General features: G+C 38.8%; 1 protein-coding gene and 1 non-coding gene across 2 annotated transcripts; both read left to right on the forward strand.

Annotated features, from left to right (window-relative positions):
• Positions 1-35497: 35497 nt before the first annotated feature.
• Positions 35498-35618, forward strand: LOC135278166 (small nucleolar RNA SNORA32). Its single transcript, XR_010345719.1, has one exon. It is a non-coding gene; the product is annotated as a small nucleolar RNA SNORA32 (small nucleolar RNA).
• A 27238-nt stretch (positions 35619-62856) lies between these two features.
• On the forward strand, positions 62857-70389 carry CCN3 (cellular communication network factor 3). The gene is made up of 5 exons (XM_012443320.2): positions 62857-63036; positions 63166-63391; positions 64444-64695; positions 65492-65706; positions 68857-70389. The coding sequence occupies exons 1-5, from the start codon at positions 62953-62955 to the stop codon at positions 69151-69153; spliced, it is 1074 nt and encodes a 357-aa protein (XP_012298743.1). The 5' UTR covers positions 62857-62952; the 3' UTR covers positions 69154-70389.
• The last annotated feature ends 1700 nt before the right edge of the window (positions 70390-72089 follow it).

The following is a 72089-nucleotide window of genomic DNA, read 5'->3' on the forward strand; positions in this document are numbered from 1 at the left end:
ATAGATTGGGTCTCTTTACATAATCTTATATTTATCAGAAATTTTGTTCATTCTTCTTTTTGTTTTTTCTCTCTTTTTTTCTCTGATTGAAGAGAAACAGTCTTAAAGCTCTGACATTCTTTTTTCAGCTTGGTCAATTCTGCTGTTAATACTTGGAATTGCATTATGAAATTTCTGTGAAGTGTTTTTCAGCTACATCAGATCGGTTCAGTTCTTTCTTATAATGGCCATTTCATCTATGAGCTCCTGTATTGTTTTATTGTAATCCTTAGATTCCTTGGATCGGGTTTCAACTTTCTCCTGTATGTTGATGAGCTTTCTTTCTATCCATATGCTGGGTTATATTTCTATCATTTCAGCTATTTCAGCCTGGTTAGGAACTATTGCTGGAAAAGTAGTGCAGTTGTTTGGAGTTGTTAGTGCAGTTGTCAGAAGACACTCTGGCTTTGAGTTGCCATAATTCTTGCATTGGTTCTTTTTCATCTCTGAGGGCTAATATTCCTTCAAATTTTGATGTTGCTGACCTTTGGATGGGCTTTTCTTTTTCTTTTATCCTATTTAACATCCTTGGGAGTTTCATTATGGTATAAGGTGGTCTCAGTCAACTGGCTTTATTTCTGGAGGTTTTTAGGGAGCCAAGGCTCAGCTCAGGACTCCTGGACTGTATGATCTATCTCTGGGGGGCTGGTATTGGTCTGGTAACCAAACTTTGTTCTGTGACCCTTGGAAGTTAAGAACTTGCCACGATGGAGGAGCCAAGTTGTTCTCAGACTGCCAGTCACTGCCACTCTGATGGGTGGTGCCAGACATAGCACTTCCTAGGGCATTGGCAGCAGTATCCATCTTCAATTGCATGTGCCAGCAGCAGCAGCAGCAGCACCAGCACAGTGGGGTGCACACTCATCTGCTGCAGTGGGGTTCTGGTAAGTGTGTGGGTGCTGGCCTCTGTGCAGGCATTTGCTATGGTGGTGGTGGCAGCACAGCATGGAAGACAAGGGGCCCCACTAGCCTCTGTGCTTGCCTTCATGATGGTGGTGGTATTAGCATGGAGCTGGGTACTGGTGGGCATGGGACTGTGTGTGCCCTTTGTAGGTGGGTTCATATGGGCAACAGCTGCTGCTGGAGTGGGGGTGGGTTCACTGGTCATCCTGTGTAGTTTTGTGCCTGTGGCAGCATCTCCATACCTACCCACTATTAAATAAAAGACATAATGGACAATGTCAACCTATGCATACTTATTGGGATAGATACCTACAATGTTCAAAACCAACATAGAGGGGAAGTGAAGTAAGATGGCTTTATAAAAGCTTCCAGCACCTGTCTCCTCTACAGGAACACCAAATTAAACAACTATCCACATACACCTTCATAAGAATTGAAAATCAGCTTGGGTATCAGCATGGCTGCAGTGGGGTAGAGCACCAAGTGGGCTCCTAAGTATGACTCCTAAATGGCATTTCTGGACTTGCCCTTGGCAGAGGGGAGACTATTGCTTTGAAGGAAGAATCTCAAGACTGGCAGCATTCACCACAAGCTGATTGAAGAGCCCTTGGGCCTTGAATGAAAATTAGTGGTAGCCAGGCATTATTTGCCCCATGCCTGGGATGATGGTGGTCATGAAGAGGGACTCCTCTGCTTGTGGAAAGGGAAAGGAAGAGTGGGAAAGACTTAGTCTTGCAGCCTGGATGCCAGCTCAGCCATGTAGTATAAAGTACCAGGTAGATTCCTGGAGCTCTACCAGCTGACCTGCTGTTCCTGACTTTAGGCCCTGGCTTCCAGACAGCATCCCCAGACCCACACACAGCTGGAATGAACTCACTGCCCTTATGGGAAAGATAAAAGCCTGGCTGGATTTGCCACCTGCTGATTGTAGAACCCTTGAGCCTTGATTCAACATAGGAAGTAGCCAGACAGTGGTCACTGTGGGCCTTGGGCAAGACTCAGTGCTCTACTGGCTTTGGGTCTGACCCAGCAGAGTCCTAGTAGTGGTGGTCACAGAGGTGTTTGTGTCCCCCTTTCCCGAACTCCAGGCAGGTCAGCAGGTTAGCATATATAGAGAGAGAGCGCGTGACTGTTTCCTTGGGGGAAAATAAGTGAAGAGGACAATAGTCTCTGCCTGGTAATCCAGGAAATTCTTCTGGATCTTACCCAAGACCACTAAGGTGGTCCCTCTATGAGTTTGCAAGAGCCACAGTGTTACTGATCTTGGGGTGCCCCCTAAAACAGATACACCTCCTATGACCGAAGACTTACATCACACACCCAAGTATCTTTGAATATACAGAAGCCTTCCCAAGAAGGATAGATACAAACAAGCCCAGACTGCAATAGATATCTAGCTCTTCAATACTCAGACACCAGTGAACATCCACAAACATCAAGACTTCCCAGGAAAACATAATCTTACCAAATAAACTAAATAAGTGACAACGGACAAATCCTGGTTAGAGATATGTAACCTTTCAGATAGAGAATTCAAAATAGCTGTTTTAAGGAATCTCAACAAAATCCAAGATAACACAGAAAAGGAATTCAGAATTCTCTCAAATAAATTTAACAAAGAGGTTGAAATAATTGAAAAGAATGAGGCAGAAATTCTGGAGCTAAAAAACACAACTGACATACTGAAGAATATATCAGAGTCTTAATAGCAAAATTGATCAAGCAGAAGGATGAATTAGTGAGCTTAAAGGCTATTTGAAAATACACAGTCAAATGAGACAAAAGAAAAAAAAATTAAAAAGAATAAAGCGCAACTACAAGATCTCGAAAATAGCCTCAAAGAAGAATATCTAAGTGTTATTGACCTTAAGGAGGAGGTAGAAAAAGATATCAGGGTAGAAAGTTTATGCAAAGACATAGAATTTCCCAAACAAACCTAGAGAAAGATATTAATATACATGTACAAAAAGGTTATAGAACACTAAGCAGATTGAACCCAGTAAGACTACCTCAAAGCTGGTGCAGTGGCCCACCCCTATAATCCCAGCACTTTGGGAGGCCAAGGCAGGCAGATCATGAGTTTGAGACCAGCCTGGCCAACATGGTAAAACCCTGTCTCTACTAAAAATACAAAAATCAGTCGGCATGGTGGCACACACCTGTAGTCCCAGCAACTCTGGAGGCTGAGGCAGGAGAATTGCTTGAACCTGAGAGATAGAGGTTGCAGTGAGCCAAGATCACACTTTCAGCATTGACAGATCATCCACACAGAAAATCAACAAAGAAATATTGGATTTAATCTGCACTGTAGACCAAATGGACCTAATAGATATTTAAAGAACATTTCATCGAATGACTGTAACATACACATTGTTCTCAGCACATGGATCATTCTCAAGGATAGATCATATGTTAGGTCACAAAACAAATCTTAAAATATTTTTAAAAAATGAAATTATATCAACTATTTTCTCTGACCACAATGTAATAAAACTAGAAATCCATAATGATGAGAATTTCGGAAACTATACAAACACATGGAAATTAGACAATATGCTCCTGAATATCGGTGGGTCAATGAAGAAATTAGGGCAGAAACTCAGAGGAATGTTTATAGCAATAAATACCTACCTCAAAAAGATAGAAAAACCTCAAATAAACAACATAATGATGCATCTTAAAGGAATAAAAATGCAAGAACAAACCAAACCCAAAATTAGTAGTAGAAAAGCAATAATAATGACGAGAGCAGAAATAAATAAAATTGAAAAGAAAAAACACAAATGATCAAGGAAACAAAAAGTTGTTTATTTGAAAAGTTAAAATTGACAAAACTTTAGCTCCACTAAGAAAAAAAGAGAGAAGATTCAAATAAATAAAATCAAAGATGAAAAATGAGACATTACAACCAATACCACAGAAATTCAAAGGATTATTAAAGGCTACTATGAGCTACTATATGACAATACATTGGCAAACCTAGAAGAAATGGATAAATTCTGAGACACATACAAACTGCCAGGATTGAACCATGAGTAAATCCAAAACCTGAAAATACAAATAACAAGTAATGACACAGATGCAGTAATAAACAGTCTTCCGGCACAGAAAAGCCCAGGACCTGATAGCTTCACTGCTGAATTTTACCAAACATTTAAAGAAGAACTAATGTACTCCCCACAAATATGCACATCTTCTATGAACCCACAAAATTTTTTTCAATGTTTGGGGATAATCTTTAAAGGAAAGGAAAGAGATATGAGAACAACTGCAATGTGTGATCCTGAATTGGATCCTGGATTTAAGAAAAACGATATTGAGGACACTATTTTTATTATTTATTATTATTCGCATTGCTATAAGAAACAACAAATATAAAATGCAAGTAATGACATAACACCAATGTCCAATCTCCTGAGTACGATAAATATATTATAGTTACATTTTTTAAAAAAACATAAAGTCAAAAATATTCAAGAAATTCTTACAAATGTACTTTGAAAGCTCGTAAGCTAAGTTGAAAAATGGGAAAAGAAAATAAATAAGCAACTCACAGACAATGAAACCTGAAACACCAACAGGCATATGAGATGCCTAAAATACAAGTAATTTAAAAAATCAGAATAACATTAAACTATAACACTTTATACACTTTATATCCATGACATTGGCAAAAATTAGTAAGAAAGTAATGCTACATTTGTCATGAATATGGGGGAAAGGTAACATACCTGCAGTTAGAAGCATAGACTTGCAGTCATGAGCACGTTAAGGTATTTAATGAAATCAAACATTAGTAAACCCTAGAAATCCCCGCTTTAATATGTATCCCAGAAGCACCTGTCCATAGATCCATAAGGAGGGATATCTAACAATGTTCATCTGGGCATTATGTATGGAAGTGGGTAGTTTATAACAATCTAGGTATGCATCTATGAATGCATGGGTAAGCAGAAAATGGGGAGGGTGTTCAGTGGTTTACTAAGCAGCCATCAGAAGCAACGTAGAATACAAACACACAAAACATAATGTTGATGGAAAAAGAACTACAAATAATGAGATATAAAGTACCTTGTACTTAAGCAAATTAAAAACACATGTAAGCATTGTACACGTGCAAGAATTGTACATCTTTAAAGACATAGAGTATCCGATCATGGGAAAGGATGAATGGAGAGAGATGGGTGATAAAGGGGAAAATAAGGAGGACATTGAGACGAAATATCATTGAACCACTAGGAAATATTATTAACAGGACACTCTATATTTGAAGCCTAAAAGAAAGGAAAATAAGGCCGGGCGCGGTGGCTCAAGCCTGTAATCCCAGCACTTTGGGAGGCCGAGGCGGGTGGATCACGAGGTCAAGAGATCGAGACCATCCTGGTCAACATTGTGAAACCCCGTCTCTACTAATACAAAAAAAAATTAGCTGGGCATGGTGGCGCGTGCCTGTAATCCCAGCTACTCAGGAGGCTGAGGCAGGAGAATTGCCTGAACCCAGGAGGCGGAGGTTGCGGTGAGCCGAGATCGCGCCATTGCACTCCAGCCTGGGTAACAAGAGCGAAACTCCGTCTCAAAAAAAAAAAAAAAAAAAAAAAAAGAAAGGAAAATAAAATAAAATAAAATAACAAAATCAGGGGGAAGACTAGATCATCTTTAAAATTACTTCTCACTCTAATATTCTGGTTTTCTATGATACAAGAGATCCTTCTGCACTGAGTAAGCCTTAAGAGACCATTTGCATCATTATCCATTAATGGTATGAAGCCAAACACCTGCAAATCCAGTAAATGCAGACAAACTACACTCAGGGGAGCTAGTTTCACATCATCTGTCAACAAGGACATCAAAGAGAGGTGGGAAATCAAAATCATCTGTCTCTGGGCTACAAGCCCTGGCTATGACTCCCCAAACACCAATCATAGCAATTCTCAGTGTTCCTATAACCCTCCACATCTGTTAATTGCTTAGGGCTCCATATTCTACCCTGGAGGCTTATTGGTGTTTCCAGTTTAGTTAAGGAGATAACCAAAAGGATAGACAGGTAAGTTAAAAGCATTCAGTCTCTGAAAAAATGTTTTGTCACCAGAATCCACAATGCAGTGCGGAGATAACTACAAAAATTGATATTTTATAGCTGATTTTAATCCAAGAAGGTTTAATTAGGACCCCAGAGAGGTGTCTGTAGGGAGATGAACTCCTGCTCCACACAAAGAAAACAAAAAGTTCTTAACAACTAGGATAGGCATAAATGAAACTGGCAACCACAAGATATAGTTGGATTTTTCTTCCAGTGTATTTTTCTAGTAGAATCCAATATTACAAAGAGTTAGAGATGGTGTGAAGAATATTTATCACTGGGTAAGTCTTTCTGGACTATAAGTCTCCTCAGAGTCCCTTGCAAGAAGAAGATTATATGGTTCTATGATGTGTGTGTTATGTTTGTGCATGTGCTCATGCACTTGGAGACAACGCACTATTGGAAATGAGGTTATTAAGCAGTAAGATGCTGCTTCTGGGAACGTTGAATGTAGTTATACAGTTCATCTTTATGGAGCTCCCTCCAACCACTAGAGGAGCCTTGATGTGAAAGTCAAAGAATGCAGAACACATTCACTTGGTAAAATTATAAACATCCAATCTGGACATCAATGTACAGTAATTGATAACCTCAGGAGGTGATCATCTACTTGACCCTGTGTGCTTCTGCTTCTTTTTTCTTTTGTATTGCTTTTGTTTTCGTGACCTATCAGAAATATATTTTTCCAGCTTTAATGAGATATAATTGACAAATAAAAATGTATATGTTCAAGGCATACAACATGGTGATTTGATGTAAGTATACATTGTATAATGATGATCACACTCCAATTAGTTAACACATTCAGGACCACTCACAGTTATTTGTGTGTTTGCATGTATGTGTGCATGTGTGTGTGGTGAGAACTGAAATCTGCTCTCATCAAATTTCAAGGTTAAAAAAAAGAAATAGTTATAGTCACCAGGCTGTGAGAGGAATGTGACCCTGAGTTAACTATTTATTATGTGTCCTTTATAGTTTGTTATGCACATACATGTAAACAGTATACTGCTATCTCTATTGAGTATTGGTCAGGAATATTCAAAAAGTAATTATGTCATCTCTTCATAAAATCCATACCCAGAAACCTTTTGAAGTATTGCAATGTATATGATCTTAAACTTTACTGATATTTAGAATCCATATTCTGGTATCAGATCCAAGCAGAGCCCATTAGGTCCAGGATCCTATTTTGAAAAGACAAATACCTCTCTCTGGATGCATTACGCACTCTGCTAGGAACTCCAAATTACATAGGCCCAGAGAGCAGATAGCAAGTAGCACCTTGTTCTTAGGATTCTTCCTTTTCTTCCCTGAGTTACCATAGAGATTCTACTCTTAATCAGAAAACCACAGTCAACCTGCAGACACATGAGTATGAAAGTAATTGATTGTTATACAGCAAAACTCAATTCATATGTCAAGTAGTTTGTAACCTCCACATATACAAACACCCCAAAATGCAGCATCTCTTTGAGAGCTGGGTGCCAAGAGTTCTGCATTGTTGCTGCTGCTAAGCCTTAATACTAGAGTAGCTATCTTTGATGACAGAGAAATCCTTCTCTTACCCTCAAAATCTCCTTCAAAGTCACACGAGGGGACTTCTGCCCCTATCCCTGTAAGAGCGAAGAGGAAAAGAGAAAAGAGTCCAGCCTTTTAAGAGTTAAATGAGCATGACAGTCCCTAATATTGTGTCCTAGTCTACAGTATTCATTTCTTGATATTACATAGTCATAAGAATTAGAACTCTATAGGAATTAGTTTTCTACACGTCGCCTTTAGTGGAAAGAAAGCACAATCCCCCTTTCATAAGTGAGACCCCTTGCAAAAATATTGTCAGAACAAGATGAAATAAAATTCTCCACGATTCCATCATCAACGTTCAATATGAAAATATGAAGGCACTAATGGCTAATATAAGAAGGAAGTCGAAATGGTGCCCCCTAGTGTTATGATCGCCAACAGCCTTGAGACCATGGTAATACATGGAGTCTCTGGAACAGATTGTGGATCACCATAGATTAAAATCTGCAGTGTCAAAACCACATGTGTTATTTACTACCACCTACACCAATTCAGCCAGGAAATAAGATCTAGCAAACCCTGAAATCAGCTATGTTGCTTTCAAAATATATGGATATATATGTTGCTTTCAAATACATGGATTCAACTAGTCCATATTATAATTATGGACTCTGAATTATAATGTTTTCAACTACAGTTTAGGGATAGTACTTTATCAGTACTGGATTAATAACAGGAAGAAATGAGATCGTAGAGAGTTATTAAAAACTGCAAGAGACTCTACAAATTAAGTGAAACAAGTTAGTAATGACTAGGAAATAATATTGTATCTATCCCAACACAGTTCTATATTTAAACTTATAAATTTCTCTCTCTCTCTATCTCTCTCCTCCCTCTCTCTCTCTCTCTCTCCCCCTCCCTTTCTCTCTCTCTCTTTCATTTTTTGAGACAGTGTCTCATTCTTGTTACCCAGGCTAGGGTGCAATGGCACAATCTCGGCTCACTGCCACCTCTGCCTCCCGGATTCAAGTGATTCTCCTGCCTCAGCCTCCCAAGTAGCTCGGATTACAGGCCTGTGGCACCACGCCCAACTAAGTTTTGTATTTTTAGTAGAGACAAGGTTTCACCATGTTGGTCAGGCTGGTCTCGAACTCCTGACCTCATGTGATTCTCCCGTCACTCTCCCAAAGTGCTGGGATTACAGGCATGAGCTACCACGCCCAGCCTATATTTAAACGTTAACTGACATTACTATTTTGAGGGAGAAATCTTATTGGAAAATTTATTGAAAATAAAGAAATAAACGTGAAAATGCATATATTAAAAAGAGGAACCAACCGATGTTATCAACAGTTGAAAGGTAAATGCCAAGATGGGTCCTGATTCTGGTGTTCCCCACTTTATTTGGGTCAATCTGTAAACAGTGCAAGACAAAGCCTGTAAGCCAGTGCCATAAAATTCAACTTTGTTGAATTTCACTTCCATTTCAAATATAATTCCACTGCCTTTCAACAAAGATTTATTTTGACGCCAACTCTTTCATATCCCATTAAGTTGGTGTGTTTTATTTGCATGAAATTCCAAATTGATCTGATGTTGATGTCCAAGGACTCTATAAGGAGGAGACAGAAAAGATCTGTTAAAAATAAAAATTGCCGAAGAGGAGACACACATAATTTTTTAAGCTTAAGCTGTAAACAGCACTCTTTTTCCATTATCAGAATGTCATTACGATTTCCAAAAGCTGCAGATGAGGCCTGAGTCTTGCTTAGTTTCCAACCTTTCACCCTGCTTGACATCATTTTCTGAATTTCTGCTCTGCTCAAAAGAAATGAAACAAACAAACAAAAATGCCTCTGTATCAGCTGACACAAATAGGGAAAACATACTAATAACAGAGTATGAAATATTTCCACACAATCCCAGCATTTAGGAGCTTCCAGGGTCTTCCCAAGTCAATTTTCTGCCCATGATTATTTGGCTTTCAGTATTTTTAGAATCTAATTTCTCAAGTTCATTGTGTGGGTACATAGTAATGCAGGAGCTTGGTTATGAAATATACAAAGGACTAAAATTTGTCTGTAAAAATATTTTTTTCATCCATATCTACATGTTCAATAGCATTTCCCATTATTCTAAGCTATAGATCAGAATATCGTTATAAGATATTGGGTGGAGGGAAGCTAGGGGAAGAACAGGAATGAATTCCAAGGTGACAAAATATGACCATTTGTTGAGGGTTAGTATATGCCATCTACTTAGTTGAGTGATTTGTCTAACATTCTCAGATAATCCTAAATTATTTTCTAAACTGGAAGTCATTTCAACCTTATAATGGCAAAAAGAGGCTCAGAGAGTCCGTGTCAGTTCTCCAAAGCCATATAGCACTTAAATGGCAAAGCAGATATATAAAACCTAAACCTTTTACTCCAGGTCTCACATTTCTTCCACCTAGCTCTGCTATCCAAAATAATCAATAGTCCAGATTCAATGATATAGCTATTAGAGGGTCCCCATTCAGACAATCAAAAATAGGAATTTGTAGGAAAAATATATTTTAGCAGTTGGCATCTTAATTTCACGTAGGGTAAGAACTTTGTTTAGAAAGGTGCTTTGGTCACTTTAGCTAGGAAATGTGAAAACATAATGGTTTGTGTGAAAGGAGATACACTGCTTAAGGAGAAAACAGATATTTCGATTTGGAATAAAGAAAATAGAAGGAGAAAAACCAAAAAAAAAGGAGGGAGCTGGAAAACTTTGTAGTGGTCTGCACCCTGTAAATAAATGCTGTCTATGAGAAATCTCAATGGCAAATTGGCCAGAAGATTTATCATAACAAGAAATTGCTTAATTTTCAAGTTCATTACTATATATCTCTATGAAAGCATCTTTTATCTCCCAAACTTTCAGTACAACCTCCTTCATCCCGAATTCCTGTATGAGAGAGATCTAAAAAAAAGGAGGGGGAGTATATTGTGTATCTGCATTAGAAAAGGGCGGTGAAAGAAGACTTAGGGCTCAGAAGGCACAGGAAATTAGAAGTAGAGATGCCCATGTGACTGTGGCGAGGCCAGTGTGCACCCCATAGATGTGGAAAAGGGAATGCATTAATTCAAATAAATGTTAAGGAAACCATACACTTGATTTATACTTGATCAACACGATCCTACTGTCCTGGCAACATCCTCCTACTCCCACTAGATATGGGTTAGTAAAAAAAAAATCTAAAAAATAATGGACATTATTCCCTTTCAATAACAACTCTCCCATGGTTATGATTGAAAAATAGTAGCAAATTTCTTTCCTACATACCCACTATTCTCGTTGATGTCACCACCTGCCTATATACTTTCATTCCCAAAGAACCACAAGAAAATTAAGACAATTTCTTTATGTAAAAACCTGCAGATCAACGGTCTAGGAAATTTGGCATTCAGTCAAATGTTGTGATCTCTACCAACAATGATACTGCCATTGTGTAAATTAAAGCCCCTTTGCAAAGGGTCATCCATATCATGTTCTGCTCCTCCAAATAGACTCAGACCTTGAAACACAGGATTTCTGACCACAAAGCTCACATATAGAACTATTATTATAACAATAACAATAGCATTGAAGGAAACTTAGATACCATGTAGTTTGATCTTCCAAAGATTGCAGTAATCATTTTGACAACAGACCCAGTGAAACTGTAATTCGTCTTCTTGAACACATCCAATGACGAAGACATCTCAAAAGGAAATTCTATCTTTGGATAATATGAAACTTTATAGAAAAAGCTTCCTTATATTGAACCTAAATTATATTCCTCATCCTACAGCATAGGTTCAGGCATCTGGAACAACATAGGTATTATTCTTCTTCCATCTGTCTTTTCTTCAATTATTTGATGACAACTCCAACGTCACTACTTAACTCATGCTAAATAGACTCAGTTCTTTCTTTCATTTCCCAGATGCTTTACCATACCAGGAAACACCTGGGTATATTTCATTTGTCAATACCCCTGTAAATGTGTAGTGTGCAGAAGGAAATCCTACGTTCCAGATGTGATCTTAACCCTGCAAAATTCAATTGTATTTTTATATCCCTCTTCTGTAAATGGATCCTTCAACAAAGAAAAACAAGATGGTTTTAGCTTTCCAAGACATTGTATTAAACTTAAATCATACTGAGGTTGCCATTGCCTGTTAAACTTTTGAGAAATTATGTCACTTAGTTTTTAAGTTCGTATTTGATCTTTTCAAACCAAAGTTTAGTACATCACATTTATCATCTTTTTATTTAGATTTTCTAGTTTTGGATCCTTGACTGTGACATCTAATGTATTCACATCTACTCCTTGCCACATTGGGATGGCAGAACATTTGATAATCATACATTCTGCACTTTTTATTCATATGTTTCATAATTAATGTAATGACAATGGCATGGACTCTAAAGTGATTAAGATTTTCATTTATCTTCTGCTACCTATTCATACCACACAACTAATAATCCTGCTGGTTTTCAGTTCTGCAAACATTTACTCTTTCAACATTCAATCTTTGAGTTCAGGGTTTGTGAAATTTATATTTTTATTAACTAGTCACAGAGAATTTTCTCCTTTTTATTTATTTATGCTTTCCTCCAGACTGGTATCTTTGCCTACCTTTTTATATCCTTCCTGCCTGCATTCTCTTTTCTCTCTTTTTTTTCTTTTCTTCTCTATTTTTTTCTCTCTCCCTCTTTCCCTTTTTCCAGCCTCCATTATCTTCCTTCTTTCACGCCTTCCTTCCTTCCCTCCTTCCTTCCTTCCCTCCCTCCCTCCTTCCTTCCTTCCTTTCTTCCTTCCTTCCTTTCTTCCTTCCTCCTCTCCTTTTTTCCCTCTGTCCTCCATTTCTTTCTGGTAGTATGTTTGCATTATTGCCAAGCATTTCTTTAAAAATCTCCTCTTTAAGATGTGCAGATGACACTCTAACCATAATTTCTATTGAAGGTAAATTATTTTTAAGACAGCTCTCTCTTCTTATTTAAGACCTGTTTGTTTCCATCTCTTAGCTACATCCAAGGAGCAGGATGCCTACTCTTCTGTCTAGCTTTTTGTAGCTTCAGGGTCTGGATGGAGGTGGATTTCTTCTGCTGGTCCCATGCTAAAAACCTTTGTGGAAGAGCCCAAATGCTTCTTTTTCTTCATAGATTTCTGTCAAGTGTCCAGGGACCCAAGATCACCTAATCTGTGCACTCCTTCTGGATTCACTTTCTTTCTTTAGCCTAGGGCTTTAGAATACAGTGAGCCTAGGCTGGTTTTTCTGCCTCTTCTAAGATTCTGAGTTGATGTGGTAGTTCACAGAAAATTCTCTTCTTACTTTTTTCTTCATTGACTTTCCCCCTGAGTTCATTTCCTTCCAAATTACTGAGTATGTGGGAAGGTAATGGAAGGGGCAGTTGTTAATACAAAATCTCAAGATTTTGTCCATTAATCTTCTTTTACCATACTGTTTCTGGCAATTGGACATTGTCAGAAGTTAATAATTGAGCCTCATCAAAATCTTCTGTTTCTTTCTTTACCATCACATTTGGAAAATTAGAGCACGTGTGTATCTACATGAATACTTTCTGTTGTTTTTTAATTTTTTTTTAACATAGGGAGGAAAAAGTCCTGTGATTCTGATTTTTTCCCAATATCTAACCCTATTTTTTCTTATATGCTTTTTTATACATTGGAAAAGTTAAACATAATTCATTTGATAATATGTCTCATTTGATAATATCATTGATACCAGAATCTGTGTTGTAATACTTCAAAATCCTGGGATAATTTAAAAGAGAGTCAAGTATTATGCAGCTTGTATAATTTTACTGTCACAGAGGTCACAGGTCTCAAGCTCAACTCAGAGGAATTTCTACAAAGATTTTATATATCTTACTAATATACTATATATCACCGACTCTATCCTCAATTTCCCTCTTCTTGTCCATGATTCTTAACAATAGGGCAGAGAAATAGGATCCTAGCGCCATTTTATCTAGAAGTATTGTCTTCCTTGGAGATCCTTATCCTAATACCATAAAGATGATAGGATACTTGGGACATCCACAGTGCACTGAATTTTCTACATGAGAAGTGTTCCTCCTTATCAGAGAGTTGTTAGGAAGAAAAAGCTATAATATTTTTCAGAAGATAACTAGAAAAAAAAGAAAACAATTATTCAAAAATTATGGAAACACGAACTAGGAGAAAGTATTAGACAGCTGCAGAAGGGAGGAATATGAGCTTCAAATACTGCTTCAATATTAAACCCCTTTATACACACTAACACCAGACCTCTGAGTCACTAGGCCTCTTTTCATAATATTATCCTTCTTTTAGTGTCATCTCAAAACCATCGCTACAGCCTTGCTATAAATATTTGAATAACTTCCAAGTAATCACTTGGATTCTTCTTTCAAGACCCCAAGGATAGAAAACTCACTGGTTTGTAGGTCAGCCCAGTGCATCACCAAAAACTTATACCTTATACTCTTAGGAAGCTATTGGCCCATTTTTAAATTTTTAAAGTAGAATAAAATTATGTCTGGTCCTTATAACTATAATAGAGATTTTCTGTCTATGTGAGCAAAGACTGAGAGGAAACACAGGCCAATGAAAGGAGCAGTAGAACCATAGGTGAAATGATTTTTTTAGAATACTATCTAGAATCAATAATATTGATTAAGAAATGAGGAGAATAGGTGGGGCATGGTGGCTCATGCTTGTAATCCCAGCACTTTGGGAGGCTAAGGTGGGAGGATCACTTGAGGTCAGGAGTTCGAGCCCAGTCTGGTCAACATGCTGAAACCCCTTCTCTACCAAAAAAACACAAAAATTTGTCTGGTATGGTGGCGCAAACCTGTAGTCCCAGCTACTGGGGAGTCTGAGGTGGGAGAATGGCTGGAACTTGGGAGGCAGAGGTTGCAATGAGCCAAGATTGCACCACTGCACTCTAGACTTGGTGACAGAGTGAGGTCCTGTGCCAAATTTAAAAATAAAAAAAAAGAGATTGGAAGAATGCTGTACTTTATATTAAATCAAAACCTCTCTCTCTGTCTGTCTCTCTCTCTCTCTCTCTCTCTCTCTCTCTCTCTCTCTCTCTCTTTTCAGGGCCTAAAACTCTGCCTGGCATATAACGCTTAATACACATTTTGTGGAATAAATGAATGTGAGATCTTTCTATTAATACTACATCAAACTATTGAGCCCTCACACAACAGGTATATTTCCTTTTCTACACAACAGGCACCATGGTCCCTGGGGACTTCCTTTGTCTAGGATGAACATTTCTGATTCCTTCAACAGTTCCGAAAAGTTCTCATATTGACTGCCCTTCACTTCACGCCAGTAGTAGGACTTCTAAGTTGCCCAACAGAGAGCCCAAGTTGCTGTACATTGCCTCTCACAACGTTTCAGGTGAGATATGGAGAGGTAAGTGCTGGGGTGATGGGAGGAAGGGGAGTGAGGTTAGTTGCTTGAAAAAAGAAAAGCCAAAATTTTTTTAACTTACCTTATTTGCTTTCTGAGCACCTTCTTAATAGCCTTCTAGAGATCATTCTTCCTAATTTGTCTAAACATTCTTTTTCCACACCCAAGGCAGTCACATAAGCATCTTTTACCTCCTCCTCCTTCCCTGCCATACAGCTGGATGTTCTTTCCAGACTCGCATAGGATTGTGGATTCCCTCAATCTTCACTTCTTTTTATTATTAATATTTCTTGAGACAAAGTCTTGCTCTGTCTCCTAGGCTCGAAAGCAGTGGCGTCATCTCAGCTCACTGCAACCTCTGCCCCCCGGGTTCAAGTGATTCTCCTGCCTCAGTTTCCCGAGTAGCTGGGATTACAGGCCCATGCCCGGCTAATTTTTGTATTTGAGTAGAGACGGGGTTTTGCCATGTTGGCCAGGCTGGTCTTGAACTCCTGACCTCAGGTGATCCACCTGCCTCAGCCTCCCAAAGTGGAGATTACAGGCGTGAGCTACCACGCCTGGCCCTCACTTCTTTATGCTGGTCTCTACCTTGAGTATTCTGAGATGCAAAAATACATGAGAAAATGGGAGCTATCACTTCAAATCCAGGTTTCTTTTGATCATACATTTTTCACATCTTGTTGACATTTGGAGAAGAGTATAGTATGAAGCTTCTTTTGTATTTCCAAGATGAAATTTAGCAAGTATGAATCAATCCTTTGTGAGGCCCATCCTTATCCACCCCCATTAGAAAGAAATACAGCTTAAAGCTTGAGTTATGTATCTTAGAATATGGTTTAACGAAAACTAAAAACTAAAAAAAAAAAAAGGTGTGGCATCCTTGGTATTTGTGGGTGAACTCTGTGGTGACTGCTTTAATTAATTTCTGTAATTGGAATTCCACCAAGACATAAATTTACTCATATCTATTTTTAAAGACAAGAATATTGATTTTGGACCAGCAATAAATTCCTGTAATATTTGTCCTCAGTAAAAAGCCAAGACAATTCTAGGCCATTTCTTTTTGTCCTGAAAACGTTATGCCAAAACCATCATTTTGTTGGCTGCATACATCCTGATTTATATTCGATGAGAGTTATAAAAGGCTTTTATAGTGGAGATGGCCGAGTGACATTTTCCTATAAATCACAACCATTTTTACTGCCACAAAGTTCTAGGACTGAACTTCAAATACAACCGTGCTGTAAACTCTGTGGATGGAACCACATACTTGCTGAATGAGAAACATGTTTCCCTTTCACCATGAGTGACTGCATATTCCAGTCAGTCTCTGGCAGATGAGAGCATCACTAAAACCCAGGGAACCAGGGTTTGCTTTGATGGAGCAGCTTATGAAACTCAGGTCACCCAGAACACCTTTGAATACAGCTACACTTCCATTCTCATGAATCATTCTGGTCCATGTTGATACTGTATGTTGAGCTGAAATAAACTAGCCATTAAAGGTAACAAGAATGAGGGGAGGCTAATTTTGGCAAACATCAGTATTGTGGATCAGAAATATAACACTACAGAATAGAATCCAATTTCATTCTGAATGAATCCTTATGAGAATGTCTTCTGATCATGGAGGCATCATCTTTGCACATCACTCTCCTACATCCTCCAGTGACCACACCTGTTAGAGTCAAAGGTAACCTGCTTTTGTAAGAAGTGGTGTAGAGCAAAGATGAGGGTACCAGGGATTAGAAGCTCTGAATTTTCTATCACCCCATCTTAGTGAAAAAAACAACAACGACCTGGATTTAGAAGGCAGAAGAATGGCTTATGTGATTTTAGAAAAGGGTTATTAAACCTCTTCGTCCCTAGGTCACTTATCTGTAGTAACAGATGTTCTATTAATAATATAGGTAAAATAAATGTCACTGTATCCCCTACTCCCATTAAGGTAAATTAAATCTGGTTTAAGCATCCACTTACTAAGAGGAGCAAAATCTTTAGGATCAATTCTGGATGTCCTCTACCCTACTCTTTGTGGGTACTAGAACCCAGACTTACATTGTCAAGGAAGACTGTGACAGAGGCATCTCATTTTCAGTAACAAAGTGGTAGCCATTGTGACTGTTTATGTCCTAAGACTGTCATCCACTCAAATATGCACAGCTTTTGCTAGCAGCATCATGTTCTTCGTGTCACCTTCAGATACGGAGGAGGCTCCCAAAGTCCTGGAGCTTGGTGCCAAGTCTCTCCTGGTACCAGCATAAGTCCCCTACACCAAAGATCCTTCTTCAGAGTTTTATTATGAGCAGGAATTATCCAATTCATTACCCTTTGTTCACATTTGCAGTCTGGTGAAACTATCTATCTAGTTTAGACTGGGCTCTGTTTCAATCCAGGAAAACCACAGCCTGCTTCCTCATTTTGTCTCTGACAATGGAGCCTCAAAATACTGAGAGACTTGTACATGAACAAGCCTACACTTGCATGAATGTGCTTACACACACATGCACTCATGGACACATGCACACACACATGTATGCACACACATGCACGCACACAGGCACACACACACAGAGTTCACTGGCCCTTGGAGATAAGGAGAATTCAGACCGACTCAATTTTCTTGGGAGAAGTGGGGATAGTGGAGATGTTTTAGTTCTAAGTTCTGGTGAGTCCACAGCAAGAGTGGGAATTGTGAGGAGCAATTACATCTCATTTATTATGTGAAATACAAAAAAAAAAAAAAACTCATCTACTTTCTTGGTATTACCAGCTAAACACTCATTGATTCTAAAGCTAGACTTTCAGCTTCTCTCTCCTGAGCTCCAAATCTGTTTGGTCAACCCTCCCCCAAGTTCCTCTTGACAACATATTAAAAATCAAACTTTTCATCACCACTCCACCCACCCTTTCTTCTATAGTACGTATATCTGTAAATGGCATCACCATCATCCAGCTAGAAACACAGGTCTCATCCTTGAGTCCTCCCCTTTCCCCTTTCTCAGTCACATATAATCAACTCTGTAAAGTTCTATTGATTTTCCAAACTTAAAATAACTAAAATCTGTTAACTCAATATTTTACCATTCTAGATCAGTCCCCATCATTTTTATGGGTTGCTACTATAGCTTCTTAATTGCTCTTCCTACTCCCAATTTTGTTCTGGGCTTGCTCCCAGCCAAAACACATTACAGCCAGAGTGTTCTTCGTAAAATGCATGTCATTGCAGTGGGCTAATAGTAATCTCTCAATAATGCTTTTCATCTGATTTTAATATATCTCCACTACTTTCTATTGGTTACCTTTTTCCTGCATGTCCTTTTCCATTATATTCTTTAGAATAAACTAAGATGCTATAGCAAATATCAACTATACCAAAATAGAATCATGGTTCATTCAGTACAGTAGAAGCTTTTCCCCCACAGTCCTGAGCAGGTATCAGTTCTCTGGAAGTGCTTCTCCTTCAAGCTGTTATTCAGGGACTCCAGACGCCTCCATCCTGTTGCTCTACTATCCCCTAAGGTCCACTCTGCACCTGTATGCAGCCAGATCCAGGAGGAAGGGCATGGTGCAAGGCATCAGGGAATCAATGCACCAAGCCTAGAAATGGCACCCATCACTTCCATTCCCACTACACAACACCATACCCAAGAAGAAGGGGCCATGGATTGTGTGAATAGCTAATACATATGTCCTTGAAGTTAACAGAAAGAAAAAAAGGGCATAATCATCACTTCTTCAGTTTCCTAAGAAAGGTTTCCTGAGAGTGGTAGATTCAGGTGTCTGACTGGCAGAAGAGTGTTAATGTAATTAAGAATAGAATACGAGCTTTTGAGACAGACAGACTTATGTTTAAATCTTGCTTCTAGTACTTACTAGTTGGCTCAGTTAGGTAATTTATTTCAAATCATCCAAGTAGTGATTTGGAATAAATCATATCAAAAAGCATGAACTTTTTTTAAGGACTAAGGGAAATTAAATATTTAGAACAATCGGCTCAGTCACTGTCAAAAGGAAGTCTTGCTAAATAGAAGCAATTACCATTAGTTATTGGTTGGGTGAGATGAAAGCTGGAAAGAGAGGTTAGAAAGAAACGGTTTGGAATTCTGCCTTGTGACATTTGGCAAATTATTTAACATATTCCAGACCTTTGTTTTTTTCATCTACGAAATAAGCATAATTCCTTATACCTGATAGAATAATATGGGACACAAATGAAATATGCATATAACTGTTGGCATCATATTCAACCCTTATACATGATAATCATGATTATGGAAGTAAACTTGGTGTATCAGGAGGAAGAAAGTATTTATATGGTAAAAATATTTTCCCCTTTCAGAGAAAATAACTGATCATTTTAAACTCTCTACTTTCTCTCTTTAAACTCAAGATTTTCAATTTTCAAACCACAAATCTCAAGTATGCAAAAAATGTAAGTATTTTTCCTAGTTTCTGTCCAAAACTCCTATGGCACCTAGAGCAGAAATTGAGTTTTGCAATTTCAAGGGAAATTCAGTCACTTAAAGTTTTTCTCAGTCAATTACAAGTAAACTCAGCCAATTTATGTTTCAACACCTCCCTGACTTCGTGGGGCTCCTAAGAATTAGGAGACCCTAGAAGTCATTTAGCATCCAGAATAAGACACTTTATTCCAAGTCATCAGCGACCCTGCTCACTTCCACTAAGATTTACACAACCCTTAGTGGAAGTGAGCAGGTAGTTTCTGTGTGGTGGCCTGGTGTCCAATCTGTGATGCGGGAGCCTGCTGGCAAGACTCCCTCTCACTTTGCTGAGAGCTGTTTTTCCTTTTTCCTTTTTGCCCAATAAATTCTCCTCCTCACCCTTCTATGTGTCCGCGGGCCTGATCTTTCCTCATCCTGAAACAAGAACCAGGTTTTAACTGAACTGAGGAGAAAGTTCTGCAACACTGACTCCTCCCTTCTTGCCACACCTCTTATTGCTAATGTGACATCTAGTCCTCCTGCTACCACATGGACCACCCCTCAGCCTTTGCAGTGGATTCCCCTGCTTATGCCACAATTCCTTGGCATTCTTCCTTACTTTCACTCTTTCTCTAAGTACTCACATGTCATTGATTCTAACCTATATTCATTCTCACAATTCTGAAAATGTGTACTGCTTCAGCCCAGGCCATTATTACGATCTTTAGACTCAAGTAACCAATGGCCTACTCATGCATGTGTCTAAGAGCCAGCGCAAAGATGACAAGGACAAACAGAGCTGCTGATTTCTGTCTCTACCCGAATCTTCTTTTTCCTCCAGCCTTCCACCTCCAAGTTAATGGCACCACCATCCACCCTGATACTCAAATCATCCTTGACCTTGATTTCTCTTTTCCCCCACGCACTACATGCTAATAAATCTATCTCATCCTGTTTGATTAGGAGAGTAAGACACTTTATTCTAAGTCATCAGCGACTCTGCACACTTCCACTAAGATTTACACAACGCTGTTTGATTAGGGGTTGTCCTCAGACCTCTTTGGCTGCCCTCTGTCCTCCTTGCTGTCACTGCTGCCTAGTGCCTGTACACATGGCACTTGCTTTTACTCACGGCTGCTGTCCTGACTACGACAGCCCTTGGCACAACTGGATTTCCCACCACAGTATTCCATATCTGTGGAGAATTCAGAAGGACTGTCCCAGTCTCTCTGCCCTGCCCACCAAGCATCCACATCTCCTCTACTGTTTTTGTGTCATAATCACTTGGAAAAATATCCACAAGTCTGTTGATTCCTCGGGTTCAAAGAGAAAAATCATGTGAATTTATCTTTTATTTGAAGATGTCCCAAATCACTCCAGGGGTCTGGCGTCCCTCTCTTTCTGAATAATCCCAGGGGCAGAGCCCTTCAGAGAAACAACAACATCAAACTCATTTGGTTCCTCTCAGAGTTTCTCTTTTCTTCCCCAGCTCAGATAATTGTTTCAAGTTTAGAGATATTTGATCCTACTTCACTACAAAAACTTGAAAGTCATGAATTTTATATCTTAATCTCTGTGTTGTTGTGACAATTCTTTCTTAAAGACAAGAAGGCTTAGGTCAGACTTCCAGGGTGACTCCACTCCTATTTCAGATCACCTCCTTTTCACTGAGAAAACAGAGGCATCAAAGAAGAATGATGTTGTCTCACAGTCGCCAAATTCAAGATACCTTGTATATCGTGTATACTCAGGTTCGATGTCTTTCTAGCCTACCTCTGTCCTTTGGGACTCTGCCTCATTCCCTTTTCAAGATGGTCTCACAATATATTTGTTTTCTTCCACATCAGAGGTCAACAAACATTTCCTGTAAAAGACCAGATAGTAAATATTTCAGACTTTGCTGGCCATTCAGTCTCTGTCGCTATCTCAGAACTCTGCCATCATAGCAGGAAAGCAATTATAGATAATACATAAGCAAAGAGGTCTGTGTCCAAATAAAGCTCATTTATGTACACCAAAATGTGAACTTCATATAATTTTCACACCAATAAAATTTTCTAAGAAAATTGTTAACCACTTACAAATGTGAAAACTATTCTTAGCTCACAGGCCATTAACAGTTTACAAAAATAGTCAGCAGACCGAATTTGGCCCACAAGCCATAGTTTGTCAATCCCTGTACTACATTATTTATCTCTCATTACTTAGCAGATTATTGACAACCAGTTGTATTATATGCTTCAGGGTCTTATGACTTTTTTTTTTTTTTTTTTTGAGATGGACTTTTGCTCTTGTTGCCCAGGCTGGAGTGCAATGGTGCAATCTCAGCTCACAGCAACCTCCACCTCATGGGTTCAAGCAATTCTCCTGCCTCAGCCTCCCAAGTAGCTGGGATTACAGGCATGTACCACCATGCCTGGCTTATTTTGTATTTTTTAAATAGAGGCAGGGTTTCTCCATGTTGGTCAGGCTGGTCTTGAACTCCTGACCTCAGGTGATGTGCCAGCCTCAGCCTAAAATATTATCTCCCTTTGGTTCTACAAGCATTTCTAGTTACTATATTACTTCTCTGTTGATCTTTACAACAAAACTTCATGTTAATGTAGTTTTCATGACACCTCTATTATAAAAGAAAAAAACAAAAACTCTTATAAAGATCACAATTATTTCTGTTTCCAAGTTGAATGACACTTTGGGGTCTACATTCAACTTGCTAACAGTTTTTAACCCAGCTGATGATAGAGACAGGAGACAGCCAAAGATCCCCAGTGAAACCCCACTTTCAAGGCTAAAACAGTCTGAAGGCTGAAAAACCAGATTGTGGGTCCAGATGAAGCCCGCCCTTTCCCAACTGATTCTTTCTGAATAATGCCCACCTGCGCACTGGGAAAGGGGGTGGAGCCACAGGAAGAGGGAAAGATCCTGGCCTCTTTAGTTTCTGTGTGGCAGCCTGGTGTCCAATCTGTGAGGGAGGAGCCTGCTGGCAAGACTCCCTCTAGCTTTGCTGAGAGCTGTTTTTCCTTTTTCCTTTTTGCCCAATAAATTCTCCTCCTCACCCTTCTATGTGTCTGCGAGCCTGATCTTTCCTCGTCCTGTGACAAGAAGCCGATTTTAGCTGAACTGAGGAGAAAGTTCTGCAACACTGATTCCTCCCTTCTTGCCACACCTCTTATTGCTAATGTGACATCTAGTCCTCCTGCTACCACATGGACCACCCCTCAGCCTTTGCAGTGGATTCCCCTGCTTATGCCACAATTCCTTGGCATTCTTCCTTACTTTCACTCTTTCTCTAAGTACTCACATGTCATTGAGTCTAACCTATATTCTGACAATTCTGAAAATGCGTACTGCTTCAGCCCAGGTCATTATTATGATCTTTAGACTCAAGTAACCAATGGCCTACTTGGTATGTTCATGCATGGGTCTAAGAGGCAGGGCAAAGTTGACAAGGACAAACAGAGCTGCTGATTTCTGTCTCTACCCGAATCTTCTTTTTCCTCCAGCCTTCCGCCTCCAAGTTAATGGCACCACCATCCACCCTGATACTCAAATCATCCTTGACCTTGATTTCTCTTTTCCTCCACCCACTACCTGCTAATAAATCTATTTCATCCTCTTCATTGTTGCTGTGCAATTCTCATCCAAGTCACCCTCTCTCTTAACTAAACTGCTACAACTACCCCTTTTCAGTCTCCCTTTTACATCTCAGCTCTCCAATACATTCTCTCTACACAAAATTGAAGGTAATTTTTTATGCATGAGTTACATCATTTTACAGCTTCCTGTAGCTCCCCACTGTACTACCATGGCCTTCATGAAGCTGTATGACTTGCCTTTTGCTTTCATTCCATGCCTCCTTTTCCCTTGATGGATAGCTCCCAGTCACAATCACCTTCTGTCAGGTCCTCAACCATAGTAAGCTCTTCCTGGCCTCGAGACCTTTGCACATGTCTTTTTCTCTACTAGAGACATTCTTCCTATTGCTACTTAGATGTCTGTATTGAGGCCTGAGGACTTCTATAAACCTGATTCCTAGATTTCCACCCCTGACATTTATTCTCTAACCCAGCTTAGCTTCTCTTACTAGTTTTATTAATTACTTATGGTAGAGAAGGCTTAAATAGACATATAAGTACAGTTACATCTAGAAGTTATCTACTTATTGTTTTCTGCTTACTGCTTATCTCTCTGACTTGAATGTAAGCTCCATGGAGTCACAGAGGTCTTTCTTCTTCACTATAGTACGCACAACTCCTTGCACTCTAGCGGACACAAATTAGGAGTGAAGAGATGACCATGTGTGCTCTATTTCACACAAAAAACAAACACAAAAAGATGCTGTGGACTAAATGTCTGTGTCTCCCCTCCCACAAATTCCTAAATTGAAGCCCCAATCCTCAATGTGATGATACTTGGAGGTGGGAAATTTAGGAGGTAATTAGGTCATAAGGGGAAAACTTTCATGATAGGATCGGAGCCCTTATGAAGATACAACAGAGAGATGATCTCTCTCTCCACTCTGTAAGGATATAGACTGGATATAGAAAATGTTGTACATATACGCCATGGAATACTATACACCCAGAATCATGTCCTTTGCAGAAACATGGATGGAGCTGAAGTCTATTATCCTAAGCAAACTAACACAGGAACAGAAAACCAAATACTGTATGTTCTCACTTATAAATGGGAACTAAACATTTTATCCACAAAGAAGGAAACAACAGACACAAGGGCCTACTTGAGAGTGGAGGGTGGGAAGAGGGTGAGGATCAACAAACTACCTATCAGGTAATATGCTGATTATCTGAGTGATGAAATAATCTGTACCTCAAACCCCTATGACATGCAATTTACCTATTTAACAAACCTGCACATGTAAACCTGAATCTAAAACTAAAGTTAGAAAAAATAAAAGAAGAACTCATTTACAAACCAGGAGGAGGACCTTTGCCAGAAACCAAAACTGGCACCTTGATCTTGGACTTCCAAGCCTCCAGAACTATGGGAAATGAATTTCTGTTGCTTAGGCTACACGGTCTGTAACACAGGTGTTACTCAGCTTGCAATAATAGGTTTATCTGGACAGGTTACATCACAATAAAACCATCATAAGTTGAAAATACCGCAAGTTTAAATGTATTTAATACACCTAGCTTACCAAACATTATAGCTTAGCCTAGCCTACCTTAATTGTTCTCAGAACACTTACATTAGCTCGTGATTAGCAAAATCATCTAACACAAAGCCTATTTTATAATGAAGCGTTGACTATCTCATGTAATTCATTGAATACGATACTGAAAGTAAGAAACAGAATTCAAAGTACAGTTTCTACCGAATATATATCACTTTGGCACCATTGTTAAGTCAAAAAATCCCGAGTCCGGCCATAGTAAGTCAAAGACCATCTATATTTTGTTACAGCAGCTCAAGCAGACTAAGAAAGTATATCTTAGAATGGTAAATTTGAATGAGACTGTTAGTGACATCTAGTCTAATCTCCTCATTTTACAGATAAATAAGCTGAACTCCAGAGTGATGTTGGTGAATTGAACAAAGTCATGACTTAAACAGGACTAGAATCCAGTTCTTTCATTTCTAACCCAGAGCTGTTTGTTCTGTGTCACAGGGGGTAAGACCAGAGATAAGAGTAATCTTTGTTCTATGCTTTGTACCCTTTTCTTTATTAAGGTTACTGTTTTCAACCTTTAAATAAGTTGCTAGAGGATAGAGACAGTCCTTTTAATTTGCTTAATGCAGCAAAAAGGGAGGTAGCTGTATAAATTTTTCCAGACATTTTGTTTATAGCCTCAAAGTCAGTGTCCAATAGAATTTAAATTGAATTTAACCTATTTTTAATATTTCAAACCATAGTTGGTTCATGTTTTCCATATAAAATCTGCAGTTCCATCTTAGCATTTTGCATTTCCATCCTCTTTTTCCACCATCAAGTGGTCTGGCTCTCCCAGGAGTATGGCAGCCAGATGACAAATGCTCTTCCAAATAACCCCAGGAACGGTTTCTCCTTCTGCACTCGGGCTAGGCAGCCAGCTCGAAGAGTGGAAAGAGCATAGGCTAGAAACCAGGCACCCGGTTTACAATCCTGGCTCCACACTAATTCCCTGTGTCACTCTGGACAAGCTGCTTAAACAACCTGGCCATGGTCCCCTGATTTGGAGAATGAACGATTGACAATAAAATTTTCTCAAAGCTTTCGGATAGCTCTAGCCTTCTATGGTTCTATTTTCTACATATTAAATGAATCTTTGCACCAAAAAGTTAATTTATCTTATTTCCTTCTCTCCCATTTATGGTTTTTGGTATTCCTTCTTCACAAGGTGATCTCCTTAAAGAATCTTCTCTTCTCAAAATCCACATCACTCCTGAGAATGTCAATTCCCTGTCAATGTTTTACTCTCGCTTTCTCAAGCTGTTGCCTCAAGCAAGGAAAATCTGGACGTCATGGGGACAAATTACCCGATAGGCAGCCTCAGTACATGCTCCAGGCACCCTCAAGGCTAAGATTTCTGGATGATCCTGAAAAATATTAGAGAAAGCTTTCATGATCTCTGAAATCTGTTCTTTCACTGCCAGTGGCAGTCAGGACATATACCCAAATATCCGAGAAGAATGAAAGCCTTTTGTTTGAAAATATACCATCTGCTGCTTAAATTGAGGGCACTAAAGTTACTTAACATCATCCTTATATATGCCAAGAGCCACTCTAGAGACTGGCCACCTTAAAATGAAGTAATGTATTCTTTCATTCCTTTATATATTTAACAAATATGTTTTCAGTGATTACTACATGCCAAGCATTGTGGTATATCCTGGAGACCCAGAAATAGAGAAGATGCTAATCACTGACCTCAGAAAACTTGGTCCCCATGTAATGCTGACAAGTAAATATGCAACTACAGTTCAAAATGATAATTGTTATAATTTCCTTACAGGCTTCATGGTTATTTTGAGGGATATATTGAAGGTCAGTGGATTAATCCAGCCTTGGGTTTCATGTGAATCATAAGAAGGATTCAAAGTGGAGAGGTGGGCAAGTGGTCATTTTATCCTCATGGTATGGGGCGGTCTTGGAAAAAGTTAGCCACATTTGGATGAAGTCCAAGACACCACAGTGTCATTTTGAAGTCTCAGGATAATGGCACACACCCGTTCTAGGCTTGTTAAGAGCCTCTAGGCTTTGCTTAAAAGCCAAAGCCTGCTTTTCACCCCAACTCTTGATGTCCTGCTATAGGAGATGCATGCTTTTCCATAGAGAAATTCCCTACAAATCCAGAGGAGTTCCTTAGCATGGTAATCCATCTCCCAATAGGAACCAGAGAGACCTGAAACCACATTTTCCCCACCAGCTGACACAATGTCCTGTGGCGCCACTGAGAGTGTGTGTGGCATTATTCTCTGTAGGTGATTTGGAAAAGGTGGGGGTTTGGCCTTGTTATCGTGGGGTTGATAGTTCAGTTATCATACATCCTAGTTGTCTTTATTCTTTAACTATAGTACAAAGCCAGAAGGCATGGTAAACCTTAGGATAATAATAATAACAACAAATAATTTACAATTATTGAGTATTTACTACATTCAAAACATGGATTTTTAGTTCTCCAAGTGTCTCTTCTCCTTTGATCCTCCCAATACTCCTGTGAGGTAGGTACTATCATACTCATTCTCACTTTACCAATGATGAAACTGAAGCTTAGAGAGATTAAATCATTTGCTCTATGCCACAAAACTAATAAGTGGGAATGTTGAGGTTTTAACTGGATAGCCTGCATGTTTACTTGCTGTTATTTGCCTCAAAGCTTTAAAATATATATACTCCTGAGATGCCAATGATTATGGATGCCAAGTAATTTGAAACATTATTCTGATGGTAGAATCAAATTGAAATTCTCTAAAAAATGAGCAGAACAAAAACTTCAGATGAGTTGTAACGATAAATAAGAGAGTTCAAAGATGTGGTCCTACTGTGTGCTACTTTGAGAATCTTCTATTCCACTCAACTCTCTGCAGCCCACTCTTCTGGATATGAATTACCCTCCCTGGCTAATAGAACAAAATGTGTAGGTGCGAAAGAGTAAATGGTTCACATCAAAGTGATTCGTCAGGATATTCCATCACCAACGTATTTTCTTGCTCTATTCCAATTAGATAGTTGCTCTTTCAGGCAGGTCTGCAGAACTCATCCACCTCACGTCTAGGTCTTTGATTTCACCTTTCCAGCTGCCTAGAATCCCCTGCATACAGTGTATGGCTATATGAATTATGACTCATAAGTTCCATTTCTGTCAACACATCTTCTCTGCACCAACACAGGGGGATTGACTAATTTGCATATTAGCAAAATTAGCTGGCCAGATGGGTGGGAAATATCAAAGTCAATAGGTGCACTAATCTTATCTAGATCAACACATGAGGTTAGCTAGCTTGCATAGAGCCTCTTCTAGGAAAGGCATGAACAGCAACAACCCTAGGACAACCAATCACAGAAATGGAATTCCCTACGATAAAAGATAGGAATCCTAAGCACGCACTTCCACAGCCATGGTTCATGCTCTCCTACACTCTCTTAACACATGAATGCTTAACCTCTGGCCAGAAGTTCTGGATGTCAAAGCAACTATATCTCTCACATTCTTGATCATACCAAGAGTGTCAATCTAGCCAGCCACTAGAGACAGAATGAGAGCCCTTCTACTTCTACAGGACTATTCATCTATCACACTCATCCATCCAGAGCTTTAAGCACGGAGGCCTTTCACTCCTACCCCAAAAGAAAAGATATGTACACTTATGTTTATTAATAGGAAAGTTCAACTTCCTATTCATGTGTATTAATAGGAAAGTACAATAGGATGAATGAATTTCGTATTGAATATTTTTGTTAATTTGAATATAAATATAACATAAATTATTTGAAATGGCTACCTGCATTGGTTTTCTCTTATTGTAGCAAATACAGTGGAAACAATACAAAACCATTCAATGAAGGTCTTAGACTCCCTGTCACTTTCCCATCCTCCTGTTTCCTTTCTGCCAAATTATTCACTACTTTTTCCAAATTCATCTTTCTCTATTTATGCTGACAGTTTGCTCCATGTCCAGTTTTATGCACTTTTCTAAATTGTATAATTAAGTTGCATATAAATTTCTAGTTTAATCTTTTGGAACACCAAGCGGATCGTTTTAATGAGTATTTACTGAAGGAATAAATGCTTGTCAGATATTCAGCGAACAGGAGATTGAGCAAACGCTAAGAATGAGGCGAACATGACCACAAAACTTCAATTTGATGGGTGTGTAAAATTGAACTCCTAACACTTAGCCCATGCAAAAGAAAAACATGAATATTATCTAAAGTTATAAAGGAACATCAGTCTACACATTTCATGTTTTTAAATTACATGGTGAGATAAGGGTAAACAGGGCTCTTCCCAACTTGCCGATGGGAACATGAGGCAGAATACAATAGTGATTTGACTGAGCTTTTTCCACTGAATTTCATTGCCTCCTAAAAATGGCCAAAACATCCATGGAACAACTTTATGCTGATTCACTCAAAAACTTGAAGGCACATTCTTGTGATTTCTCATTTCTGTTTTTGATCAAGTATTATTGTGTCTGCAAGTAAAGTACAAGTGTAAAATCGATTAAGAAGGATGGAGACTCCTGCAAGTCTGATTCTGAGAGAATTTTTTTACCCTGACTGCAAGGTAAACCCATTACTTCTTGATGAGGTGTCTTCCCTTGTTTCAACCCTCAAATTTAATACTTACCAAAAAGAAAAAGGAAAATGGTTTTGAGTATAAAATAATATTCAACACACCATAAAGCTGAGGGATGGGAAGGAAGAAGGCAAAAATAAATAAATATTTATGGTTACTTAATAGATTTTTTTTTTTAATTCAGAACCAACATTTTGAAAGTCTGATTTCTATTTAAGTTACAGAAAATAAATGAGAAATGCCATGGTGGAGTGGCTATGCCCAAGCTACCCAAATGCTGGGCACACTGCCAGAGCAAGTTGCTGTCTAGTATGCTTTTCTTGATTGATTGGGTAGTTGTGTTATTCACAGCAGAGGAATATGAGAAAGCTAAAAATTAGTCAATGGTATTTAGGGTAATGTGGGGGGCTGAATAATTTCCACACACACACACACACACCCAAAGTATCTACATCCTAATCCCTGGCACCTGTCAATATGCTACCTTATATGGCAAAAAGGACTTTGCAGATATTATTAAGTTAAGAATTGTGAGTTAGGGAGATTATCTTGCATTATTTAGATGGGCCTGATATAATCACCATGGTCCTTACAAGGAGGCAGGAGGATAAAGTCAGTAAAAGGTGATATGATATCGGAAGCAGTCATTGGAATGAAATGCCCATGAGCTGAGGAATGCTGGCAGCCTCTGGAAGCTGGAAGAGGCAGGAATGGATTCTCTATAGCGCGCTTAGAAGCATCCAGCCCAATCAGAACCTTGATATTAGCCTCTTAAGACTCATTTTGGACTTCTGACCTTCAGAAATGTAAGAGATAAAGCTGTATTTTTAAATCTCTAAGTCAGTGGCAATTTGTTACAGCAGCAATAAGAAACTAGTATAACAAGGGAAATAAATCTATTCTGAGTGCCAATATACTTACCTTCTATTCCAGCTTTGTCACTAATTTGCTATGTGACTTTAAGTACATTCTCTAACCTCTCTGTATTTGGGTTTTCACAGAACTATAATAGGAAGAGAGGAGAGATCAAAGCAGAGCTTGAAAACTAGTGGTATATAATTTGGAATTGGCCTGTTAAATATGTTGTAAACATTTTGGGAGGCCGAGGCAGGTGGATCACCTAAGGTCAGGAGTTTGAGACCAGCCTGGCCAACATGGTGAAACCCTGTCTCTACTTAAAATACAAAATTAGCTGAGCATGGTGGCACATGCCTGTAGTCCCAGGTACTTGGGAGGCTGAGGCTGGAGAATCACTTGAACCTGGGAGGAGGAAATTGAAATGAGCTGAGATCGCACCACTGCACTGCAGCCTGGATGACAGAGCAAGATTCTGTCTCCGCAAAAAATTAATATATATATATATATATATATATATATATGTTGTAAACATTTTTGCAATGTGTTTAAAAGTATGGACTAGTTACAAACTCTTAAAAATGAAGACTCTATATATATCTTTTATGTATATAAAAGATATATGTATAAGTATATATATCTATATATATACACACATGCGCGTGCGCACGCGCGCACACACACACACACATATATATATATAATCTATTGGAAATACAAAAGATCTGGCAAAACTGAGCCAGTTTCCTCCATGGCAATAATCTGCCAGTGTTAACTCTCCCCAGTTCCCACCTAGCCAGCCTCACACTTTTGATACCTGTCTAGTCCCATTATTCCAAATAGTAGGGATGAGTATTTATAACCTCTGCATAGCATAATTAATTTCTACCTTCTATAATTTTATCATTATTTTGTAGCAACAGTCAGAGTCATAGAGTAATGCAACTTACATGAAGACACTATGTTACAGTAAGCATTCCAAAATGCACCCCCCTGCCCAAGATTTTCCACCCTAATTCCCAGGACTGTGAAAATAATTACGTAAAGAGATTTTGCTAATATAGTTAGAGGTTTTCAGTCAGTTGACTCTGAGTTAGTTCAAGGAGAAATTACCCTAGCAGGCCCAATCTCATCACAGAAGTCTTTTAAAATTGGAGTATTTATCTGACTGGTAGCAGAAGTAAAATATTCCAAAAGGATTTGTTATGCTGTTGCTGGCTTTGAAGAGGAATGAGGGCACTGCAAGGACCAGCCTTGAGGAGCTGAGAGTGACCTTGGCTGAGAGTCAGAAAAGAAAGGGACCTTAGTCCCTCAGTTGTAAGGAACTGTATTCTGCCAACAGCCTGAATGCCTTTGGAAATGTATTCTTCCTCACAGCCTCCAGATAAGAGCCCAGCATGGATGACACTTTGATTTCTGCCTTTTGGGACATTAAGGAGGAAACCCAGCCGAGCTTCCCTACACTCTTGACCTACAGAAATGAGCTAATATGTGGGTGTTGGTCTAAGCTGCTAAGTTTATGGTGACATCTTATAATAGCAATAAAAAATTGATATATACTATAGAAGATATAATCAAGAAAACTTTTATCCTTGCTGCCAAGATGGAGAAGCAGAGGAATCTGTCATCTGGGGGGATCTAGCGGTCTCCTAAGAGGTCTCTCTAAGTGGAATCTATTACATGAGAAAATTTGCCATGTTTCAGCATCTGCAGTCTGAGACTTGTAGGCTCAGAAACATGTTTACTTTCACTAAACTCAGATATATCTCAGGGGAAGACTCAATTTATCCAAGTTCTTGGTACTGATATATAAAACCAGAATGTCATGTAATGATTCACAGTGACCTTAGTAAGACCCAAGATAACTAAAATACAAATGGCATCATGACCAGCACAGTCATTTGGGTAATAGAATTGTAATTCCACTTACAAACCACAAGTTGATTAATGTTCTTACAGTTAAAGCTCTGGGTACAAATTATACATTCCTTGAATTGAAATTCCTGGGACAAAACGTAAGTACACATTTTTGGGTTTTGATGAATATTGTCAAATTGCTTTCCAGAAAGACGGTACCCATGTATGACCTGTGGCACATAGAAGTGCCTCTTCCAAAATTTTATCAACACTGGTGATCTTTTCCCCAGATTTATGGAAGTATAATTGACAAACACAAGTCGTATATATTTAAGCGTACAGCATGATGGTTTGATATATGTATATTTTTGTGAAATGATTACCACAATCAACTAACGTATCTGTCTCCTCATATAGTTACATTCTCTTTATTGTGGTAAGAATACTCAAGATATACTCTTTCAGAGAATTTCAAGCATACAATACATTACTATTAACTATAGCCACCATGCTGTATATGAGGTCTTCAGAGCTTAGTCACCTTATAACAAAGTGTGCACCCTGGAAATGGAAAATTGCTGGTGATTTTTTTTAATGTTTGTCAACTTAAAAAGCAGAAAATTATATTGTAATTGGCAATTTTTAAATTATTGATTGTAACTTTCTTTATATTTGTATTGGTGATTTGTCCATCTTTTTTTGAAATGGATATTTATGCCCTTGGTCCATTTTTTGATTGGCTTGTCTGTATTTTTCATCCTAACTTACTAGAGTATCTCACATGTTAAGAATATTAACACCTAGTCATATATTTTGCAAATAGCATTACAACTTGTTTTTCTCCTCTTTCATTCATTAATATTTTTAAATAGGGCAAGTTTTTTTCTTATTTTTATAAGATTAAGTCTTTTATCAATTACTTTTTCTGGTAGTATGCTTAGAAAATGTTGCTCCAAGCTCACACATTCATCCCTCCCCATTTTCCTTCAAAATTTGATGGCTGTATTTTTTCCATGTACACGTTTAATCTGTCTGGAATTCATTTTACTATATGATGTTTGATAGGGATATACTCTGCTTTTCCAAATTGTTAGTAAGTTCTACCACTACTATGTACAGAATAAATCAAAAGCATCTTACGGTCTAGTATCTCAGAGTTCATGCACACAATATGGTAGACATTTGGCTATTTTTTCCCCCAATGGTGGTGCCCCTTTCATTCTCATGCACCCAGTCTCCTCATGCATTCTCTCTCATTCTGCTAAAAACTGCTCCCAGGAAATCATCTTACAAACTCATTTTCAATAAGGCACTTACATTTCATTTAAATCCCCAACTATTGAATACCTCCAATAGGTCAGGCTTTAAACTAGGCTGTCGGGGCTACAGGACTGAATCAGCCACAGAGTTTATCTTAGAGAAGTGTATGAGTTTAGTGGTAAGATACACAATCAAAAGCAGTAAGAGTTTTTAGGTACAGTAATAAAGACAATATTTGCAACAATTTATTAAGTACTTGCCATGTGCCTCTCAGTGAACAAAGTGCTTCATAATCATCTTGTTACACCTTCAGGACAATGTAAGCACTACATTCTCATTTTTCACCACTTACGCTCCATTTATGAGTAGTTAAAAGAGCAAATGTTTCAATGTTGAAACTAACTGGCATGGTGCCATTTTTAGTCTAAGCCACAGTCCAACACTGTATATAAAATTGAGCCACACAAAGAAATTGACTGGAGACAACAGGATGAGGGAAGAGATCTGTAGGTCATCTGCTAGTGAGCCCCAATCTTGGATGACCTGAAGATGTTAAATGTTGCATGTAAATCAATTACACAGAATTCAGAGAATTGGCAGTGTTGGATGGGGCCCTGTCTGCTGACGTACTGGAACCTTTCCTTCAGCTGACACATATGATACCATTTAGAAATAAATCCTTTTGTCAGTGGTAGAAAGTATCATCTTGTTTAAGTGGCAAATGATTGGAACTGTTCATTTTGGGGCTTTCAACCAAAATGCAAAAGACAAAGATCAACGTTAATAATCTAGGAGGAGGGAAATGCAGAATTCTAAAACTGGGATCTAATTCCTTGATAGCCAGTCAATGATATGACAGGATAAATGTTCTATGAGTTTGAATTGAGGACCATCTATGGTTCCTGTATGAACCTAGTGTTAGATGACTGGATGGTCAATGGAACCAACATAAAAATGGGAAAATAGGAAGAGGAGCAGAGGAAAAATAATGAATTTAGTTTTGGTAATGCTGTTTGTAGGGTATCTGTGGTCACTGAGGTAGAAATATCCAGGGGGCACAAGTAGGAATGTCTTTCAGAAGACAGAGCTAAACTAGAGATGTAAATCATAGCAGTAATATTTATCCAGAATAAGCATACAAGGAGAGAAAGAAAGAGTAAAAGCAAACCACAGAAATTGCAAAAATTTAAAGAAAGAGCAAAGGAAAGACTCTTTCAAAAAGATGGAAGCAGACACAACAGAGAAATATTTTTTAAATAATAATGAGAAAAAGGGCTGTCAAGGAAACAAATGGAAATGAAATATCAACAGGAAAGAAAATAACCAAAAAGTGTTTTCAAGATATTTTATTATCCATATCTTTAAAATCTGATTTCTACTTTATTATATACATAAAAATAAATTTCAGGTTGAAGGAAAACTAAAATATGAGAGGCACTGATACGGTCTGGCTCTGTGCCTCCACCCAAACCTCACAGTGAATTGTAATCCCCACATGTTGGAGGAGGGGCCTGGTAGGAGATGATTGGACCTTAGGGGTAGATTTCTCCCTTGCTGTTCTCCTGATAGTGACTGAGTTTTCAAGAGAGCCGATGGCTTTAATGTGTGCCGTTACCCCTCCCCATCTCTCTCCTGCTGCCATGTAAGATGTACTTTGCTTCCCTTTCACCTTCCGCCATGATAATAAGTTTCCTGAGGCCTCCCAAGCCATGCAGAACTGTGATTCAATTAAACCTCTTTTCTTTATAAATTACCAAATCTCAGGTAGTTATTTATAGCCGTGTGAAAATGCACTAATAACAGGCACTGCTTAATAAACTTTAGAAAGAAAACAGCTCTATAAATTGTAGATATGAGATACAAGAAATCGTAAGCCACATGGATTAGTTGATTTGTCACAATAAAATTTAAAGTAAATTTCCAAAAAAATAGAAACAAAAGCATAAAGAAAAAGACAAGCTCAAGACTGGGAAAAGATATATGTGATGCATGTATCCAAAAAATTGAGTATTTAAAATATATAAAGAACTCATACACAGACACGCACAAAAATCAAAAGCAAAATAATCCAATAAAAAAGTAGTCAAAAGATATGAGCAGAAAATTCATAACATAAGAAAATATGAATTGCTAATATAAACATTTGAAAACTATTTTAAACTTCGATGAAATAACAATTTAAGCAACAAGATACTATTTCAAGCTCATCAGATTGGCCAAACTATAAAACAGTGACAGTGCCCACTGCAAGAATGTAAAGCAGTGTTTCCCAAGCTGGACACTTGTCACTGCGGGCCAGATCATTCTTTACTGTAGGGAATGCCCTGCACATTGTAGGATGTTTAGCAAATGGTCATTACCAAAACTTTTAGAATGCAATTTCTCATCTGCCGTGGACATGACCATAAAATAATTTCCCACTAACTATTTTATCTGCTACCTTGCTAGCAAACAGTCTATTGGGACCATTTTATTAACCCTTTATTAAACTGTTACTTGTTTTACTTCCATTACCTGGATGAGCACTATTCAATAGAAATACAATACAAGCCACAGGTGATTTTCTAACAGCTATTTCATTGGTAATCAATGAGATTTTACAATAGCTACCTTTCAAATTTTCCCTGACCAGAGTACATGCATAGATCTCGTGACTCTTTCAAAAGTGCTTTGCCTAGTGAATACACATTGTAACCTTTCTGGGTTGCTAATAACCAAGTGGTTTGTATACAGTGGAGCTAACTTAGGGAGGCTGGTTCTAAGACTCATTCATATTCAGTATATGAACAACTCTAGAAATGTAAACTTACATTATATAATTGTTATCTAGAAATTTAAAAAGAAAAAAAGGATATTTAGCAGTATAAACCTTGCCTCTTCCCACTAGATGCCAATAGAATGCCACCACCCCCACTGGTTGTGACAACTAAAAGTATCTCTACACATTACCAAATGTCACCTAGAGGGCAAAATCACCCCCCACCTCCATTGAGAAGCACCAATGTCAAACACTGCTGGTGAAAGTGTAAATTGTTACACTTTTCAGGAGAAAACTGGCAATTACTAGTAAAACTGAAGATGTGCAGAATCTATAATCAAATAAGGTATTTTTAATTCTATAGCTTGGAGAAATCTCACGTAAGCACTCAAAAAGACATGTCCAAAACCATTGCAACATTGGTTGACCATTGAAAATCTGGGAACAATCTAAATATTGATCAAGAAGAGTAGATAAATTGCCAAATTGTTCAATGCAATACTATGCAAAATAAGACAAAACACAAATAACAACAATAATTATCGACAGTTAAATTTCACAAACATAACATGAAAGGTGAAAATGTTACAGAAGAAAAGATAGATGACATTAATGTCAAGCTTGAAGACATGAAACACAACCTCACATATTGTTTATGGATGCATATACATGTAGTAAATCAAGGTTGATAACAGGTGATATTCCAAATGCTTTGAAAGGCAAAAGAGAAGAAACAGACATTTTGCTCCAAAGGTCAGTGTAAAAGTCAGAAGCCACTACATCTCATTCACATTGTCGTGACTGTTACTGGCCTTATTGGCATACAGCAGCAGCCAGGCCCACAGGATTTCCAGGCCTGCAGCTTCTCTAGGAGCACAGCTTTTCCAGGCCCACAACTCCTCCTTCATCTTCTCTGAGTTTAATGTCAAGTGTGTGTGCCACTCCATGGCAAAGCTTACCCAGCTTCTTTTACATTACCTTCATCATCAAGGTCGGAGGCAGTGAAATACTGATGTATGTTCCATTTTATCCTCATTCTGCCCTATTCCATGTCTATCTTATCTTCTTTACTCTGACCCTACTAAACTATAGTAATTTAAGCCCACAACCAGAAGCAGAGGCAAGAGTCTTCCACTATTTCAACAGATTCTGCAATCATATAAAACCTCATCTTCATTACACATCCTTTATTCCATATCACTCAGAGTGGTTCTGCTTTCCTGCTGGAACACTAACTGATACAATATGTTTGAATGTTAAACAACATACATGGATTAGTGGTAGCCTCTGGGGATGGAGGGAGGAGAATGGATTAGCTATGGCTCCCCAAGATCTTCAACATTATTTATAAACTAAATTATAAATGTGTCCATAGTTTATTCCTTATAATAAATTATAAAATTGTATATGCTTATAATGAACTTTCAAATATAAATTTCTTAAGCCAGTTACTGAGTACTCAATAACTGAATGAACAAATGAGTGACATCATGCAATTTACTGAACCTCTCATTTTTTATTTCTGCAAATAATAGGATTAAATTATGCTTATGTGCCTTCCAGGTCTAAAAGTTTTTGAGCTCCATTAGTACAATCTATTTATATGTAACATGTCAAGAAATAAAATACCTGTTTTTAAATATCTGAAGGCCATCATGGAAGATGGTGATTTTTTTCTACCCTATGCTGTTTTTTGAGAGTACTATAAGAAACAATTGCCTACCAACTACTATTGTCCACCAAAGGCAGAAGAAAACTTTAAAAGTATTGTGTTCACTCTTCCTGGGACAATCCAGGCAGAAGACAGACGATGACTTATCATGGGGAATACAGAAGAACTTACCATCTTGAGAAAGTGATAAAACTGGATGGCCTCTAACATCTCCCTATACTTGGATATTTTTTGTACAAATATTTTCCACTTAAACTAATAGCTTAGATGGTTACAAAAGAAGAGTCCAGGTCCAGTTTTTTTCGATTATAACAGATATAGCATTACCATTTGTAATCGTTGATCAAGGCATCAGCAATTTCTTGCTTATTAATTTGAACATCTAGCCAGAAATAAATAGCCCACAGTATGTGTAATGCAATCTTAAAAGCGTTTTATTGGAACAGCTCTTAGACCTCATACAAGGAAATAAAAAAATAAGAAATGTAAATGAATGTGATGTCAGACTGATGAAGCGAGTCTCTAGAGATCCCTGGAAGTTAGAATGGATTTTAAAATTCATTATGATTGAATTATAAAATAAATGAAAACCAGCAGGGTTAAATAAGAGGTTGATGGGAGCAAGAAAAGAACCCATGAATACCCATGGCAGGGAGCATGCAAGTTCAGGTTCACCTCTAGGACAAAGAGGAATTTTCTTCAAGGTTCTTCTTTTTCAATGTTTATACCAGGCACTGTGACTATGAGGGTCGCTTGAAATACAAAGACTGAGAAAATAGGGTATTGACTGTTCAGAAGCTCATGCTTTTGGCGTGGGGGTTGAGGGAGCAGACATATGCAACTAAGAGCAAACAATAATAGTAGTAATAATAAATAGTAAAGTAATAGGTAAAATCTACTAGGCACTAACCATGTACCATACACTGTCCCATGTATTTTACATATATGAATGCATTTCATTCTCATATCAATCCTATAAGATAGGTACTGTTATTATTCCTGTTTTATAGATACTAAGTATCAGGAACAGATGAGTTAAGGAGCTTACTTAGGTCACACAACTTGTAAGCAGCAGAGCCAGGATTCAGAAGCAAGTTGATCTAGACCCAGAGTCTGTGTTCCTGACAGTGTAACTTATTGCCTCTTTCAAGATTGTAATGTTTCAGGTCTAAGAAGTCTGGAGATTGGTACTTTAAAAATCTTTGCAAGTACTCTTACTTTTTAATAATATATTCTTTAATAGCTCTGAAATACAGATTTTTAGTACAAAGTAGAAATAAGATAGAGACATTGCATAAAATTTAGCACAGATTAAGGCAGAATCATATATTTATCTGATAGTTCAGGCCCCAAGAAGCTCATTAACACCAAACAGGGCCTGTATTAGGCCATTCTTGCATTGCTATAAAGAAATACCTGAAACGGAGTAATTCATAAAGAAAAGAGGTTTAATTGGCTCACAATTCTGCGGGCTGTACAAGCATGTCATGGACATTGCTCAGCTTCTGGGGGCAATGCAGATAGAAACGCAGCATATCACATGCCGAAAGCAGGAGCAAGAGAGAGATAGTGGGGAGTGATATTTCACATGCTCTTAAACCACCATATCACTCAAGAATTCAACTCACTATCACAAGAACAGCACCAAAGGGATGGTGCTAAACCATTTTTGAGAAATCCAGCCCCATGCTTCAATCACCTCCCTTCAAGCCCCACTTCCAACATTGGGGATTGCAATTCAACATGATATTTGGGTAGTGAAAGTATTCAAACTATATCAAGGCTCATGACTCATTTCCAGTTTATGTTGCAAATACCTAATGAACATCAAAACCCTAACAAGCACTGCTGAGGGAAAGAAGGGACGAGACACATAAGAGGCTTTTCCTGAATTTAAGAAGCGTAAACCCTAATAGGCAAGATAACCTAAGTACACAAATAACCACAGTAGAGGGCAGGTTGTGATGAGGGCCTTAAAAAGGAGTAAAAAGTGTTAGACAAGTTGAGGAAAGGAAATTTTCATTCAGTGAGAGAATCAGGAAAGTCTTTCTGGAGGTGGTGACATCTTGAGGGCTTATGTAGTATTTTGATAGAGGAGGATGAATAAAGGGTTAAAGTGTCCTGATGAAGGAAGAGGAGAATGAAAAACAGAAAAGAAACCAAAGAAGTATTCTTAGTGATGATTAATTATGCTGATTGGTTGAGCGAAGTTGAAGTTGTGGATGAAAAAGTGGGTCGGGTCACTGGAATGGCCCCTAAGGAGATAACAACTCAGAACTTTGATGATGAAACCAGTTCATATTTATGCCTATGGCAGTTTACCTTTTTTCTATTGTTTTTGTTTCATCTTTCTTTTCTCTCTCCTTTTCTTTCTCTCTTTTCTTTCCTTCCTCTTCTGTCTTCCTTCTTTCTCACTCTCTTTTGTCTTTCTTTCATAGCCCAGAATGCCTAGATAACAAGGCCACTAAATATCTCAACTGAAATCTTGCACAATTACAATTTTTTCTTATTTTTTCTGTAGAAGTCACATAAAAATCCCTGTGGCTGGAGAACAAAACAAAACTGTAAAAATGTACTTATGCATAATTATATAAGATATTAAAATATGTGCATAACTTAAAATAGAATGTCATCTTATAATTTGATTATTCATTTAATAAATCTTTCCTAGGAAGGACTATACACCCACTATATAAAAAGTTCAAAAATTCTGAAGTGAATAAACAAAAATTCATGCTTTCCAGGTGTTCACAAAGTATGGGGTAAATAGACAAGAGTGAGTTATGTATCGTAGAGGTATAACACAGGACTGTGAAGAAAAGGCCAGCTGCCTGGGTGACCCGTGAGTTCAAGAGAAATTTGCCAGGTGGACTAAAGGAAAACAGCCTTTTTGCAAAGGGAACAGCTTGTACAAAAATACATGAAGGAAGGCCTAGCTTATTTGAGGAATGGCAAGAAGTAACTGGGGTATAAGATGCAGAAAAGAAAGCGACTGTGAATGCAAATGGGAACCAGTTATAAAAGGCCTGGAATAGCCGGTGAAGGATACTGAGCTTTGAGCTTGCAGCCATCGAAAGGCAGTGGAGGCAAGGACAGACTTAATTCAGTTTTCAGGTAGATAACAGTGCTGGCAACATAAAAGATGAGTTGAACTAAGAAAAATGCTATTGGTATAAAGTCTAGTTAGAAGGTTATTGGTGGGTGCAGTGGCTCAAGCCTGTAATCCCATTACTTTGGGAGGCTGAGGCAGGCAGGTCACCTGAGGTCAGGAGTTTGAGACCAGCCTGGCCAATGTGGAGAAACCCCATCTCTACTAAAAATACAAAAAATGAGCCAGGTGTGGTGGTACAAGCCATAATCCCAGCTACTTGGGAGGCTGAAGCAGAAGAATCTCTTGAACTCGGGAGGAGGAGGTTGTGGTGAGCCGAGATTTCACCATTGCACTCCAGCCTGGGCAGCAAGAGTGAGACTCCGTCTCAAAAAAAAAAAAGGTTACCAGACCATAGATGACAATGTCTAGGATTTTAAAATGCAAATGAACAAATATTTATGCAAAAATAGTAAATATCAAGCAGAGTGCTAAAGAACAAATATCAACAAAAATGTGACCACCGCTCTCAGGAAAATGAATAGTAAGCCTTGAACTAAGCTGTGAGTGATGGGGAATCAAAGTGAGGATTCTGGGATGGGAAAATTTTGAGGTTTCTAGGGTGATAGAATGACCTTCTGCAGGTACCACTTACCAAGACAGGGAAAACAGAGGTCAGTCTGGGAGTAAGATGATGGCTTCAGCTCTGCATATGTGCCTGTCCAAGTTTTAGTACATAATTGATAAATACTTTTTAAATTAATTAAATTGAGACAGAATTAAGTGGCACGGGTATTCAGTAGAACAGAAAATCCCTTGGGAATATTCAAACATCACCGTTTCCTCAAAATTATCATCTGACCTTTGGAGTATCACATTTCAATAATCAGTAGCCCTAGATTTCATCTTATTATCAAATGTATCAATCAAATGCCAACTTGCCACACTCTTTTCCCACATTATGTTAGAAATTCTCCTTATACAGGTTTCTTTTTCTCCAAGACTTCAATATTCTTTAGTTACCTTTATATTCCTTCCTCATTCCACAATATAAATTGTGTTAATAATGCAAGCAAAAAATTGGAAAAACGAAAACTAAGGATGAGCCTGCTGGTAGGAAGAAAAGGAGAGAGTTAAGTCATTTAAAAGCTAAATCCAACTGGTCTCGTGAACCAATGAGAAATACTGGGAGTTGTGGAGAAGAAAGACTAGTATGATTTCAAAGTTTCTCACTTAGATGAGCATACTGATGATAGAATTATACATGTAAATAAGGATTATTGAGAAGTAACTTTGCAGTGGGAAGAAAAATAGTAAGTTTTAGTTTGGGTCATATTGACCTTCAGATTTTTATGGGGCACCATGGTATCTAAGAGACAGAAATATAAACAACTAAGACATAAATTGAGACAATTTAGGTATTACTTGAAATTTTTGGCTAGGATAAAATTAATGAAGGAGCAAGTGTAACAGTGTGTTCAAGAGACAAATTCTGAAGAACACAATAATTGAAAACATAGCTGCAAAAAAAGACTTCTGAAAAGATTAAGAAGTACATACAGATGTAGGAAAGCATAGGAATAAGGAAGCCAAAAGAGAAGAGCTTCAGGAAGAAAAGAAAAGCAAACACAGCCTGATGGTCTGAAGCATCTATCAGTCAAGACTAAGAAGAATTTGCTGGGGTTTTTAGCAGTTCAGGTTGTCGAATGGCTTCCACAAAACAGCTGCAGAGGAGCAGTGAAATGAGGTGATGAATCCAGGAGAAAACTGTAGATGATAAGTTGTAACCTCAAGTAGAGATGATTCTTTCAAGATTCTTTTAAGAAAAGAGGTAAGGAGAGAATGGGAATAGCTCAAGTGGGGCTTCAGATTTAGTTTTCAGGGAAATAACAAAAGCACTGCTTTGGAAATCAAAACGCATTTGTCGATTTTTCCTTTAGGCCTTATTTGTAAACTACCCTTTTATATGTGCTTATAAAGAAATTTATGAAGATTCCTGAAAAATGTGTGTGTGTGATCCCAGTATCATAATTTTAATACATATCATAAATATCCTCTCAACGATTTCCACTTGATCAAATTTACTAGAACCCTAAAATTATATTTACCTGGTAGTTAGTTCATCAACATATTTTGAATTTATTTATTTGAACTATCTGTTCAGAGTGTCATTAAATCAAATACCCAGAGACACAATACCAACTAAAGCTTACATTTTTTAGCCTTTACACTATGACAGGCACTGTTATATGTGCTATTGTGTTATTTATCTTTACCCCTCTTCACAAGAGCCCTGAAGTAGGTCTCGTTTTCTCCATTTCACAGAGGCACAGAGGCTTTCCAATATCACATATCTAATAAGTGGCGATTCAAACTTCTGGGTGTCTAGATTCAAACCCAAAAGACACCAGAGCCCATGATGTTAACCACCATGCCACCTTGACTCTTGGTAACAAGCTGTGACTATCATTCCAGATAAAGAGATACCTCAGATGACACTGGATAATGTCTTGTTCCCCTACTTCTGTCTTCACTCACTTTCAAGGCATTATTTCTCCCTTCTGAATTAAACTTGCACAGTAAAAAGGATAGCTAAGTCATTCACGTAATTATACTAGTATTCAGACAAATTCAAATGTGGATCTGTTTATCCCTCTGTTTAAGAAGGTTTCTTAGCTACTTCGGCTCACCCTGCAGCTGGGAACTGAGGAAGGATCCAATTGGCATGAAAAGGTCATGGCCATCAGGCCACTGGGCAAGGTATGTAACCGGGAGGTTTCAAAATGGTTTCTGATTGTCAAAGTTAGGACTGAGATCCAAAGGAAAAGCAAAATTTATTTTACATGAAAACCATTCAAGACATTTATACCAAAAAAAAAAAAAAAAGTGAAGAACAAAACTCTTCCTTCAGACTTGGGATCCAAATGTTAAGAAGCCTTCAAAAATAAGAATAAAACTAAAGGGGGAGCTACTTCTCTCTCAGCTCACATTAAATGGATGGGTCACAATTTGCAGTATGATTGCACGCATATTTTTTCAATTTCCTTATTATGAGCTACACAGTTAGCAACACAAAATAAAATGAAGTTAAAAAATAAATGAAGCTCTCCAACAAAAACTAGGACAATATACAAGTAAATGGATGTATGGATATTATGGAAAGGAGAGGGATTCAATGGCTTTCTTTACTCCTCAAAATTCCAAATGCTTAGTGTGGTAAGAAATATGAGAGATACACCGTTTGAAGTAATTCATAAACCTGACATCAAATTAGCATTCAGCACAATCTAATCTAAATAAAACTAGCCCCTTTCCATGGAGTGTTTAGAATCTAGTGAAGAAAGAAAAACATTATCTATTATCTAACTCTCTCTCTCTCTCTCTCTCTCTCTCTCTATAATTTTTTTTTCTCAAGACAGAGTTTCACTCTTTTTGCCCAGGCTGGAGTGCAATGGCTCACTGCAACCCTCACAATCTCAGCTCACTGCAACCCTCCGCCTCCCAGGTTTAAGCGATTCTCCTGCCTCAGCCTCCCAAGTAGCTGGTATTACAGGTGCACACCACCATTCTCAGTTAATTTTTGTATTTTTAGTAGAGATGGGGTTTTGCCATGTTGGCCAGGCTTGTCTCGAACTCCTGACCTCAGGTGATCCACCCACCTCAGCCTCCCAAAGTGCTGGGATTATAGGCGTGAGCCACCATGCCCAGCAAAACATTTAATATTTTTGAAGCAAAGAACAATATATCTGTTTGGCATGTCTTCACAGTAAACATTTTGGGGACAAATCTAAATGTGCTAATTAGGAAAAAAAAGAAAATAAGTCATGGGCTTTTGGGTGCTTTAGTGTAAAAGCTTTACATATGCTGTCTCAGTATTGTTCACTGCATGTCTCTCTGGAAGATGAAAGTATCACTCTCTATTTGAAAAAAAAAAAAAAAAAGAGTGAGGCTCAGAGTTAAATAACTAGTCCAAGTTCACTGAGCTAGTTAGTAAGTAGCAGAATTGGAACCCAGTTGTAGCTGATTCAAAATTCTTTCCACCTCAAATATTCCCTCTGTGAATAATACAAAGTATGATCTCCCAAAATGTGAATAGAATGCAAATATAGAAATTAAATATTAGATATTAAATAGCAAAGTGTTGAACTTAGCTTTCTGAAATGTGAATAAAATAGATTTCTGAAATGTTCTTATTTTACATTAAAAGGGAAATAAACTGCAGAAAAAAGACTAATTTGTATGTAGAAATAATTTGCCCAAGATAGCCAATGAGAATCACAGCCTAATTATTAAAAGAGAGACATTGATTTTTCAAAAACCATATTGTCCTAGAGTTTGACTTACACTGAAATAAATGAATATATATAGTACTTACTGGCATGATATCTATTGATTAGCCTAGCAAAGGAATTTCTAGATAAGATTATTGAAAGAACAATTCTATTTCTGCCAATGCATACTTCACATAAGATAAATAAATCACATTCTTGATGAAAATTGCATATCAATTAGGATTATATATTACAAATAACAAAATCCCAACTTAATCTCATTTAAACAATGAATGAAATGTACTAGCTCACATAATGAAAAAGATCTAAAACATAATTAGTTTCAGACAGGTTTTATCCAGGAGCTCAAAAAGTATCACCCAGAAGTCAATTCTCAAGCATTTCTTCCCTTGGTACTCTGCTTGATCACTCAGGCTGGCAATGAAGGCTCTCTCAGCTCCCCCTGTAGTAACCATGGCTTTCACAGATGCAAATCTCACAGTCTCCCCTCACACTATTTCAGGGGAAAGTGATTTTGTCCTGTTGTAGTTTCCATAGAGGAAAGACAAAGCTATTTTTCTTTTCCAAAAATTCTGAAATTATTATGCATTTTATTAGCACTGGTTGGACTTCCTGGCCCACTTTGAATCAGGGAGGATGAAGCATGAGTATTCACACGAGCCTCCAAGGTGGCTACCCTGTCACTGGACTAGGCATCACACTCAGAACACTTAGATTCAGAATTGATAAGGGCTAGCTCCTCAAAGGACTCGGATACAATTAAGATGGGTCTTCCAAATTGCCAATGCCCCATACAAATGTAAATATTTCTGGCCAAGACAATAACATGAACACGTGTAATCTCAAGGCTGGAATAATGACCATAACAATAAACTTAGTGATTACATTAAGTAATGACTAAGACAGCCACTGAGTGCTTTACATGGTTGTGTGTGTGTGTGTGTGTGTTGAGACAGGATCTGGCTCTGTCATCCAGGCTGGAGTGCATAGGCACAGTCATGGCTCACTGCAGCCTTGACCTCCCAGGCCTAAGCCATCTTCCTACCTCAGCCTCCTGAGTAGCTGGAACTATAGGCATGCACCACCATGCTCAGCTAATTTTTTATATTTTTTGTAGAGATGGGGTTTTGCCCTGTTGCCCAGGCTGGTCTCAAACTCCTGGGATCAAGCGATCCAACTGCCTCAGCCTCCCAAGTGTTGGGATTACAGGCATGAGCCACTGTACTTGGCCTACATGTTTTATTTGATTGAAATCTCACACTATCTGATATAGTTTGGATATTCCTCTCTGCAAAAATCTCATGTTGAATTGTAATCCCCAATACTGGACATGGGGCCTGGTCAGAGGTGTTTTAATTATGGGGCAGATCTCTCATAGTTTGATGCTGTCTTCATGATAATTTTCACAAGATCTTGTCATTTAAAAGTGTATGGCATCTTCCCACCAGCTCTCTCTCTTGCTCCTGCTTTTACCAAATGAGATAACTGCTCCCCATTCACCTACCACCTGAGTAAAAAATCTTTTTGAGAACCCCCCACCCCAGAAGCAGATGCTGGCACTATATTTCCTGTACAGCCTGCAGAACAATGAGCCAACTAAACCTCTTTTCTCATAAATTATCTAGTTTCAGATATTCTTTACAGCAATGCAAGAACGGCCTAATACAGAAAATTGCAACAAAGGAGTGGAGCATTGCTACAAAGATACCTGAAAATGTGGAAACAGCTTTGGAACTGGGTAACAGGCAGAGGCTGGAAGAGTTTGGAGGGCTTAGAAGAGGAAATGTTTGGAATTTCTTAGAGACTAGTTAAATGATTGTGGCTAAAATGCTGATAATGAAATGAACAGTTGAAGTCCAGGCTGCTGGGGTCTCCGATGAAAATGTGGAACTTACTGGTGACTAAGGCAAAGGTCACACATGTAATGCCATAGTAAAGAGCTTGACTGCACTGTGCCCCTGCCCTAGGGCTCTGTGGAAGCTGGAACTTTATAGTGATAATTAAGGATATCTGGCAGAAAAAATTTCCAAGCAGCAAAGTGTTTAAGATGTTTCCTGGCTGCTTCAAACAGCCTATTCTCAGATGCAGGAGCAAAGGAATGACTTAAAGTTGGAACTTCTATTTAAAAGGGAAGCAAAGCATAAAAGTTTGGAAATTTTATAGTGTGGCCATGTGACAGAGAAAGAAAAGTTTTCTGTAGGGAGAAATTCAAGCAGGCTGTGTTGGCAATCACTTGCTAGAAATATTTGCATAATTAAAAGGGAGCCATGTGCTGAAAGCCAAGACACTGGGGAAAATGCCTCAAAGGAATTTCAGAGATCTTCTAGGCAGCCCCTCCCATCACAGCTCCAGAGGTACAGGACCAGAGAATGGTTTAACAGGCCAAGCCCAGGGCCCTGCTGCCCTGTGCAGCCTCAGGACACTGCTCCCTGCATCCCAGTCACTCCAGCTCCAGCTGTGGCTCAAAGGGCCCCAGGTATTGGTTATGTCACCACTCTGGAGAGTGCAAGCTGCTGGAGGCCTTGGCTGCTTACATGTGGTGTGAGGCCTGCAGGTATGTAGAGTACAAGGTGAAAAATGCTTGGCAGCCTCTGTCTAGCTTTTGGAGGTTGTATGAGAAAGCCCAGGTGCCCAAGCAGGGGCCTGCTTCAGGGGCAGAGTCCGTATAGAAAAATTCTACTAGGGCGGTGGGGAGGGAAAATGTGGGGTCGGAGGCCCCACACGGAGTCTACATCAGCACACTGCCTAGCGGAGCTGTGAGAAGGAGGCGACCATCCTCTAGACTCCGGAATGGTAAATCCACCAGCAGCTTGCATGCTGCATCCAGAAAAGCCACAGTCACTCAACAACCTGTGAGAGCAGCTGAGGGGGCTTTACACTGCAAAGCCACAGGGGCAGAGCTGCCCAAGGCCTTGGGAGCCCACCTCTTGCACCAGTGTGCCCTGGATAACATGGATATTATTTTAGAGTTTGAAGATTTAATGACTACCCTGCTGGGTTTCAGACTTGTCTGGAGCCTACAGCTGCTTTCTTTTGGCAAATTTCTCCCTTTTGGAACAGGAATGTTTACCTAGTGCCTATGTTCCCATTATATCTTGGAAGTAACTAACTTGCTTTTTTATTTTACAGGCTCATAGGTGGAAGGGATTTGCTTTGTCTCAGATGCGACTTTGAACATTTGAGTTAACACTGGAATGAATTAATACTTTGAGGGACTGATGAGAAAGCATGATTGTACTTTGCAACGTGAGAAGGACATGAGATTTGGGAGGGGCCAAGGGTAGAATGATATAGTTTGGGTATTTATCTTCACCCAAATCTCATGTTGAATTGTAATCCCCAATACTGGAGATGGGGCCTGGGGAGAGGTGTTTTGATGATGGAAGCAGATCCCTCATGGCTTGGTGCTTTCTTCGTGATAGGGAGTTTCACGAGATCTGTCATTTAAAACTGGTGGCACCTTCCCCACCCTCCACCACCCACCTCTGACTTTTTCCTGCTCTCCTCATGTGAGATGCTTGCTCCCTCTTCGCCTTCCACCATGAGTAAAGGCTTCCTGAGGCCTCTCCAGAAGCAGATGCTGGCACTATGTTTCCTGCACAGCCTGAAAAACCATGAGCAAATGAAACATCTTTTCTTGTAAATTACCTACTCTCAGGTATTTCTTTATAGCAACACAAGAACAGCCTAATATACTACCTATGAGATAAGTCTTACTGTTAAACCTATATTTTACAGATGAGGATATTGAGACCCAGAATATTCATGTAAACTTTCAGTGTGAGATAAAAACTCTTGTCGCCTCTGTAAATTAAGAAAGGATGCCATCTAGAGGACAGAAACTTTGAAGGAAAATTGCTAGATATAACACAGATAAGGCTAGATTCATTCAACAAATATTTATTAAGCACATACTATATGCAAAAATTAAGTTGGCCACTAGAGGCACTGTACAAGTTTCTAAATTAAAGAAAAGCCAATTGGTGACTTGAACCTGCAAACACTCCTATACTTCTCATGGAGCCTCAAACCCACCAAAGCCCTCCTACCTCAGGGCATTTACACATGCTATTCTTTCTACTTTCACTCTACCCATGAGTCTCTTCTCTTCATACATCTTCTCATCCTTCAGATCCATGTGCCATCATTGTCATCATCTAATACTTAAACCTTTTGTATCTCTGTCAATTTGTAGATTAATACCACCACAAACTGAAGATTGTTAATCCTAGAAGAGCTCTCAATGTTCTGTGTTCACACTAAGACCCTCTACTCAGTTTCTCTCTTTCTGAAATTGTCATTTCAATTATTTACCAGTATCCTCAAATCTTTGACTCTACCACCTTCTCTTACTATCAGCAATCCACTTCATGACAAAATAGAAATTTTTAGAGTAACTTCCTCATGTGTATTCCTAACTCCAACCATATATCTATCTAATGGGATAGGTCCCCAGAATCTTATTTTAACCATAAAACTTCCTCCTGAATCCACTTATAAAGATTGACATTGGCCAACCTTATTCACTCTCCTGCAAAATTACAATTAAAGCTAAGAAATTATATATTCAGTTTTGCATGCTTTCTTTTAAACAGAGGAGATGTTGAAAATTGGAGACATGTTATGGCTATCTTCCACCCTGCGTAGATATCATAGATTAAACCAGTATGCTTAGATAGAGAAGGCCATGCAAATTTAGAAAAAGAGATGAGAGATAAAGGGAAGTTTCTGCCTGAGTTTCCTAAGACTTTCCATTTTCTTGTTTCCTGGCCTTTTCTAAGTCTCAGCTATATCCCTACATTTCTTTGGAGACAGTCCCGTAATCTTATGATTAGCCTTGCTTTTCTAATATTGGTTTGTTTCTGTCGCTTCAACTAAAAATCATAAATACAAAATATTTACTTTGCAATTATTTCTAAAATGTTTTCTCCCCATCTTCACTGCCAGAATCTGGTCCACACCATCATTATCTCTCAGCTGGGTAACTGGAATGACCTTCTAACTGGTCTCCTTACATGCCCTTGTGCTTATCCAGTTAATTCTCAAGTTGGATTATTTGGAGGTCATTTCATTCTACTATATAAAAGTATTCAGTGGCTTCCCTTTGTTAAAAAGCAAAAGTCTAAATATGGACTACACAACCTTAACATATTATCGACTGGGCACAGTGGCTCATGCCTATAATCCCAGGACTTTGGGAGGCCAAGGCAGGTGGATCACTTGATGTCAGGACTTCAAGATCAGCCTGGCCAACATGGTGAAACCCCATTTATACTAAAAATATAAAAATTATCCGGGCATGGTGTTGGGTACCTGTAATCCCAGCTACTCGGGAAGCTGAGGCATGAGAATCACTTGAACTCAGCTATGGTTGCAGCAAGGCAAGATTGCGCCACTGCACTCTAGCCTAGATAACAGAGCGAGACTCCATCTCAAAAACAAAACAACACCCTTTTATAAAGGGTGGTATGTAGGTATGTGTATATGTGAACATGCATTTATGCATATTGGTTCATAGCCAAAAATGCTTAAAAGCCACTGTTCTAGTTGGTTTGCAGATGACCTGGGCATACAGGGTAGCCCCAGAAAGAAAGAATTCTTTTGAAGCTTCAGTTCCACCCTAGGAAGTCCTGAAAATCAATGGAAAAGAGTAGAAGTTTGATTAGTATACTCTATAACCATTCCTGATGTAGATCAAAATAAAGACATCACACAACCACGAAAATGACCAAACTTCTCCCATTTCAGCTAACACAAGAAACTATTGCCTCTTCTCCAAAAACAAAATCTGTGGTTACTTTATCCTGCCTCTGCAATAAAGACAATTAAGATAACCAATCATCAAATTACTTTTGTTACTTGTCAGTACTCAATCCAGGACAGAACCCAACTTTCATGAAATATCCTCAAAATCACCTAACTCAAGCCCAAATCTTATAACAAGCCCCTTCTGACTTTTTCTTTAGGAGATGTTCCACACTTCCCTATGGTGTGTGTTACATGCAAGTACCACTAAAGATGCAGGAAAGAGAAATTAATTTATTGCAGTGGATTCCTCAAAGCATTAGGACTTCATTCTCTCCACAGAACCCAATTGAGAAGGGCTGCAGGACTTTCTGTGAATATTTTATTTAGCCTAACAATCCTAGGAAGAGAGAATTATTAGCACTTCCATCCTACAGACAGAAAAACAAACTGAAGCACAAATCCGTAAGGTAAAGAATCTATGATCTAAGGATATGAACCCAGGCAGTCTGATGGCAGAGATGTTTCATCACAGAAGCTATCTGGTTTCCAGCAAAATGCTACCACAATCTAGTTACCAAGGGTCAGAATCTGGTGTTATGTTTATATCTGCACTACCCTGCCATTTCATATCTAGCCAGAGCACCAATGAGGGTAAATTATCTCCTACCTGCTACCTCCTACCCTCTCTTTCTTTTCTCATTACCACTCTGCTAGTTCTAGTCCTCATTATCTTCCTTAAACTGCTGCAAAAATGTGTCAACTGCAATGTTTACCTCCAGTTACCTCCTCCTGTAATCAAACATAAATTCCTAAAGAATAATGTTCCTAAACAGAGCCTGACCCCACAATTCCCACCAGAAGATGAGAGAGAGAGAGAGAGAGAGAGAGAGAGAGAACTACTAAATGGTACAGTTTGTCATTTAGACTCCTGTAACACTTGATAGCTACAGTCTATTTTCCAATCATTTCTCCCATTATCTTCTTCCCTCCAGATGAATTAAACCCCTTATCATTTCGTGAACAAGTCCTCAATTTTCTCATTCTTATGCCTTTGTTCACACTGTCTCTGTTCAGCCTACATTTTTAGGTTTCAAAATTTTGTACACGAATGGGGGACTCCAACAACCCACTGACAGCATTAGACAGATAATGAAGGCAGAAAACTAATAAAGAAGTTCTGGATTTAAATTCTACACTTGATCAATTTGACCTAATGGACATCTACAGAATACCATACCTATCAACTACAGAATATATATTCACATTCTTTTCTTCTGCACACAGAACATACTCCAAGACTGAACACATGTTCGGCCGTAACGCAAGCCTCAATAATTGTAAAAAAGCCAAAATCATACCATGCATACTCTCTGATCACAGCTGGATAAAAATAGAAATCAATACCAGGAAGATCTCTCAAAACCACACAATTACATGGAAATTAAACAACTTGTTCCTGGATTACTTTTGGGTAAACAACTAAATTTAGGCAGAAATCAAAAAATTCTTGAAATAAATGAAAACGGAGACAAAACACCAAAATCTCTGGGATGCAGCAAAAGCAGTGTTAAGAGGAAAGTTCATAACACTAAATGCTTAACTCAAAAAATTGGAAAGAGCTCTAATTAATGATCTGACATCACACCTAGAAGATCTAGAAAAATAAGAACAAACTAACCCCAAAAACAACAGAAGAAAAGAAACAACTAAAATCAGAGCAGAACTGAATGAAATTGAGACCCAAAAATCCAATCAAAGAATCAATGAAATTAGAAGTTAGTTCTTTTTTTTTTTTTTTTTTTTTTTTTTTTTTTTGAGACGGAGTTTCACTCTTGATACCCAGGCTGGAGCGCAATGGCGCGATCTCGGCTCACCGCAATCTCCGCCTCCTGGGTTCAGGCAATTCTCCTGCCTCAGCCTCCTGAGTAGCTGGGATTACAGGCACGCGCCACCGTGCCCAGCTAATTTTTTGTATTAGTAGAGACGGGGTTTCACCATGTTGACCAGGATGGCCTCGATCTATTGACCTCGTGATCCACCCGCCTCGGCCTCCCAAAGTGCTGGGATTACAGGCTTGATGAAGTTAGTTCTTTAAGAAAGAAGATCCAAATAAGCACAATCAGAAATAACAAAGGGATGACTTTACAACTGATCCCACAGAAATACAAAAGATCCACAGAGACTTATATGAACACCTCTAGGCACACCCCCCTAGAAAAACTACAGGAAATGGATAAATTCCTGGAAACACGCAATCTATCAAGATTAAATCAGGAGGAAATTAAAACCCTGAACAAACCAGTATTAAGTACTCAAATTGATTCACTAAAAAAAAAAACTACCAACCAAAACAAGCCCCAGACCAGATGGATTCACAGCCTAACTGTACTGGACATACAAAGAGAAATTGATGCCAATTCTACTGAAACTATTCCAGAAAATTGAAGAAGAGGGACTCCTCCCTAACACATTCTACAAAGCTAGCAATCATCCTGATACCAAAACCTGGCAAAGACACAACGAAAAAAGAAAACTATAGGCCATCTCCTTATAGGTGTACACACACAAAAAAAAAATTCTCAACAAAATACTAGCAAACCAAATCTAGTAGCACATCAAAAGTTAATTCCGATCAAGCAGGCTTCATTTCTGGGATGCAAGGTTGGTTCAAGATATGCAAATTAATAAATGTGATTCACCAAAAAAGCATAATTGAAAACAAAAACTATATGATCATCTCAATAAATGCAGAAAAGGCTTTTGATAAAATTCAACATTATTTCATGATAAAATCCTTCAACAGACTAGGCATCAAAGGAACTACCTCAAAATAATAAGAGCTATCTGTGACAAACCCACAGCCAACATCATGCTGAAGAAGCAAAAACTGAAAGCATTCCCTTTGAGAAATGGAACAAGACAAGGATGCCATCTCTCACCACTCCTATTCAACATAGTACTGAAAGTCCTAGCCAGAGCAATCACACAAGAGAAAGTAATGAAAGGAATCCAGATAGAAAAAGAAGTCAGATTATCTCTCTTCACTGATGACGTGATTCTATACCTAGAAAAAACCTGAAGACTCTGCCAAAAGGCTTCTGGAACTGATAAACAACTTCAGTAAAGTTTTGGAAAACTAAATCAATGTACAAAAATCACTAGCATTTCTATATACCAATAACATTCAAACCGAGAGTCAGATCAAGAATGTAATCTCATTTACTATAACCACACACATGAAAACACTAGAACTGCATCTAACTATAGAAGTAAAAGATCTCTACAAAAAGAACTACAAAACATTGCTGAAAGAAATCATAGATGACACAAACAAATAGAAAAATATTCCATGCTTATGAGTTGAAAGAATCAATATTGTTAAAATGTTCATACTCCCTAAAGCAATATATAGATTCAATGCTATTCCTATCAAACTACCAAAATCATTTTTCACAGAATCAGGAAAAAGTTATTCTAAAATTCATATGAAATAAAAAAAAAAAAAGCCCAGATTGACAAAGCAATCTAACAAAGCCAGGAGAATCACCTTACCTAACTTCAGTCTATACTATAAGGCTACAGTAATCAAAAAAGCATAGTACTGGTACAAAAACAGACAAATAAATAATAGAACAGACATAGAGAGCCCAGAAGTAAAGCTGCATACCTACGGCCATCTGATCTTCAACAAAGTTGACAAAAATAAGCAATGGGGAAGGACTCCATTCAATAAATGGTGCTGCGATAGCTGGCTAGCCATGTGCAGAAGAATAAACCTGCCCTTACCTTTGACCATATATAAAAATTAACTCAAGATTCATTAGTGATTTAAATGTAAGACCTCAAACTACAAGAATCCTAAAAGAAAACGTAGGACACACCATTCTGGACAACAGCCTTGGGGAATAATTTATGACTAAATTCTCAAAAGCAATTGCAGCAAAATCAAAAATTGACAAGTGGGGCCTAATTAAACTAAAGAGCTTCTTCATAGCAAAAGAAACTATCAACAGAATAAACAGGAAACCTACAGAATGGAAGAAAATATTTTCAAACCATGAATCTGACAAAGGTCTAATATCCAGAATCTATAAGGAACTTCAACAATTCAACAAACAAAGAAGCAAATAACCCCATTAAAAAGTGGACAAAGGACATGAACAGACACTTCTCAAAAGAAGACATACAAGAAACCAACAAACCTGAAAAAAATATTCCACATCACTAATCATCAGAGAAATGGAGATCAAAAGAGCACTGAAATACCATCTCACACCAATCAGAATGACTGCTTTTAAAAGGTCAAGAAACAACAGATGCTGGCACAGCTCCAGATAAAAGGGAAGGCTTATATACTGCTGATGGGAATGTAAATTAGTTCGGCCACTGTGGAAAGCCATTTGGAGATTCCTCAAAAAACGTAGAAAAAGAACTACCATTTGACCCAGCAATCCCATTAGAGGGTATATATTCAAAAGAAAATAAATCATTCTACCAAAAAGACACACGCACTCCATAGTATTCATCAGAGTATTCATCACCATACTATTCACAATTGCAAAGACATGGAGTCAGCCTAGGCGTTCATCAACAGTGGACTGGATTTTTTTTAATGTGATACATATACACCATGAAATACTGTGCAGCCATAAAAAATAATGATATCATATTCTTTGCAGCAATGTGGATGCAGCTGGAGGCCATTGTCCTACAAAAACGTAAGGCAGGAACAGAAAACCAAATATTTCATGTTCTCACTTTTAAGTAGGAGCTAACCATTGGGTATTCCTGGACAACATAAAGGTGGCAACTAGATACTGAGGACTACTACAAGGAGAAGGGAGGGAGGGAGCAAGGGTTAAAAAGCTGACTGTTGGGTACTATGCTCATGACCTGGTGAAACGATCAGTTATACCTCAAACCTCAGTATGACACAATATACCAGTGTAACAAACTTGTACATGTATCCCCTGATTCTAAAATAAAACTTGAAATTATTTTTTAATCTTAAATCATTTCTAGTAATCACACAAAAAAATTCTATCTATACTTGATCCAAGTCAATGTCATTTAGTCTCCAAGGCAATGTGGTTTAGTAAAAAGACAAACAATGAAACATGAAATTATGGTCTTTCTCAACATTCCCTCTGCAGACTGCATCACACTCATATTCTCACAGCAAAGAAATTAATTTCATCCTCCTCTAAGCTTTTCTTCTACTTTGCTTACGTTTATTTACAGGAATTATCACATTCTGCCTCATGTGGTAGTTATTATTTACTTCATTTTCTTACAAGGTTAAAAAAAATCCTCGAGGATACAAAATATCTTATTCATCTTACATTTATGCCATGGAGTCATGAAGTATTAAACAGTTATCAATAAGTTAAGAGGACATTGTGAACATTCACATCGTTAAATGCAAACAGAGTTCTGTGGTCATGCCTCTCCAAAAGTCTAAGTAAAAAGGTGCTGCAAATCCAGAAACTGGATGGGAGAAGTTGTATATTTTGGCTCTGAGATATCATTTGGAAATAGGAAATCTCTCAAAAAAGAGCCTAAATTTTTTTCTTCTTTCTCAGGGGACAATAATTTGAAATTTTTCAGGACCTTTCCTATATTTAAGTGATGCTGCCTTCCTTGCTCTTTGTGTACTTGGCCATCAGCATTTATGAGTTAGATCTACCATCATCCAATAGGAGTACTTTAGACAGGCTGTTGGTTCATCTGATGTTCTGTCCACATGTATATGCCTTTGTCTCTGGCACCAATTCCTAGTCTAAAGAGTTCCGGTCAAGGGAGCAGTACTTGTTTTACCCTACCATGTTGTTACAAGTCATTGAGAATTCACATATTTTCTTTAAAAAATTAATGTGGCCAGGCAAGGTGGCTCACACCTGTAATCCTAGCACTTTGGGAGGCCCAAGGCAGGCAGATCATGAGGTCAAGAGATCGAGACCAACCAGGCCAACATGGTGAAACCCCATCTCTACTAAAAATACAAAAGTTAGCTAGGCATGGTGGCGTACATCTGTAGTCCCAGCTACTCAGGAGGCCAAGGCAGGAGAATCGCTGGAACCGGGAGGCTGAGATTGCAGTGAGCCAAGATTGTGCCACTGCACTCCAGCCTGGTGACAGAGCAAGACTCTGTCTCAAAAAACAAAAATAAAAAAGTGAAAAAGAAAAAATAAAAAAAAACCACTGCTCAGGGCCACTTTGTTTAGCTGAGCATGGAAATGGGCAATGTTGGTGCCCAGAAGCTGGGAATATCACATGCATAGAAGCCTGATGGACTCCTCTCCAGTTCAGAAAACATTTAAATACTTATTTGATTTCCACAGAGCCTACTTCCCTATGAGAAAGTCCTTAGCTAATGGAAGGAATTAACTTATCACATTCCTAGCAAATTGCTAGCTTGAATGACTTTTTACTTAACCTCCTGGGTTTTTTTCTTTAAGAAATTCACTTAAAAATTGAAATTTTTAAAAATACAGGCAATAGGAAAATGTTTCCAAAGAAACATTTAACTTTTATGTTTAACTTTCACCTCCCATCACTGCTGCTTCTCTGCTCCTCATTGTTGTTGGAAAAGCAAGAAGTCAAGGGATCTGTCAGAAAAGCAAGAGGGTGTGATTGAAATTACCCATATAACTGGACATCACTTAGGCCTGGCCTGCCTAACGTAAAATGGAAATTACCTTGTGTTCTATCCACTCCCTGGGGCCCCGGAAAAGAGACATATGAAGGAAATTCAGAAAAGAGCAACAAAATTATTAAGGAGCTGTGAGGTTGATTTATGAGGCACATTATGAAAGCTAAGTATATGTGGCTTGGCTAAACAATGACTAACTGAAGACACAATGAATGCCTCTGAGTTTACAGAGAATGCAATCGCTGAGAAAAAAAGAGGGAGGGAGTTTTCCTGAAGGTGATAACATCATTGACACCACTTTTGTTTCTTTATCTTTTAGTGTTATGTTGTTTTTAACTGATACACCATAATTCTACATATTTATGGGGTACAGCATGATTTTTAAAGATATGTATACATTACACAATGATCAAATCAGGGTAATAGCATAGCCATCACCTCAAGTGCTCTTGAGTTTTCTGTGGTAGGATCATTAAAAATTCTCTCTTCTAGCTATTCTGAAGTTTTGAAAACATTATTGTTGACTATAGTCACCCTACGGTGCAATTAAACAGGAGAACTTACTCCTTCTAACTGTAGCTTTGTACCCACTGACTAACTTCTCATATCCTCCCCTCCTGACTGCCCCCAGCTCTGGTAACCACTATTCTACTCTCTACTTCTGTGAGGTTGTTTCATATTTAAATATAGGAGCAGGGGCTGTGCTTTGTATTTCAACTGCCGGCTACAGAACTAAGCACCAATTTTTTTAATTTTTCATAATAATACGAAAGATAACACAACAGCACTGAAAACAACATTGTACCTTTAGAAAATATAGGCAATCCTCTAAATGTGTCTGGGTAACAGTACTGACTAAGATGTAATAAGAATGTAAATCAATTAACAGTCCATGTGAAAAAGAAAAGACAAAAAACGAGCCCCTGGTGTCACATCTGGGACGAGAGGGGAAAAGGAGAGGACAAAATGAAGGGGGAAAAAGTAAATTGGCCAAAGTCCTTGCAGCTCATAACTCCATGGTTAGCTGCCAAGTCCAGTAATTCAAAAAAGAGTCTCTAATAAGGTCTCCCCTGACTTCTCCCAGAAGCCTCAACTGCCACATGGTTTATTTCAAACAGGAGATCACCGGCCTGTATTCCATCCTTTTGGTTCTTAGTACCAGCCACGACCCAGAGAAGTTGCATGACAGAGGCTGATGGGTGGTGGCTGATGGAACCCATGTAGCTGCTGCTGAAGAACAGACTCCAGTTTGTTTTTATCTCATCTTATACAGAGCAATGAAAAGTGGCAAAACTTAAAGTGAAGTTTGCAGTATTTCAAAGAACTGAACACTTGCCTGACCCAGACATAGACGTTGGGGATGTTACAGCGAATACGACATGTTCTATGTGATCTCTATCCTCAAGGGCTCCCAGGCAGGCGAGGGAGGCAGTCACCAAAACAGACACATACAGTCACATGTTACATAATGATATTTTGGTCAACTGTGGACCGCATGTACAATGGTGGTCCCATAAGACTATAATGGAGCTAAAAAATTCCTATGGCCTAGTGACATCGTAGCTGTCATGACATTGCAGCACACTCGTGAGTCTGTGGTAATGCTAGTGTAGACAAACTTACTGCACTGTCAGGCATATAAAAGTATAGTACATATAATTATGTCCGGTCCACAGTTCTTGATGATGATGATAAGTGACTATGTCACTGGTTTACATACTTACTATACTCTACTTTTCATCATTTTTTTAGAGCATATTTCTAGTCACTAAAAAAAGTTAACCATAAAACAGTCTCAGGCAGGTCATTCAGGAAGTATTTCAGAAGATGGCAATGTTATCTGAGGAGATGACAGCTCGACGCATGGCATTACCCCCGAAGACCTTCCAGTGGGACAGGATGTGGGTATGGAAGACAGTGATATTGATGATCCTGACCCTGTGTAGATCCAGGCTAATATTTGTGCATGTGCCTTGGTTTTTTACCAAAAAAATCAAAAATAAAAAATATTAAAACTAGAAAAAAGCTTGTAGAATAAGGATATAAAGAAAATATTTTTGTACATATGTAAAATATATTTGTGTTTTAAGGTAAGTATTATTACAAAAGGGCCAAAAAGTTAAAAAATTAAAAGTTTATATAGTAAAAAAAAGTTACAATAAGCTAATTTACCATTGAAAAAAGAAATTTTAAAATAAATTTAGCTTAGCCTAAGTGTAATGTTTATAAACGCTATAGTAGTGTACAGTTATGTCCAAGGCCTTCACATTCACTCACCACTGACTCACTGACACCCACTGCAAGCTCCGTTCATGGTAAATGCCCTATACAGGTGTATAATTTTTTATCTTTGATACCATATTTTTACTGTAGTTTTTCTGTTTAGATATGTTTAAATCACAAATGCTATTGTATTACAGTTGCCTATAGTATTCAGTACAGTATATTCTGTACAGGTTTGTAGCTTAGGAGCAATAGGCTATATCACACAGCCTAGGGGTGCAGTAGGCTACACCATCCACACATGTGTAACTACACTCTATGACATTCACACAACAATGAAATCACCCAAGGATACATTTCTCCAACCATATCCCCATCATTAAATAGTATGACTATAATGATTATCCAATGAGTTGTGAGATAAAAGAGATAAGCTAGGCATGCCAGGCCTGCACTGCAGATAACATCTATCGCAGCATGAAGGATTTCAGAGACTATGGCCTGGAGGCAGTGAAGCATGACATGACATGATTATCATTAGATGGTTTCACTTTCAATTTACAATTGTTTTAAGATGAAGGTCCTCATCCTAGAGCATTTATAGCAGATAATGGAGTGGATGTATATTGCTTTGCTTGCCAAGCTTGCTTTCTTTTTAAGAAACAGTGCCTTTTTCTCAAGAGAACTGCTCTTTCTCTCCATTCCAACCATGAGGTTCTAGCTAATCCCCATACTTCACCTTCCTTGTCCCCATTGATTAGTCCAGGGTGAACTCATCCAATTTCATTCCTGAAACTGTTTAAGTTGGACCTAAGAGAGAGGGACACTCCTTCTGTGGTGACAAGGTCATAAAGCAAGAAGATTGGAAGGATCATTTTCCCTTTTGTGGAAGTAGTCCTCCTGGCCCTCCTTTCCCCAGATCCTAGTTGCCTCTGAGGCCTCGCTGCACCATTCCCATTCTGTCACTACGTGAAATATCACAGCATCCTTCCAGTAAAGTCCTCTTTTAGCCAAAACTAGTTCAAATTTGGTTTCCATCTCTTGCAATCAAAACTGAGTAGCAGTTTTGCACTTGCAGTGACTTCTTGACATGTTAATCTTTGTCTTGAAGTTACATTTTTCCTCTCACCGCCCCCACTCGACTCTTTTCGAGAAGAGCTAGCCCAATCTCCATGTTGCCAATTTCTCCTTGTTCTATCTCAGTCTATTCACACTTTGAACACTTGGCCAACGCTCTTTGCTTCCCCATTAGCAGTGCTTCTAGTTGCTCCCTACCTACATTTCCTGAAAGCCAGCTCCCATTTCAAAATACATTAAAATGTTGTCTACCAAAGCCACCACCAGAGAATCCTACTGAGTGGATCAAGAGTGGAGCCCAGGAATCTGTATTTTTCACAAAATTCACACTGGTTGATTCTGATGTGCAGCCAGGTGGAGGTATCATTAGGCCAAATGACTCATAAAACCTATCGATTCGTTGGCTTTTCCTTTTTACTTCTTCTTAAGCTTTTATTTTAAGTTCGGGGGTACATGTGCAGGTTTGTTTACACAGGTAAATGTGTGTGTCCTGGGCATTTGTTGTGCAGATTATTTCATCACCCAGGAATTAAGCCTGGTACCCATTAGTTATTTTTCCTGTTCCCACCCTCCACCCTCCAAAACCTGTCAATTTCAAGAGTACATGAATGTCCTACTCTGGAGTACAAATTAACTGTTCCATCTCTACTTAAGTTTGAGGACTACTCAGTCTCATTCACCTCAAATAAAGCAGAACTATTGGAGGTTTGGAAGTGTGTCACAGTGGTTTCAGGCTGCCGAGAGAATTATCTTGAAGGGGCTTGAGGTGACTTCATCGTCTGCAGGTGTTGCAGAGGCAGATCTGGCCCCTGCCACGCACTGCCTTTGATTTCCTTCATGCTGGGGACAGATGATGTAGAGGTCATTTGTTTCTTTTCAAACTCGAGAATTACATCACAGGCCTGTAAAATTTTTCTTAAAAAGTGTGTGTGCGTGTTTTTTTTTTTTTTTTTTTTTTTCCAAAGCAGCTATCCCCAAAAGAGCTGGGCATAGTTCTCCTAGGGGCAGCAGCAATGTTGAAATATGGGAGGAAACTGCTCTAAATCCTTCAAGCAGTGTCACCTTTGGAGCAGTAAAACTGCTCTCTCTTTCCCATGAGAGATGACAAGCATGCCCCAGCAACCATTTTTTGAAAGCAGATGCCCAGTGGGAGAGGGATTTGATTTGCTGAAGGGTCAGCCAAGTCAAGCAAGTTCTTTCCTCACTTCTTCTCTGGCTGGAGGAGGTTTTGATGGTGGTGATGGAGGCTGAACTGAACCCACTTAGGAAACTCTCAAAGGCTTCTGGACTTTCACATGAGCTGTCTCACATTTGGCCGGATACAGCAAGTGCTTCAAGGCTTTCTTCTGTCAAGAAGATTTCTTTGTTTTATTTTTTGTTTATTTTTTGTTTTCTTTTATTTTCCTTTTATTGTGTTTTACTTTTATTTCTAACAAACCTGTGTACCTTGGGGCTTAAGGCTCAGTGAAGCGGAAGGATTAGAGTCAAAAGAATTTGGCCATTTGGTCAATAGCATCCCCACATCCTGATATAGAGATTTTTTTTCCTAGGTTCCCTTCCCCCCCCCCGTCACTCCCCCTTCCCCCAACACACACACACACACACACACACACACACACACACACACACTTTTCTCTTTCTCCTCTTTCTCTCCTTTGCTTCCTCCCTTCTCTTCCCTCCCTCTCAACACATTCAATGAGTGGCCTAAACGGTGACAAACTTGCATGTGCTTCCCTTATGACTAAATCCCTGGGCCTTCTGCCAATCCCCCACAGATGGCCCCAAACTGCAGGCATCCCATAAGGAGACCCCATGCTTTCAGTCCTTGTCGGAATGGTCAGGGTGGAGGAGGATGGTGGGGAATGGTGGTGTCTTCGTCCTGGGAGAAGGCGAAGCAACTTCCAGGAGGAAACGGGCGTTTCCTTCCCACGCGCTCTATCGAGCCCTGGGTCCTGGCCTCGGAACTCCACCCAGCCCCTCCCTGCCCTCCGGGAAAAGCCAGTCGCCACACACAGGCACACTCAGGCCCCGGCGCCGCGCCCTAAGGAGAGCAGCACCCACGGCCAATTGCCATGGCAACCCCAGGGTTCGTTCCACTTCCCCACCCAGCCGATCTCCCCCCTCCTCCCTGCACTGCAGCCAACCGGCTTGTGCGAGTCCCAGGAGCGCGCTATAAAACCTGTGCTGGTGGCGCTGGGCGTGATCGGCAAGCGCCGGACCAGGGGGAAGGCGAGCAGTGCCAATCTGCCGCGAACAAAGTCTCCTTTGGTAAAAGCGAGAGGGAAAAGCCTGAGCATGCAGAGTGTGCAGAGCACGAACCTCTGTCTCCGAAAGCAGTGCCTTTGCCTGACCTTCCTGCTTGTCCATCTCCTGGGACAGGTAAGTGGTGCACCCTTAAGATGCCCCAAGTTACTTCGCCTTTCTGGGTGGCCCCCACTTGGTCACTGGGTTCGCTGAGTTTTCTGTCCCTGCTGAGGGGTTTCTCCTTCTTGTCTCGCCTGCCTTCAGGTCGCTGCGACTCAGCGCTGCCCTCCCCAGTGCCCGGGCCAGTGCCCCGCGACGCCGCCCACCTGCGCCCCCGGAGTGCGCGCAGTGCTGGACGGCTGCTCCTGCTGTCTGGTGTGCGCCCGCCAGCGTGGCGAGAGCTGCTCAGATCTGGAGCCATGCGACGAGAGCAGTGGCCTCTACTGTGACCGCAGCGCGGACCCCAGCAACCAGACTGGCATCTGCATGGGTAATCCTGCCCCTCCGCTATTGGCCCTCTTCTCCTGCAGCTAACTGAAGCTGCTTCCTCCCGTCTCTCTTTTTTCCTCCCCTTTCCAGAGGGCGATAAGCAAATATTAATAATGTAGTAAGTGACATGTATAGAGCACTTTCTGTGTGTCAGGCATGGTTTGGGGAGCACTTGGGGCTTTGGGGAGCACCAGAGCCAGTAAGGAAACCTGTCCTGGGGGGTGAGAGGCATTCCTCACTTGGCTTCCTAGACAGGAATCTAAGCAGAGGGGAGCCACGCGGAGTTACGGGCCAGTGAAGTCATTTCCTTCGGACATTTCTAGGGGGCCGCTTGGGGCTGATGGAAGCTTGAGTTTACTCACAGGCTCACAAAACCCAGCAGGTTTGTTTTCACACCTGTAATTGTCCCATTTGAACCAAAGCAGCCTAGTCTTCTGGGACAACTATGTAACTCTTCTCTGGATGCAAGTTAAATAAAATGCAGGTGTCAATCCAGGCTTCTAAAACTTAATCAGGGATCAATTTTTCACATGGCACAACACTGAAGTTGGAGATTGTCCCTTCCTTTCTGGACAGGAGGGCTTTTACTTTTTTCTCTAAGCTACTGATGATTTATTATGCTTGAGTGCCAAGGAATCTTAATGCCCTTCCCAATTTCATCAGCTAACCTGTTGGAAAATATAAAGTACACTTTTTCTCTTTTTAAAAGTCTAAGCTGCTGGAGTAGGAGACTCCAAGGAGGTTCTTGCAAAATGACTGAACACTGGAAACAATGGCCAGGGGGCTTTGGGGTTATCACTTCACAGTTGCACACCTCTTTCTTCATCCATAAAATAAGTGGCAAGACTAGATGATCTTGAAGGTTTCTTCTTGCCCTAAGAGGCCTCCATGAGGCCATCACTCTATGGTGGATACATAAGAAACCAGATCACCTGAACTAGAAAAGGACTTGGGTTTTGGAACATGTCTTCCAAATCTTACATGCTTCTTCACTGCATCGTGTTCTTGTTTTTCCTCCTCCTCTTTGCTTTCTTTGCTTCCCCAATATACTAGCGGTAGAGGGAGATAACTGTGTGTTCGATGGGGTCATCTATCGCAGTGGAGAGAAATTTCAGCCAAGCTGCAAATTCCAGTGCACCTGCAGAGATGGGCAGATTGGTTGTGTGCCTCGCTGTCAGCTGGACGTGCTACTTCCTGAGCCTAACTGCCCAGCTCCAAAAAAAGTTGAGGTGCCCGGAGAATGCTGTGAAAAGTGGATCTGTGGCCCAGATGAGGAGGATTCACTGGGAGGCCTTACCCTTGCAGGTAGGAAACTCAAATATACTTAGGGCTGGTCATAGCAGAAGGTAAATATAAGCATGAAGTATTGCAATCTCTTAGATTTGAAAAAAAAATGGCCTCAGTTTCTGACCATTCATTTGTGGATTCCAGGTTGCCCACTGAGATCAAACACATGAGAGCAAACACATTTGTAGACATTAGATCAAGCATATTTATAAACTCTAAGTATAGAAGTTTGCCCCAATTTCTCGTAAAGAGGACCTCCCAAATTCACTCTTGTGTCTTATTTTTGTCTCATTGGATGACCAGTAGTTGTATTTTAATCCATCCCACTTGACCCTCATTAGCCCTACAAATACAACATTTTAAATCCTCTTTCTTTTCTGGATTTGCTACCTAGTCTGCCTCATGATTAAGGCTACTCATCCCTGGATGAATGTCACTGAAAAGTGTCATCTTTCTAGATGCTGTAGGAAGGTTCAGATGGCACTTCAGGACCTTTTTTATTCTTCTATTTTCTTTTATCAATGAAACAGTTTTTAAAAACCTTAAGAGACAGTAGAGGATATTTTAGAAGTCATTAATTGGCCAGATTACTTATATTAGCAGTCTCCAGAATTCTGTACTATTTCTGAGGGCAAACATTATCAGCCATGCCATAAATTAATTAATTAATTCAGTTCTGTGTCCTGGGAGCACTGGTGTTTAGTAGGTGCAGAGTTGAATGACACCCACTTTCTAATAATGATGGCTGAAAAGAACCACTTTCCAATCCTCACGTTTTACCCAATATGGCTGCTCTTATATATCTATCCCATAGCTTACAGGCCAGAAGCCACCCTAGGAGTAGAAGTCTCCGACTCAAGCGTCAACTGCATTGAGCAGACCACAGAGTGGACAGCATGCTCCAAGAGCTGTGGCATGGGGTTCTCCACCCGGGTCACCAACAGGAACCGTCAATGTGAGATGCTGAAACAGACTCGGCTCTGCATGGTGCGGCCCTGTGAACAAGAGCCCGAGCAGCCAACAGATAAGGTAGGAGCCTGGAGGAAAACTCCCATCTGAAGGTAATGGCCTTGTCTCCTTGGAGCCGGGGCTTCAGAAAGTCACTGTGCCACTCTGTGACAGAGAGAGCAGCTGTAGCTGGGAGTTAACCCCAGAGAAAAGGCAGTGGGGTTCCTGAAGCCAGCCTATCTTCTTTTTTCTCTTTATCATATTGAAATACTCCAAGCAACCCATAGTATACCTTCAGGTAAAAGAGGGAGGGGCCGGACAATTGTAATGCTTTTCCCAGTGGAGAATGGTCTAGCAAATCCCCTTCCATTCCTGGAGAAAACTGGCTACCCAATTGTCAAGCACAGCTGCTTCTAGAGAGATCAGTTCTGATCTGAGTTCTCTTTACTCCTGAGGTTCAATCTGTATGGAACAACAAGGTAGAGGCCGCACGTGTCTTATCTCTCAGTCCTCAGCTCTCTACCTGGCACATACTGTGTGCATGATAAACAACTATTGATAAATAAGTGAGTGACTGTCTGGAAATTGTTGGTATTTTTAAAAACCTAGTGGAAATAATACATTTGCCAGTATAAGGCAAAATGGGCCAAATAAAACAGAACATATCTTTTTCTTTTTTTTTTTTGCCGGAATTATATCAACTCAGTATGTTAACACTGAATGTGAGACATGCAGATCAGAAGCTCTGATTGGTTGCTGATGACATCACAGGTCTTGTTACCAGAGCCCTATATCAAATAAATGCAATACTCAGTTTGAACCATTATATGGATCCTTATACAAACCTAAGATTAAAATAAAATAGTCCTTAGCAATTCAAGATTTACATCTCTTGGCACTGAAGCAATATCATCTAACGCGTAAGAGGACAACTGTGGAGCCAGACAGCTTGGCTTTAAATTCTGTCTTTCCACATGAACTAGCTATGTAATCTTGGGCAATTTTCTTAACTTCTCAGACTCAATTTCCTCTCCCACATAATGAGGCTGCCGAAAGTACCTACCTTAAGTTGTCCTGATGATTAAATAGAATGAATTTGCAAAATGCTGGGTATAGACTAAGTACTCTGTTAACAGTAGCCACTATTACTTATAATTTCTATTTACTGGTAAAATAAGAGTCCCTAGTGGTTGCATTAGTTATATGGATGCTTAGCTATATAATTTTTTGAGGTCCATCCTAACTTTATGTTTCTTCAACCAGTTTAGAAAGAACACCTAGAAACACCTTATCCCTAAAATTATATCCTAGAAGACGCACTTCCCCACAGTCCAGGGAATTCAAACATACATATAACATAGTAATATAGGTTCACCACATAAGGAGTCTCACAAACAAACACATACACACACACAGGAATGTTGTTATACTATACCATTTTGTGGGTGATGACAAGAATACATGCTAAATATTAAATGCAAAATAGTAAGAAAGAAGAACTTCAATATTTTCAATGGCAGAGTAACTTCTTTATTAAATAAGATGTTACCATCGCATGCCTCTAAGATGTGGCTTTTTCTACTAGTTTTTTCTTTTTTCAAAATTTGTAATTTTTTGTAACCTGGATCTTCTTTAATATTTGGATATGTTATTTTTAAGATGTTTATTTATAGTATACATATTTTATAAATGTTGTAAAAATTTGTTTATAATCTAGGGAAAGACTAATATAACAATCATTACTTCCTTGTCTCCAAGAGACTCTTAAATCTGAGACAGTGGTCCCCAAACCAGCAGCATCATCTAAGGACTTGTTAAAATTCCAATTTGTGGGTGTGGATCCCACATTAGATGTACTGAATCGAAAACTCTGGGTGTGAGGTCTGACAACTTGTTTTAACAAATCCTCTAGATGATTTTAATGTGCACTGAAGCTTGAGAGCCACTGATTTAAGATAATTCCAAATCTAATCACCCCATAAGAAGCAGATCATGCCTTTGAAGGTGAACAGTGAATAATTATAGGAAATTAGATGAAGAAATATAAGTAATAAATAAAACTATCAATTCTTTGCTGAATTATCAATATTGGGCCTCTTCATTTATCATTACTAATAAAATTTTGCATAAATTCCCCACTTTATTTGCCTTCATGAAAATTCCATGTCTTGGAATTTCCTGAGGTTATTATGTAATAAAAAGAAAGGGCTTTGTATCAGACAAATTCAAACATTAGATGTTTTCTGGTCCCCTTAGCTCTTTGAGACTCAGTTTCTTCATCTGTAAAACTTGGGCAATTGTTCTTTTTATGAATGATTACTCCTTGTATGAATGAATACTGTTAATAAGGTTGAGTTAATGTCTGAAGAGTATTTGAAACATATAATAATGCCAGATGTATACCCATTCTTTTTATAACATGTTGTATTAGTCCATTTTCACACTGCTATGAAGAACTACCTGAGACTAGGTAATTTATAGAGAAAAGATGTTTAATTGACTCACAGTTCCACATAGCTGGAGAAACCTCAGGAAACTTACAATCATGGCAGAAGGTGAAGGAAAAACAAGGCACATCTTACATGGCAGCAGGAAAGAGAGAGAGAGAGAGAAACACTTTTAAACCATCAGATCTTGTAAGAACTCACTCCCCACCATGAGAACAAGGGAAAAATCCACCCCCATAATCCAAACACCTCCCACCAGGCTCCTCCTCTGACATGTGGTGTTTACAATTTGAGATGAGATTTGGGTAGGAACACAGAGAGCCAAACCGTATCAAATGTAGAAATGCATTTGGCTAAAAATGACACCAAAGCATGTTACAGTATCTTAAAAGATGGATTTTGTTATCTTCATGCTCATCTCTTCAATGTCAAAAGATCGTTATGTACAATTAGTCAAGGTGCTCACATTCCAGAAAGAAAGGAAAATGAATGCAGGAACAATAAAGAATTGCATCTGCTCAAAGGGCAAAGGATTTCCCAGATTCCCTTGGCTTATGTAGCTTTGGCCAGAACTTTGGCACAAGGTTATCCTAAGTCCCAGGTAGTCTGTGGAAGCAAATACTTTTAGCTGACTACATTGCTCAAGCAAAATTAATGTTCTGATAGCAAAGAAGTAAGACCAATAGATATTGGGTGGGCAACTAGCAAGTTATTCTATACTCTAAAATTGTTCCTCAGAGCAATGGTCACCATTTAATACATCACCTCTTTTTTTCTTTCTTAGAAAGGAAAAAAGTGTCTCCGCACCAAGAAATCACTCAAAGCCATCCACCTGCAGTTCAAGAACTGCACCAGCCTGCACACCTACAAGCCCAGGTTCTGTGGGGTCTGCAGTGATGGCCGGTGCTGCACTCCTCACAATACCAAAACCATCCAGGTAGAGTTTCAGTGCTCCCCAGGGCAAATAGTCAAGAAACCAGTGATGGTCATTGGAACCTGCACCTGTCACACCAACTGCCCTAAGAACAATGAGGCCTTCCTCCAGGAGCTGGAGCTGAAGGCTAGCAGTGGGAAAATGTAACCTGTCACTCAATAAGCACACCTACAGAGCACCTGTAGCAGCTGCGTCACCCACCATCAAAGGAATATAAGAAAAGTATTGAAGATTCACTATTTCATCCTTGAATCCTATGTATTTTCCTAATGTGATCATATGAGGACCTTTATAGCTGTCTTTTTATTTAATAAAAAATGTAATTAACTGTAAACTTGGAATCAAGGTAAGCTCAGGATATGGCTTAGGGATGACTTACTTTCCTGTGGTTTTATTTTAATGCAAATTTCTATAAATTTAAGGAAACAGGTATATAACTTACTTTGTAGACTGTATCACATTGCACTCATCATATTTTGTTGTGCACTAGTGCAATTCCAAGAAAATGTCACTGTAATGACTCAGTGAAGTCTAAAATCATACTGAACATGTCATTGTACAAGTATTTCAACCATATATTGAGCATATATATTGGGAAGATTCTCTATTGGCTCCCTTTTTGGCTAAGCCAACTCTGAACTTCCAAGCTCCAGATCCAAGGAAACACACAGCTCTTCAACGTGACATCCAGAGATGACTATTAATTTTCTGTTTAGTTTTATACTAGGAAACATGTTGTATCTACAGTAATGAAATGTTTGCTAAGTGGACTGTTGTCATAAACTTTCCCCATTTAAGACAGATTGACTCCTTTCCAATAGAAAGAAGCTAAACAGACAACTCTCAATACAAAGATGACTGGTCCCTCACAGCCCTCAGACATTTATATACTGGAAGCTGCTGAGGCCCCCAAGTTTTTTTAATTTAGCAGAAACATAGCATATTAGCAGGGATTCTCTCATTTTACTGATGAGTAAACTGAGGCCCAAAGCACTTGCTTACATCCTCTAATGACTGTTTCAAATGTGCATTTCATGGAATTTTGAGAGAAAAGGAGCAAAATCAACATGACTGGTGGTAAGAGACCACACATTTTATGGGAGTTTGGAATTATTGTAGACATGCCCAAAACTTATCCTTGGGCCATAATTATAAAAACTCATAATCAAGATATACGTGTATACATACATGTATCTGGTTTGTCAGGTTACCAGGTAGGCTGCAAAATTAAATCTAGACATTCTTTTAATGCCACCACATGTGTTCCACTTTTCTACTTTAAAGTATTTATAAAAATATAAATTGTACATGTTGTAAAATATTATGTTTGATTTCTCTATTTGTCAGATATCACTAAATAAACATAATTGTATTGCTGTGTGATTCTGTGTTACTTTGTTACATAAAAGTTGAACATTGTTGTTTACTGAAAATAAAATTAAAATTTATGAATTAAACCAGAAATCAATCAATAGCATCTATTGAAAGCAAAATGAGTATTTCTGGATGAGCTTACAACTTCTTATCAGAAGGGAAACAAAAGACAACTCTTTCTGAGTTAGACGTTCCTCACCTCTACAGCCTCAAGTAGCCTCCACACTACTTGCTCAGACCCTCATCTCAAGCCCTGATCTGTTTTTTCAGGATGGCCCACCAGACAACATCTATATATTGAAATTTAAACTTGTTATCTGACCAAACGAAACTCAGCTCTGTGGCTTCCTTATCTGATCAAAGGGCATTCCATCCTCCCAATTGCACAGCTTAAATGGCCAGCACTTTCTTGATCAGTATTATCTTGCCAAGTACCCAGAAAAGCATATTTCCATTGATCATGGGGAGTTGCATGACACATTGGGCTGCATACTGGGCAGTGTGAGCGTCACAGTTAATAGAAGTTTTGTGTTTGGAAGCTTCTTGCTGATGCAATGTGGCTCTCAAATTCTGTAATTTGTAAGAAAAAATCTTTTTAAAAGAGTTTTACTATTCCCAACTTTACTTCCTGGGTCTGCCCCCTCCTTCCTACCCTTCTCTTTAGCTAGTTTCTATTTGTCCTTTAAGGTGGATTAGAAAGTAACTTTGCCTTCTAGGAGTTTATTCACAGGAAATTATCAAGGACAGCAAATTTTTATTGCATGCCAATGTTGTGCCGAGAGCTGTACTTGCATTAAATTGTTTAACTGGCACAATAGCCCTATGAAGTAGGCATTCTTCATGTTCCCATGTAACGGATGAGGAAAACAAACAAACAAAAATGTTAAAAGAAACTGGTAAATCTAGAATTCAAACCAAAGTCCTTTTACTTTCTACCTGCTAACACATGGGTCCTGGCAAACATGATCTATCTTCAAGACTGTTCTACACATATTGTTCATAATGGTAAAAAAAAAAAAAAATACAAACAAAGATTCCACAATGTAGATTTGGCTATGTTAATTATAGTATACCCATTAGGATGAAAAACAAAGCAATCTTTAAACTGAGAACTTAAGAAAATATATCAGAAAATATATCCCAGGATGGTATAAAACTAGGAAAAGAGTGATTTGGTTTTGTTCAAAAGTATCTATGTCATGAATCGAAAGTGACCTAGGACAGAATGTGCAACAAAATATGATTAGTGATTACATCGAGCTAGTCTCATTTTTTTCCTTTTTTGTCATTTCTTTACCAACTTTTAAAAAAAAAAACTGAGAATATACTACCTTTATAACCAGAAAAACAAAAATTAAGGTTGATTTATGTTCCTTCTGGCATAATTCTCCTTGCACCTCTATATACTCACATAGAGATAGCTGCACCTCCCAGCAGCCAAAGCATTTGTTAAGTCATTCATTTTGTTCATTCAAAAAATACTGATTGCTTCTGTGTGTCTAGCATTGTTTTAGACCCTGGGAACACAGCCATGAGTAAAATAAACAGTAAGAATAAACATGTTATCTCTTCTTCCTGAAATTTACATAACGCTGTCAGGAAACGCAGGCAAAAAAGCAGCAAACAATCAAGGAAGATAAATTTCAAATAATGCATAAATAAATCTGTGAAGATTATCAAAACAGGGTGATAACATAAAAAACTTCTGG

This window comes from Aotus nancymaae, unplaced genomic scaffold, assembly GCF_030222135.1.
Source record: "Aotus nancymaae isolate 86718 unplaced genomic scaffold, 86718_ANA_hifiasm-v0.15.2.pri h1tg000036l, whole genome shotgun sequence".
NCBI classification, from domain to species: domain Eukaryota; kingdom Metazoa; phylum Chordata; class Mammalia; order Primates; family Aotidae; genus Aotus; species Aotus nancymaae.

What these genes read in the sequence shown, in the direction of transcription:
- CCN3 (XM_012443320.2), top strand. Translation starts at nt 62,953, where the DNA reads ATGCAGAGTGTGCAGAGCACGAACCTCTGTCTCCGAAAGCAGTGCCTT. An exon ending in TTGTCCATCTCCTGGGACAG is followed by an intron (nt 63,037 to 63,165) that starts GTAAGTGGTGCA and finishes GCCTGCCTTCAG; the next exon opens with GTCGCTGCGACTCAGCGCTG. An exon ending in CCAGACTGGCATCTGCATGG is followed by an intron (nt 63,392 to 64,443) that starts GTAATCCTGCCC and finishes CCAATATACTAG; the next exon opens with CGGTAGAGGGAGATAACTGT.